Source organism: Diabrotica undecimpunctata, chromosome 5, assembly GCF_040954645.1.
Source record: "Diabrotica undecimpunctata isolate CICGRU chromosome 5, icDiaUnde3, whole genome shotgun sequence".
Lineage (NCBI taxonomy): Eukaryota > Metazoa > Arthropoda > Insecta > Coleoptera > Chrysomelidae > Diabrotica > Diabrotica undecimpunctata.
The window spans coordinates 113925530-113997618 of record NC_092807.1 but is presented as its reverse complement, the minus strand read 5'-3'; the positions used below and the strand labels follow the sequence as shown (position 1 = coordinate 113997618).

At 33.6% G+C, this 72089-nt stretch overlaps 1 protein-coding gene across 1 annotated transcript; it reads right to left on the bottom strand.

The window, feature by feature from the left end:
• Positions 1 to 16582: 16582 nt before the first annotated feature.
• On the bottom strand, positions 16583 to 66184 carry LOC140441682 (transcription factor Sox-14-like). The gene is made up of 2 exons (XM_072532552.1): positions 65828 to 66184; positions 16583 to 23557 (listed from the first exon to the last, which is right to left on the bottom strand). Exons 1-2 carry the CDS (start codon positions 66031 to 66033, stop codon positions 23059 to 23061), a joined length of 705 nt encoding a protein of 234 aa, XP_072388653.1. The 5' UTR covers positions 66034 to 66184; the 3' UTR covers positions 16583 to 23058.
• Between the last annotated feature and the right edge of the window lie 5905 nt (positions 66185 to 72089).

Here is a 72089-nt window from a genome sequence, read left to right as displayed (position 1 = left end):
TATCGTACGATATTCGCTGCATTCCCTTGAACTTGCCTTTTTTGGCAGTAGTATAAAGGTCGAACGGAGCCATTCCCTAGGTATTATTCCAGTTCTATATATTGTGTTAAATAGATCTAGGAGTATTTTAATAGATTCATCGTCCATAAGTTTGAGCAGTTCTACGGGAATTTCATCAGGACCGGGGGCCTTACCACTTTTCGCTTGTTTGATTGCATAATCTATTTCTTCTCTGATTATATCAGGCCCTGTATCATCTGTATATTCGTTTGAGATTTCTTGTCTATCTTTGTCATCAAAAAGTTGTGATATGTATTCTGTCCATCGATTCATTTTTTGTTGTAAATCTGTTATGAGTAAACCATCTGTATCTTTGATCTGTCCTGTCTGTGTTGTTCTTCTCCTTCCTGTCATTTCTTTAATCTTTTTGTGTACATTAAAAAAGTCATATTTGCGCTCCAGTTGTTCCAACTCCTGGCATTGCACACTTAGCCATCTTTCTCTAGCTTCTCTTATTTTCTTTTTTATCAGTTTATCTGTTTCTTTGTATCTTATCGGATTATTTGTTTTGTGTACCCTTCTTTCACACATCAACTGTAGTATTTCCTTATTCATCCATTCTTTATGTTTCCTTTCTTTCGGTGTTAAATTTTCTCTCCCTGCCAGCATTACGGCATGTTTAATATTCTCCCATTTTTGGTCTATGTTATCAGTATTTCTATTCAGTTTCTCTATATTTTGTAAATTTTCTTTGATGTTCACTATTGTTTTCTCTTAACATTATTAGGAAGTAACAAATCAATTGCAGTATCGATTCTAAGATTAGAGTCATCATTAGTAAAGATTAAGTCCAAAAGTTTAGCATGTTGATTAGGCATGTTTACCTACCTTAATCCTTCAGATTTAGATCCTGCATAGAGATAAAGACAAAGATAATTATCGTGATTATAATTTAATAAGCAATATTAAGATAAAACTTGAAAACATCTAAATTTTCAGAATTAATTTGATATTATTTTTTAAAAATTTGTCTTTACAAATAAAAATATTTCGAATATTATTTCAAATAAATACTACTGTATAAATGTACATTCGTGTTTCTAAAAGAAACTTTCCTTCTAGTCTCTTGTGCTTCTATTATTTAGATGAAAACTAGCGATTTCAACAAAAATTCGTTGAATTTCCGTTATGGATAAAATACGATCCCGACCCTATTCTTGCGAAAAAGGCGAGAGGGTGTTAAGTAAATACATATTGCATACAGAAAGTCAAATAAATAAAAGGAAGCCAGTGGTCACTTATGACCCTACGTCTTTCGATAGCCATCTTGAATTTCCTGAAGTTGACCACAAGGCACCAATATTTCTAATACTGGAGCCTTATCTAAATAGAAGAAGAGAAAACCGATGGAAAATATGTGTTTTATGATATGGACGGCATATCCTAAATTCTTTACTTTGAAGGTATTTTTGATAAATTCTGAATTTTTATAATAAAAATTAAAAGTTATTTTATCATTTTAGGTAACATATGACGGTTTAATTTTTTATTTCATCATCATTTTTTCTTAATAATTTGTTATTCTCTATTTTAAAATATAATGGTGTTTAGTGCCTTAAACAAATTTTTACTGTTAAGGTGTGAACGAAGTAGTTGTTTTACACAGTAGTTATCTCAGTTTTCCTTTTTTATTGTCAATCTTTCACGCTTGCTTTATTTCGAGGTATTTATACATATCATTTTTACCCATGGCCTCGACGTTCTGGCAATTTTACATATCGAATCCGCCGGACTGAACCTTTCATTTGATTATATTTAAGACACGGTACTTGTCAAGACCGAAGTACATATTAATATCATTAGAGAAATTTTCTACTGTTTTCAACATCTGATCCAGGTGAAACTTTGACCACTTTATAATACCAAATGAGTAGCTCAGCGCGGAACAGGCGTACGTATTTACTGCCTTAAACAAATTTTTACTATTAAGATATGACCGATTTAGTTGTCATACTCTTCGTACGAACTCGGAAGTTAGTTCGGTTTTCATTAGTTTATGGTCAATTTTTCGCGCTTGCTGTACTCCAAGATATTTGTACATATCATTTTCAACCATTGCCTCGATGTTTTGACCCTCTTGCATATCGAAACCTTTGCGCTGAACCTTTCCTCTGTATATATTTAGTATACGGCACTGTCTAGTCCAAAATGCATACTGATATCATTTAAGAAAGTTTCTACAGTTTTTAGCATCTGATCTAGGTTGTTTCGAGTGGTCATTAATTTCAAATCATCTATATACAACAGATGATTAAGTTTCGCCACAACAGTGTTGTTATTTTTAATGCTAAATCCTGAGTCAGTGGAGATTAGCAGCTGGGATAGTGGATTCATCGCTAGACAGAACCAAAGTGGACTCAACGAGTTCCCCTGGAAAAGTCCCCGGTTAATAGGTATACGTTCAGTTTCGATATTGGTTTCACCAGGTATTTGAAGGTGAATTTTAGTCTTCATTATATACTTCAATAAGGTCACGAGATTATCATCGACTTTATATATTTTCAATATATCTATAAGCCATTCATGCGGCACTGAATTAAAAGTCTTGTTGTAATCAATGAAGGCAGTAAAAAGGTTCCTGTTCTTGGTGTATGCCTGGTTAGAAATGACTGAGTCGATAATAAGTTGTTCTTTGCAGCGCATCCTTTCTGTTGAGGCTCTATGATATTGTTCAGAGTACAATGTTGGTAGATACGCCGGGCCACACAGGATGTGACCAATTTGTACAAAGTTGGAAGACAAGTAATTGGGCGGTACTTTGCTGGATCTTGGGTGTTGCTTTGATCCTTCGGTATTAGATAAGTGGTTCCCTGAGTAAGAAATGATGGTATTTCCGGTGAATTAGAAATAATATTATTAATCAATACTGTTAAAAGGTCATGAACACCCCAAAACTTCTTTAGCCAGAAATTTTGAACTCCGTCTGGTCCAGGAGATTTCCAGTTATGAAGCTCTTTGATAATGTTCGAGACTTCTTCAGTGGTGAAACGCTCATAAGAAATATTTCTGTAGTGTTGACAGTTGTTCGTCGTGTCTTCAATCCATCCAGCATTTTTGTTATGAGTAGCTGGCGTCGAAAGTTGGTTTCCCCAAAACTCATGAATTTCTTCTTGGCTTGGGTAGGATTTATTTACATTTTCTACTGTGGAATTCAGTTTTCTATAGAAAGCCTTCTCTGCATTCTCAAAAAGTAAATTGTCGCATTTACGGTTGTTACTAACTTTGTATCTCCTTAGGCGACGTGAATAAACGGAGAGTTTTTGTTTTAATGTGTCTACGCAGTGTTGAGCTGTGTTGTTTTCTGGATCATGTTGTGAGTGTCTTGGAGTGCTAAGAATTATCTCTTTAGTTCTTTTAATTACTTTTCGATTTCTTACTCCTCGGATACATTCTGTAATTTGTCCAATATCCCTGCGCAATAATTCAATTTTACTCAGCAGTCTTTTTTCCCAGGGTGCAATTCTGTTTTCAGTCCTTCCGATATTAGTTCCCCGTCGTGTTCTGATCTTAATGCCCATAACATTAGCAATTGCTGTTGCTGCACAATAAATCAGCATATGCAAATATTCTAATGTATGGGCTTCCACGATATAATTGGGTAGGACTTCAGTGTTCATAATTTCTAACAGCGCACCTAGTTTCTTACAAGAGTTTATTTTTGGTAGCGGTGGTCTGCTAAGTGGGTTTGTACCATTAAACTCTTGTACGGCACGTGCCATTTCTCTTACCAGGCTATCGTGCAACTCGTTGTTGTCCTACTGGCTATTAACAGGTTGAGTTTCTTGTATGATGGGCTCAGGAATCTGCTCATTAGGAATTTGATTATGGCCTTGATCCACAACTAGCTCTTGCTTATGAATCTCCCGTTCGACTTCGCTTCTGATGGTATCGCGTCTAGCCTCTGGGATAAGATAATTTCTTATAATTACCCGGTATTGATCTGCTATTCGCTGTTCAGATACTTGAATCTCTGGGTACTCCCTGCAAAATTCGGCATACAGTTGTTGTCGATAGCCGATCGTTTCTCGACTGAGGTTCATCACCTTGTAATAGAAACGCAAAATGTTTTCATTAATAGATACAGTCCATTTCATGCGCTGCCTCGGTCGTCCCGCTTGAGTGAGCGCCGGCTGATGTTCCAGCGCAACACCTTCAGCGAGTGGAGCTTGTGTTATTGTTTGGCTCATTTGTGGTGCTTCTTGTTGTTGGGCTGTAGCTGATTGTATGACAGGGGCCTGCTTCCTCAACACCCTGCCACCGACGTCCCGCATGCTGTCACGTCCAGCGCCGGCTCCAGACGTGCCCTGGCGATCCCCAGGCAGCGACCCTAAACATAAATTATTAAACTCCATTTTCATGGGTGTGCATTTTATACCTACTGCCAGCTGTCAGTTTTTGTTCCACGGCAGGTATCCCTGCCACCCTCTGGGTATCGGTTCTAAGAATACCCAGAGAGCATCCCCCATTCGCAGGGGGCCGCGCCTGATAGAAGAACTGACAAAAACTCCCACAGGTTATTATTATTATTATCCAGATTTAGCCATACGGCTCACACTCCCTCTAAGGGGAAAATTCACTCATCCCAGATACCTACGGTATCAAAAGGATTGAGCTCTGGTGGGACTCTTTCCATGTTATCGAGTCCTAGGTGACTTAGTATTATTATTATCCAGATTTAGCCATACGGCTCACACTCATAATAATAATAATAATTATTATTATTATTATTATTATACCAACGACAGTGACTATAAGTATGAATCTAATTCTTAATTAAATGTAATATATTTTCATTTTCTCAGTAAGAACAATTTTGAGTGTTATTGATAATATTTTATCATTAAATACTTCCCACTACAATTTAGAAACAACAGAATTTGTAATTTTTTTCTATTTTTGTACTAATAATTGTATGTTTAATGAATTTAAAATACTTTATCAGTCAAAACAGTATTTTTGATTGTCTTCCAGAGAACTTAAAATATTGCTAGAATTAGCTACTAACTTTCTCAGTACAAAGGACCGTTTAAGTCAAAGCTTTCATCCCTTATCCTAAATAATGGCAAATTCGTGAAATATACTTTATTACATCCATAGTCCCAATTGTTAGCCATTTTCAGTAACTACATATTCGCTATCTTTCTCTCGCTACAGATAATATTACTTTAAAATTGTATTTTAAGAGATATTTACTTATCGATTTCATAAACAAGCCCAGCTTTTGTAGCATATCGGAAGTGAATAATAAAATATAGCAGTCAATATTCTACTATTTTATATTAAAAATAATGACGATAGTCTATCTTTCAATCACCTTTATTTGATTCCTTTGGTGTAGAACAAATATTTGATCTTTGATGTTGATAAGGGGTAACGTTGCAGTCGTTTATTTAGTACAATATGTCCTTATATTTTCTTAAAAGAATGGTATCAATAATGTTTTGTAGGTATATGTTGTAAAATTGATTTATTTCAAAACGAAAGATAGATTTTGTAACAATTGAAACATATTAAACATAGTAAAACTGGGTATTTTTATATTTGTTCACAGATTTAAAAAATAAAATTCCATGGTTAATCAATCTAGACTTAAAAAAATAAAATGATATTTGATTATTTTTGTAACAAAATATTTACCTTTGAAAATAAAGTATATTAAAGACGAGAAAACTGAGTACCTTTTATAATTTGCTCACATTGTCTAAAGAAAAATAAAGAAAAAATATAACAATAAAACAATGAACACTTTGTTTTTAAAACTTCTATAAAATGTATTATAATATTTCGGCAGAGTGCCTTTCTCAAGTGATCTATTTTTCGATGTGTTTACAATTCAAAGTCTTCAACGAAATAGGTTGATTAGGGGAGAACTGTTTGTCTCAAGTTGATCATTCAGAATTATGTCTGTGTTTTTTAATTTGTTAATTTCCATAGATTCTAATAAAGTTAGCTTAATGCCTTTTGGATGTAAAGAATTTGAAATTCGTCATTAAAAGAATTATTATTATCTAGAAGGTGAAGTGCGTATGTAGAATCTGTTTTCCTATTATCGAAAGCCCTTTTATGTTCTGCTATACGTCTTTTAAAGGTTCTACCAGTTTGACCGAAGTAAGTTTTTGGGCAGTCGCCACATTTAAGTCTGTATACACCACTGTGTAAGGGATTTTTATTTTGGCTATTGTTGTTTTTAATATATTTGCCCAAGTTGTTGTTTGTTCTAAAAGCTGGTGTTGTGCCTTTCTTTTTTATGTGTTTGGCTATTTTTATTGTTATTTTGCCTGTATATGTAATCGAGCAGAAAGAACTGGGTTTTTTCTCTGGTGGTGGAAATACTAATTTCAGGGCTTTCTTGTGTAGTTTTTGATTTAAAATTTTATTATTTGTTCGTTGTACCCATTGTTTACTGCTATTTACTTAATGCTATTTAATTCTGCCTCAAAGTTGTATTTTGATCTGATCAACAAAATATAAATGTTATGTCATTATCTTCTCCTTATATTAAATGTTAACTACATTATTTTGTAATTTATATGATATTTCCATCTAAATCGTAACTCGTGCTAACGACCTACTATCTTCAAAGAAATCCTAAACAGCACAGACCAAAAGAACAAGGTTATCAAATTTTAATATCGGAACATATACTTTCGAAGGAGTAAGAGAGTTTATATACCTAGGCTAACAAATTAATCAGAATAATGCAGTAAGTGCAGAAATTAACAGACGAATATATCTGGCAAATAGAGCCTATTATGGATTAAAAAAATTTTAAAGAACAAGCCTAGTTACAAAAGGAACGAAACTAGTGATATACAGAACTCTTATCGAGCCCATTCTCACCTACGCGTCGGAAACATGGACGATGACAAAGAGCGATGAAGAACGTTTAAGATGCTTTGAACGTAAAATCCTCCGGCATATCTATGGAGGAGTACAGGAGGGCGGATTATGGCATAGACGCTATAATTTAGAACTTTACCGCCTGTATGACAGACCTGATATTATTAGGTCCATCAAAATTAACCGGCTGCGGTGGTTAGGTCACATAGAGAGAATGAGTAATATGGAGCCGCCAAAACATATTTATAACCAAAGAATAGATGGAGTAATAAGGAGAGGCAGACCCAGAGCACGATTTAAGGATCAGGTGGAGGAAGACTTGAGAATGTTGGGAGTACGATACTGGAAAGCCAAGGCGAAGAATAGGAGAGAATGGAGACTTATCCTTGACCAGGCCAAGACCCACCATGGGTTGTGGAGCCAATGATGATGATGATGATCTGTCGGATATATATGATTCTAGTAGTTCAGAATATTGTTTTGGTAAGTAGCATCTCATTTTATGATATAATCCGTCATGCCACACTTTGTCAAAAGTCTGCGCTACATCGTGGAAAATTGCGAAACAGATTTTTCCTTCTTCTAGAGCTTTTTATACTATATCTGTTATTCTATGCACCTGATCTATCGTTGAGTGGCTGCTCTAAACCCAAACTGATGATTAGGAATTAGATTTTTTTCTTTATAATCGGTTTTAGTCTTTTCAAGAGTAATTTTTCGTATAATTTAGACATGACAGGTAACAGTGAAATATGCCTATATGAAGAAGCTTCTTGTGGATGTTTTCCTGGTTTTAGTGTCATTATATTTTCTGTCATCTTCCATATCTTTGGTACGTACCTCAGCCTAAAGGAAGAGTTTATAAGATGTATTAATTTTATTATAGCTTTCCTTGGAAGTTGCTTTAATACTTCCCCAGTAATTAGATCAAATCAAGGAGCTTACTTTGGATTTATATTTTCTTTTATTTCCAAATTTTTTTTTTTTGTAGTGACTGGGCTAATCTCCATTTCATCTTGATCAGGGAGCTCCCAGTTAATTAATTTTTGTTCTTCATTTGGTTGAAAAGTATTTTCTAGGTGGTCAGCAAACCTATTGGCCTTTTATATACTGCTTCTTGCCCAGCTACCATTAGTATTTCTAATTGGTGGATTCTGTAAAATGCGCATTTTTCATCGTTTGGTAGCGTTCCACAATGAGTAATCAGTAGCGCTATCATTTGATAGTTCACTTAGGTAGATGCTAACCGATTCATTTTTAATTTTTTAAATTTCTCTTTTTAATCTTTGTGTGGCATTATTTAATCTAGATTTTTTAACTGTGCTCTAGACTGATGCAACTGGCGTGTCAGTTTTCTTTTTTCGGTTATCATTTCTCTGATTTCTTTCGGGTGGTTATTTCCTTTTATTCTTTCGACACTGTTCGTGCTGTTGTTCCAAGCAGCTTGTACATTTTTATTGAGTAATTCTACTTCTGCCTCTAGTTGATCAATGGTTCTTAATGGAACTGACAGGTTAATCTTCTCTTTGAGGTCTATCTGGAAACTTTTCCAGTCAGTATTTTTGTTAACAAGTCTAGAGGGGCTTTCTTTTTTGATAACGGTGTAACTGATTGTGAGAATAATGGTCCGAGTTCATATCCAATGCCTCTTTTATCTCTATGTAATTTGTTGAAATATTTCTGACTACAAAGAAGTCGATAAGGTCTGGGATTTTATTTGTGTCAGTAGGTCAGTATGTTGGCTTTCCCGTTGATTTTACGTCGCATTTTATATATTTCATTGCTTCTAAAAATTCTTTCCCTTTGGTGGTAGTCAGTCATGACCCCCAATGTGTATGTTTTGTATTGAAGTCTCCTCCGAGGATAAATCTATGTCCTTGACTGGTCAGGAAATCTACATATGGATTTTTCTTGATGGCATGTCTTGGCGGACTGTAAACCGCTGTGACGATTACCTCATAGTTTTTACATTTAATTTTTACTAATGTGGCCTGAAATTCTTTAGTTCTGTATCCCATTTCCTGATAGTGCTTAATACTTTCTTTGATTATTACTGCACTACCAATTATATAATGAATTTGCAAACTGCTGCTCTGAAAAGATTTGTGGTTGTCGTGTTACACCACGTACGTAGATTTTTCAGCCAGAAAATCCTTCGCCTTCCTGGTCCCCGTTTTCCTTTTACTTTTCCTTGTAGAACTAATTGCAGCAACCCATATCTTTCGCTGTTCCTCACAATGTGAGCGAAGTATTCGATTTTGGCTGTTTTTATTGTGGTTAACAATTTTTTCTTGAATGTCTATTCATGCTGAGGGGATTCTCTTTTTTTTTTTTTTTTTTTAAACTCTTTATGAACAAAGAGACTAACACCTAAACTTGATTTCTATCAGCCCAAAGAACAGGCAGGCTTTAGGAGAGGATATGGCACAAATGACCATTTGCACACCATAAAGATCTTAATTGAAAAATGCATCGAGTACAACATACCACTGGTTCTTGCATTTGTCGATTACGAGAAGGCTTTTGATACTGTAGAGTTTAAAACCATACTGGAAGCCCTAAATCAAAGCCGAATAGATTACAGGTACACGTCACTAATCAAAAACATCTACGAGAACGCTACATCAAGTATACGACTACACGAAGACACAGAAAAATTCAGCTTAGGTCGAGGAGTAAGACAAGGAGACAATATTTCACCAAAATTGTTCACGGCAGCTTTAGAGTCAATATTTAAGAACACCCAATGGCAAGATATGGGCATCAATATAGATGGAGAAAGATTAAATCATCTGAGGTTTGCAGATGATGTCGTATTAATCGCAGATAACTTACAGGATACGGTTTCTATGCTACATTCGCTTAAAAGTCTGTCTGAAAGAGCAGGATTAAAGATAAACTTTGAGAAAACTAAACTTATGACAAATCTCGTAATGAGTGGAAATATAACTATCGACAATAATACCATACAACAAACCGACACTTACAAATATCTGGGACACGAGATCAAAATAAACAGAGACAATCAAACAAATGAAATACAGAGGCGAATAGGCCTGACATGGGCAGCATTTGGCAAACTAAGCCATATTCTAAAAAGTTCAATTCCCATGTGTCTCAAGCGAAAAGTTTATAACCAATGTGTTTTGCCTGTACAAACTTATGGAGCAGAGACTTTAACACTCACGCAGAAATTTGCGAATAAACTAAGAGTTACACAACGAGCCATGGAACGTGCAATGCTGAATGTGAGCCTCCGAGACCACATAACAAACCGACAAATCAGGCAAAGATCAGGAGTTCAAGACGTCATCGAAAGAACCACGAGACTTAAGTGGAACTGGGCAGGACACTTAGCCAGAACACAAGATGGACGATGGACAAGACGAATTATGGAATGGAGTTCCAGAAATTATAAAAGAAGCCGAGGACGACCACCGACTAGATGGACCGACGACATAAAAAGAGTAGCGGGAAACTGGCTACAAGCGGCCCAGTGTAGAGAACACTGGAAAGAACTGAGGGAGGCCTATGTCCAGCAGTGGACGGGATTGGCTGATTGATGATGAACAATTTTTTTCCTTTTTGTATTCTTAATAAAACGTCCTGGTTAGTAACGTGGTCGGTATAGCACATCTTCAGGATTTTACGATAAAGTCACATTTCGAAAGCCCAAATTTTCTTGCAGCTTGCGTCTATGTACAACCTACGTAAGCCCCAATAATCAAAGAAAAAATCAAAAGAAAAAGACAAAAGGTAAAATTTATAGCTATGAAATTAACATTTTTGAATTGGCAGAATAAAATCAATTTTAAGACCGGCTGTATATCTTGCAGTTATAATAAATTAGACCTCTAATGAAGGTAGTGAGACAGCATCATAAAAAAAATTTAATATATTTTATAAGAATAATTAAATTTATATGTATTGTTTTTATATTTTCTGGAGTCTCTAATAAAGCCCTACATAAGTACAAAAACGACCTGGGATAAAAAGCCAAGGGTCCGCAACATTTGTTCTATTTTCCAGTCGGATAAGTAATGAAGTATACTTTATTGCTAGCAGCGAGAATCATTGATCGAGTTGGGGGATTTGAGAAAATTAAAAAAATAATGTTTCATTAGGACTAGAGTGGCTGTCGGTTTTAGAGGAAGGCAAGAATATTAAAATTTGCGAGGCACGAGAAAATTTTTTACTCGTGCACACTACAAACAATTAAAAATTCTTCATAATAATCCGATTTTTTTTAAATGCTTGTTATGAATAATTATTCTACCCACATAATGGTCGCTGATACTTACTTCGAAAATTCTTCAGGATTCTTCAATACATTGGCTGTCTGAACAGTCCTTAAAGCAGTAATACCTACCTGTACATCAAAATTCATTGACAGGGTGCTAGCAAAATCGTGCAGGGCATGAAGCTGAATAAAAATGGCATTGCATCAATAACTATATATACTTTATATCTATCTATATAAAACGCTAGGACGACAAATAACACTGTTTGTCACGTATGGAAACTATGCCACCTAGAAAATAAATAAAAGAAAATAAAAATAAACTACTGAATAAGAAGTTATCTGGAAGATAAATGTTGTTGGTTATCGCGAAATCAAACATATATTGTTGTTAATTGTCGGCGAGAGACATGGATCCGGTATAAGAAGATTTACTAAAATCAAATAGTTTGATGTTTAATGTTTATAAACAGTGCGAGAATATAATATTTTAATATATTGGCAGAATGAACCATTTTAATTTTTGTAATGATAGAGACATTTTTAGGAGGTTTAGTTTAAGTAAACCGACAGTGATCTGTATTATGAGAACATATTGTAAATAGTTGTAGAAGATATATTAGAAGATTAGTAAGAATAGTTGTAAAAGATTATAAAAGTAGGTATTCTACTTGGTTTAGGTATTAAATGTTTTCATAATCTTGATAATTAAAAAAGTTTAAATGGAAATAGTAGAAATAGGTCGTTACTTGGTTATTCTAATTATACAGTGAAGCCATTTTTAAGAAGTCCACTAAACAATCCAATTTCTATAATGAAATCCATATTAAAACCAAATATGTAACAGAACTTTTTATGTATGGAAGAGAAGGGTTAGGTACTATTTTACCCAATTGAAGTGGCTGTAAAGTTGAAAAGAGTTAACTGTTCCCATCTACAAGGATTAGATCAAAATTCTATACCCTAGCGAGAGTTAAAAATAAAGACAATTTTGTAGATGTTTTGCTAAATGAAGACATTATTAAACTTTTTGAAGTTGAAGATGTTTTAGCTAACTTTTAACTTTTAACCTTTAGATAAGATATAATATTTTAGTGTTATGGAGAAACCTCAGAAGAATCATTAATCGTGGGCTTACTGCAAAAATCCGTTAAATCCGTAATTGCTTGTTCTGAGAAAATTAACTTTTAATGTTTCTTCTTCTCATGGCACCGTCTCGTTTTGAAGGTTGGCGATCCAAATGGCAATTGTAGTTTTGGAAACTGCTGCGCGAAAGATTTCTGCGGATGAGCGGTCAAACCATCTCCTCAGGTCTTTCCACCACGAGTTCTGGCGTCTTCCTACTGATCTTTTGCCCTGTACTTTTCCTTCAAGTATAACTTGAAGTAATTCGTATCTTTCGCCTCTTAACACATGACCCAAGTATTACATTTTCCTCTCTTTGATTATTTTTAGTAATTCTTTTTATTTACACATGCGACGAAATACCTAAAATTAGTAACTCCTTGTACCCATGGAATTCTCAACATTCGTCTGTATATATACATCTCAAAGGCATCTTTTCTTTTTTCTATTTTAGAATCCATTCTCCAACTTTCACAGTCATACAGTAAGACAGAAAAAACGTAACATCTGATCATTCGGATTCTAAGCTGCAGACTAAAGTCTGATCTTGTAAAGAATGTTTTTATGCTCATGAATGCTTTCTTCGCTTGTTCGATTCTTGATAGGATTTCGTTTTTTGGATTACACTGACTATTGATATTTGCTCCCAAATATTTTATGGAATTTACCTGTTCTATTATTTGACCCTTGGCATACACATGTACGTTTATTGGTGTCTTTGAAGATACGTTGAAAAAGTTTTAGTTTTGGAAACGTTTAGATGTAAACCGAACATTTCGCTGTGGTGAACTACCGAATTTATTATATTTGTAGTTCTTGTGCGTTGCTTGCTAATAAGACGGTATCATCAGCATATCTGATGTTGTCTATGCTCATTCCGTTAATCTTAATTCCGCCTTGGACCTCGTCTAATGCTTTTTTGAATATAGACTCCGAAGACTCCGAAGACGCAACTCTCTCACTCCTCGGATTTGTATATCTTCGGATGTTGTGTGCTCTATTTCCATGGTTGCCGTTTGGTGCCAGTATAGTTCTGATATAATTCGCAAGTCTTGTTCGTCAACTCCAGTTGTTCTCAGAATTTCGATCATCTTTTGATGGTTAACGCACTCAAATGCTTTTCGATAGTCAATAAAACATGAATATACATCTAAATTCATGTCTCTGCATCGTTGCGTTAACACATTTAAAGCGAAAAGAGCCTCTCGTGTTCCCAATCCGTTTCGAAATCCGAATTGAGTGTCACTCATCTGGAACTCGCGCTTCTTGTAAATTCGTGTATGGATAATTCTGAGAAAAGTTTTAAGGACATGAGAAATCAAGCTTAATACTCGATAATCATCGCATTGTGAGGAATTCGATTTTTTTTTGGTAATGCTACGAATGTTGATTTTAGCCAGTCTGTTGGCATTTTACCTGTGTCATATATCTTATTGAATAGTGCTGTTATTAAGTCTAGGCTTTTACTTTCGTTATCTGCAAATAGTTTTAGTATTTCGACATTGATATTGTCTAGATCGGTGGCTTTTCCATCTTTCTGAGATTTTACTGCGCGGATCACTTCTTCTTTGGTTATTTCTGGGCCTTTTTCATTTATTCGATTATCTGTGGATGGTAGAGAACAAGGTCTATCGTCGTCAAAAAGTGTTTGTATGTATTCTTTCCATCTCTCTAGTTTGTCTTTTGTACCCATAATTAGTTCGTTATTATGATTTTTTAATATTGTGGCTTGTCTCTTTTTGTGTCTACTTGTTATTTCTTTTACTCATTAAAGGTGTCGTATTTTTCATGAAGTTGTTCGATTTCTAGGCATTTTGTTGACATCCAGTTTTCTTTCGCCTCCCTACACTTTTTTCTAATGATTTTGTTGATTCGCTTGTATTCTATTGGGCTTGTTTTATATTTTCGTCTTACGTCTAAGAGGGATCTCTTGCGTTATCCATTCTTGTTTTTTGTTGTGTTTTATGAATCCGATGTCTTCTTTTTGTATCTTTGTTATTTTTGTTTTTAGAGTAGTCCATGTTACTTCAATATTTGTCTGTACCAAGTTTTCGATCGTTTTTATTTCTTCCTCTAGCTGGATACTTATTTATTTTTTCTGTTCAGGCTTTTTCAGTTGTGAGATGTCTATTTTTTTTGTCACTGTTTTCTTTTTGACTTTGAGAAATCTTTTTAATCTAAAATCCATTATAACTGGATTGTGATCGCTATGTATATCAGCTCCAGGGTATGTTTTCGTAGATTATATGTACTTCTTAAAGGTGTTATTAAGCAAAATAAAGTCAATTTGATTTCTAACAATTCTGTCTTTTCTGCCTGCAGGTGATTTCCATGTGTATAGCCTTCTAGGATGTTGTTTGAAGAAGGTATTGACTATTAACAGATTGTTTTCTACGTAGAATTGTACAAGTTTATCTCCTTTATTATTCCTGGTACCTAGACCGTATGCTCTTAGGTGGTCTCCTTCAGCACCACGACCAATTTTAGCGTTAAAGTCACCCATGATCATCGTTATCTCACCTCGTTTTGTGAGTCGCATTATTTCATCTATGTTGCTATAAAATTTTTCGATTTCTTCGTTTGTCTTGTCACTTCTTGGAGCATAGACCTGAATAATATTTAGTTTTCTGTGAGTTGTTTGTAGTTTCAACATTACAACTCTATCATTTAGAGGGATGAAGTCTGTGACTGATTGAGAAATTTTGTTCGACACTAATATAGCAGTTCCATATTGATGTTCTGGGTCGGTTCCACCTAAATAGTATGTGTATCCATGTTTTGTTTTTTGTACTCCTGATTCAGATCATCTTACTTCACTCATCCCCAAGATGTCTATTTTCAGTCTTACCATCTCGGCTTCAATATTTGCTAGTTTCCCGGACATAAATAAGATGCGTACGTTCCAGGTGGCGATGCGTACTACTCGGTCGTATATTTGTATTCACTGTCCACTTTCTTGGGTAGTTGACGGGGGGATTCTTCGCACCCTCTCCCCGTTTAAGAGGTGCCCCGGACTGAGGGCCATTTTCTTTTTCTCGTCTGCCATTTTAATGTTTACTGTCTCGTTAAAACTAACCTAATAATTTCTTATAATTATTATTTGAAAAAAAAAATTAAAGTTTGAATGTTGATATATTTCGGCAACACATATTTTGCTCACAATAATATTATTGTTTATAAATGATGCTAAAGAACAAAAAAAATATGGGATGATTTTCTCAAAAAAAAAAATGACCAAAATGTATTTAACAGTTTAATCCTAAACTAACACAAGTACAATTTCATAGCATGTATTAACAAATTTCTTCAGTCTTCAATATCTTTATCACTGTTGGTTAAGAAAGGAACTTTGTCGACAGCTGATTTCGATGTTGGTAAAGATTTGTACCAACCGTGAAATTCTTTTTCTTTAAGTTAGTTAGAAAGCTAGTTTTTTCTTTCCTATTATTGGAATTATTTTAGAATATAAATTTTGAAGGGTTATTTCTTTAAAAGAGTTTGGCAGGTTTAATACTGAATTATAACTGGTTTACTTTTTTCATATATTAGGCACTTCTTTTTGAGAAAACTTATTGTGCTTCCTTCTGTATTTTTGTTTCTGTTTTTTATTAACCTTGTTGATAAATCTGTAAGGTCTTTCTGTAAGATCTGTAAGATCTAGCGAGTTTAAAAATATAAAACGAGTCCTGAATGGTATAAACAGGATCAACGTATTTCTTTGCTTATTTATGCCACTGTGTATGCTGTCCACCTCTGTAAAGGTTTGGCCACTTTCGAGAAACTTATGCTTTATGATTTCTAGGTTTGAATTTTGGACCAAATATAAAAATAGTGCTGCAACATTTTGGTTGCCGTTTTGTCTGCCTCAGGTATGAGAATACAAACAGAGCTACTTTATTTCAGGTTTTATTTGGTTTATATAGTTAAGCAAGCAACTATCTATTTCTGAACTGCCCCTTTTTCCTTGTAAATCTGTCCATCCATAGCAAAAGGCATCATTTGGTTCACGTAGCTCACAAATGGTTGAACTATACATGCATATTTTAAAGCTGTAATACATAGAATTTACGTCACTCGAAGGTATTTGTAATATTGATTGCAAATCAAAGGTACAACACATAAATGCCTTATGTTGCTGACATTTCTCTTTATCAGCTGCTTTCGCATTCATATACTTTTCCTTTCGTATAATGTGAAACCCCCACCTATGTCTTAAAAGTTTCAGATATCTGCGAAAAATTTTGCCGTGAAATCGATGATTTTTGCCTAACCAGACTGGGCTATATCGAATGCGTCGGTTTAATAAAAACACACCCATAAACAATTTTATTACATTTATTTAAGAAACTGGCTGAACACATTAAAAAAAATGTTAACAACTTTATTACTATTTACATAATATCGAACAAATAATGGTCAATAACGATAACTTTTTACATTTACAAATACTATCATTCAAATTGAAATCGGTACAAAATTTATCAACAATGCAGCAAACAATTAATTGCACTGTCCCTTTTTAAATGATTTACAAATTATGTATTAACATAATAAATTAAAATAGATTTGGTTTTATTTGTTTCGTTGTATAAAATGAAACTACTTTGTAACACATTAAAAATTAAAATGAATGTAAGCTTATGAGTAGGATAAAAGTTTTTGTAGAGCCATCAAAAAAAAAAAAAATCGGAATTGAGCAGATCATGGACTAAGTCTCTCTTACTTTGGATGGGTAGTCTCTCCACATAAGGCATTAAAGATGTAATCTAACTTGCTTAAAGTTTTCTTTAAAACATAAATTTACTAACATATTTTTCACGAGCAATACCGATCGTTTTTATTATTATAATATTTATATTGTTTATAAGTAAAAACATATAATTGTTTATAAGTAAAAAACATACCCCTTTTTCAAACGTTTATTTTATAAATAATTTCGATGAAAACGCAATATGCATTTAACTTCTGAGATAGTCTAAGTCTTAAAGACTCCTATGAAATTTGCTGAATGTGTCTAGCATCATGCATACGGCAAGCTCAATAGTTTAAATAATTAACCTCAGGGATAAACAAATTAAATAACTTTTAAACTATTTGAGCGATCGGGAGGAAATTTCGCACAAATTTAAAGGACAGTAGTAATCGATATTTAAATGTATTAATAACATTTTATTTTGTTAATAAAAAATTAATACAATCTATAAATTAGTGCAAAAAACTGCTTTTTTGCAAATATCTCGTAAATTATTTATGAATTTTAATTGAAAAAACGGGAAAATAAAGATATTCTTGATATAAAAAAATGATATAAATATTGTTTATTTAAAATATAAGGGAAAAAACTTATAGACAAAAAATTAAATTGTGACCATAAATTATTATTAAAAAAAAAACGCAAGGTAAAACTAGGAGTATCTTTTCATCTGTTCATCATCTAGTATTCCCCACCTATGTCTTAAAAGCTTCAGATACCTGCGAAACATTTTTCGACCTTTTTTTTAACCAGACTGGGCTAGTAGTATTTTTTATGTTTAAGTTTGGAAAAATTTTATTGTTTTTTTTATTTAAAAATACAAACGATTCTTATTCTGATTTTTTTTTCTTTCGTGTCTTATTGTTATAATTTTCAGTGACAATAAAGCATATTACTTATTTACTTACTTATTTGTTTTTATTGCTATTAAGGCTAAAAAATAACCAAAAAATTAGTTTTAGAGCATTATAATAAATATACTCTAGAGACGGGATTGCAATAAATCTTAATTCCTATGGTCAACAAAACAATGTCGGTATCTGTGTTATAAAGATTTTCTAGACGAATTATGAAGATCCCAAGTGGTTGAAAAATACTGAATTAGAAAAGGCTTGTTTCAACCACTTTTTGTGTTTGTTGCTATTTTGCAGCAAGGATAATAAATTAAAACATTTTTTACAAGTTGTATCTTAGATAAAATTCAATGATCGCTATTTTATTTCAATAATACTTTGCTTTATTATGAATTGTTTTAAAAGAAACATATTATGAAATTGTTTCTACTAGAAAGTAGAAAAAACGATGTTTTTAGTAATTTTTAAATATTCTAATTTTTGTATTCATATTCCTGACCTATTTGAGAGGAAGCATAAGTCAGTTTAAAAAAAATAAAATACCTCCATTCTAAAGAACCTCCATTTTGCAAAAGTTTTTTAAAATGGAGGTATTTTAGGATTGTAAATGTTTTTTTTTAATAATAAAATTTTTTTTTTGGGGATTTGGCAAATTTTTTATTCTTTGATCCAGCTAAAGACTTTTGGAGGTGTAAGCAAAATAAAACAATAATATAACTGAAGAAAGAGCAGAAAAGTAACTCTTCATATAAACAATCATTAATCCTTAAAAAGCAATAATGTTTTGGACAAGCATTAAAGGCATATTCATTTTTACAAGCAATAAAAATACACACGTAAAACTCAAAAGTTAAGTCTATTAAAACCAAGTTGTTAGAGGTTTCCTACTCATAATAGTGTTATAAAAGAAAATTTTTAATGTCTAACCAAGTCTATAAAAGTCTATTATCATAAATGGAAAATATTATTAGCTTGAAGGAATGCGCATGCTTTGTAAGACAAAATGAATGTAGTTCACATATAAATTTTATTTTTAAATAAAAATTTAGAAGATCTAGACAAACACATTCGTAGACATTTATAATAATTTTGATATTATGGTATATTCGATTTATTTCTATAAGAAACTATTTGGTTATGAAACCAGATTCGAGGTATGAAAATAAACAGGTATTTCATTATTACACTTTATAAGATTTAAAAAACATTTGTTCTACAATCATTTAATAAAGTAATATAAGGTTGAATGCTCGAATAAATAAACTTTAATCAAATAAAAGGCAGATATCGAGCACAGTTTTTTTTATTAAATCTTGCCCAAGTACTTTCGCTCCTAGAGCATCTTTAGAGGTATCTCAAATAAGCCAAGAAACGTTTTTTCTTCGAAAAAACTCGAAGTTCATGGTTGATAACAATTTTTGGTAATATCACCTTTTAGACTTACTTCGTCAAAATTAGGTTATCCAACAATATGGTGAATGTCATAAACGGTAACATAACTCGAGACAACGGACAAACAGTTTAAAAATTATTATAAATTCGAAGAAGTTACATATTGGGTGACATCAGTAGAGAGAATGGCTGCTGGTCGTAACCGAAATGTTAAAGTGACATCTGACATCTGACATATGACAACTTGGATGGGCAGTCATAATCATGGTGATGTGATCTGCACATTTCAAAATTCTATGAAACTGAGCATTAACCAAAGGTCTAACTGACACTACTATAGGAAGTCAATTGATGAAATATGAAACTATACAGATTACTTTATGTAGATTGCATAATCCAGATCTCACACTCAAATCTGTCAGTAATAATTTGGTTGTTAGTTTGGGGGCAACTGAAGTGGACATAGAGTATGAATGTAAGAAATAGACTAAACGATCTGAAGCTATTTTCTTGTGGCATTTTAAAGTAATTACTATTTAAATGGGAATAAGCCATAATTAAAGGTTAAATTACGTTTACTGACGTTTCAATTTTATTTTTTTGTTACTTAGTGAAAAATTCTTCTAATAACTTAATTTTATCTGAGTCATTTATATTGACAATTCAGACATATATTATACATTTTAAAGTAGACGACTTTAAAATGATATTGCCAATATTGTTTAGTTGCGCTCCTGGGACGACTTTACCTATAAGATTAGTTCTTTTGATTACATGAAATCAACTTTAACTTGAGAATATCCATCAGAAAACATCATAGCATGTAATTCATCTTTAAAAAGACAAATAGATGCCATGATGACAGTAAAATTCTCTTGTTAGTGATTCCTTAGTCAATTATGAGGGAAAAACCAGGAAAAAAACCTCATAATACTATTCTGACATGGTAAGTATTTGGTCGTGCATTTAGTTTACCTTCAATAAACACCAAATTCTAATTTTATATGTTTGTTATTTAAAAAACATAAATGATGTATACTCTATATGTTACTGACTTACTAATTAATACCGGTATTTTCCTTTTGATAACTTCCTCTTTCAATATGGGTGACCAGATCGTACCACATTCTGCCGAGGAATTTGCGACTCAATTGGTCTTATTTAGCATAATTAGAGCCGCTTCTTTGATTTTTCTTCTTTTACCATCCGTTTCTTTTAGCACTATATTTGAATCATTCCATTAAATCCTATGTTCATTATCCCATGGGTGTTTACATATTTGAGATCTATTAAATTCTCTATTTTTAATATAAGATTGATGTTCACTTATTCTAGCATTTAATGGCCTTGATGTTTCACCTAAATAAAACTGATCGCATTCACAAGGTATTTTATAAATGCAATTCTTTGTCCTTTCTTGTTCATTGTTAGGTTTGGTTTTGGACAAAATAGATATCAACGTGTTTGTTCTTTTGAATGTTGTTGAAATGTTGAATTTATTTCCTATCCTTTTAAGTTTTTCTGATAATCCTTTTATGTATGGTATTGTTATTTTCCTCGTATTATTCCTTGTGTATGCTGCAGGATATCGTTCTAAGTTGTTCTGTTCTATTCGATCGATTGTTGAAAATTCCTTATTTATAGACGATAAAGGATAATCATTTTTTAATAAAACAGATGTTAATAAATGTTTTTCCTCCAAGAACGAATTTTCGTTAGAACAAGTAATTCTGGCTCTATCGTATAAGGATTTAATGATTCCCTTTTTAATATTTATATTGTGTAATTAATATATTGGGGGTAATAATTAATATTATAAAAATTTTAGGCCTAACTTTTAGTCCTCATAACTTTTTACATGGTGCATATTTCTCTAACACCTCCACATAAGTAGAAAGTTTAAATCTATTTTGACAATTTGAAAAAAATGGAAGAAACTTTATTTTTCAGTCAGCCGACTATTGTACTGTTGACATTACGCATGCCAAATTGTAGTAGTTATTTTAGAATTACAATAACCGCTCGAAGCAAACGTCATGTCGACAACGTACTAGCCCGCCGTGTGCTTATTGATTCTGCAAGGGCAAATAGCTATTTGTTTATTGCTTGTTAACTTAACGTTCTTTCATTTTGTTCAACAAAAAATTGTCAAAATACGTTCAAAATTTTTATTCATGTTTTTATGACTTACTATATTTCTATGACTAAAAGTTAGGCTAAATCTTCGATTACTCGACTTAAATTTTTTTATAACTTTTAAACTATAAAGTCCTTATATATGACATAATAGCGTTTTAAATGTATTTATAGTCGTACTTTACGATGGGACTATTAGAATACTCAAATTTGAAAATTTATTAACAACAAATTGTTTATAAAAGTTAGTACCACTTTTTGAGATGGGAGACCTACATATTCGTATTCTGTAAAAAAATTTACGTAAAATAGAATAGTTTTCAACTAACCACCCTTTCATGCATACAGAGAGATACCCAGCTACCGGACTATTTATAGCACCTAAAAATAAATGATAGGTACATTATGAGGTTCAGCTAAAATTAATATTAAATGTCGTGATTTGAATTACCCTTCTGATTGTAGTTTGTATACAAGTGATGAATACAAGTACCTGGGTATGAAGATAACTCAAGATGGAAAACTCGATGCTGCTATAAAAGACAGAAACATACAGGGTAGAAAAGCCATATCCATGATGAACGGCATTCTGTGGAACAAAACAATATCTAAAGCGAACAAACAACTCATATACAACACCATACTTAAAAGTGTAATAAAGTGTAATTACATATGACAGTGAAGTTTGGCCAATGAAACAAAGAACAGAGAAACTGTTACTAGCAACAGAAATGGACTTCTGGGGAAGAGCAGCAGGCAAATCAAGAAGAGATCGGATACCAAATGAGAGAATACGAGAAATGATGGGAGTCAAGCATACAATAGTTGATGACATAAAAACAAAACAGTTAATATGGTACGGCCATGTACAGAGAATGCGAGATGATAGGATTTCGAAACAGATTTTGACGTGGACATTACAAGGAAGAAGAAAGAGAGGAAGGCCGAGAAGAAGCTGGAGAGAGGGAATTGAAAAAAAAACTAGAGGAAAGAGGAATCCCTCCAGGCCTATGGTTAAATAGAGAAGAATGGCGGTTAGGAGTCGAAAGGCATCGGAGAACGCTGCGAACCGATAGTAGTAGTAGTGTAGTTTGTAGTGTCCTATTTTAACACCCTAGATACAACGTAGAAACGTTTAATGAAACTTAAAGACTTAAAGCTGTTGAAGATTATGTAGAAAATTATGTTAAGATATAAGTTTTCATGTAAGAAATAAAATTGTTGAAAATACTTTACTTGTTTGTATTATTTTTTTTATTCCAATGCATTACTTCAAGTAAGTCGCGGTAACACTTAAATAAATAAATAATAATTAATAATTACAAGCACAAAGTAAACTTTTTCATATTTTAAGCGTCTTACATCTTAATATATAACGTAAAAAGGAAGTAATAATGAAATACTGTTTAATCTACAATATATTCAGGTTTACTTCTAGGTGATTTCAAAAATACCTTAAATTTACAATGAATTCAGTTATGGTACCTAACAGTTTTTTCACTGAGGTCACACGGGCTATTACTGTCCCTTCCTGACTGACTGTCTCTATATTCACCTACGCCTGAAGAAGACCCGTTAGCACTAGAAGTTGCTAGATTCGATATATCACTAAACCACGTTCCAAGGTTCAACCTTTCCGGCAGAACCGGAAGCGGTTTTCATATAACATGTGCAGGAAGTGGCTCGTTCCTGAATTCGTCGTTCTTCATTATCACACAGACGGGCCTCTTGATGGAGTCTGGACTTGGTGACCTCCTGGAAAAGGTGGGGGGACAAATGTTACATGGAACACTGGTATTTACATTATTGGCTATTGGCCAGTTGAAACCTGGAGGGTAAATTGGACTATTGCTGTATAAAAGAGCTAGTTCTGCGGCAAACTTTGATTCGTCAGGGTGTCGGAAGGGATGGTAAAGGTATGGTAGAGGAGGAAAAAGAGTTCTTGGGAGTTTTAAATGTTCGTGGTCAAATGATGAAAGTCCAGATGCTGTTGAAATGGGCGGCATTAACGGACGATGTAATTGCGAATTATCTAGTTGACTATTGGCAAGAAGAGGGGATATTGAAAAACCAAATTTTGGTTCTTTCTTCATTAGCGGTTTGGGTTTTCTTCGTGGACGGTACTTGTAATCCGGATGTTCTTTCATATGCAGTGCCCTGTAATAAAAATTATATATAAATATATTATCTGTGTTGTTAGTAAAAATATTTATATAATTTCCTTCTTTCATGTATTGTTGTGTTTTGAACGTTAGACATAAGGAATTATTGCATACAGTTCGAGACAATTCTGATAGTTGCCAAGATTATATTAGCCAAATGTGCAAATATTATAAAATTACCATGATTTTTTTTTTCATTTCGGCCCTGACATGTAGATACGCCGTCCAGTCGACTTAAAGGGATTTCGCAAGTTTCTGTTGATTTATGGTAAATTACTGCAAAATAATTAATGGCACGATAATAAAAAGCCATAGAACTTCTCAGGTAATTAACCTTTTAATGCATACTGTTGCAGAAGTACAACATAGCGAGTTATACCTCTTATTATTCTGTGCGCTTACGATGACATGCTTTAAAGCATGGTGAGATATTCGTACAACATAGCTTATTCACTGCTGAACAATATGGGTACGTGCATTTTACAAACAAATAAACCGAGTTGACATTTAGCAGTTATATCTAACCCCAAAAAAATCATTACTTTCGAGTTGCAATTTCAATTGTTTATTGAGCTATTTAAAGTTTTTAATACATATCAGAGAATAGTATAAGGTAACTAGATAACGCTAACGAAATACCGAATTTTGTTATTTAGCAAATATGATATACTGTAGTTTATTTTTATGAACCAGAGAGTAATTAGCATAATTTTAACTGGTAGATCCGACCACTCCATGGGCGTGCTCAAGATTAATTGAAAAATTACTTTGAATAATTGTAAAAAATAAATGAATTATTTCAGTGTTATAAAGTGTTATGTGTATGTAAACAAAAGTAACCTCTTTTATCACACACTATATTAGAACTGACTGGCCTACATTAAAAAGGGTTTTAAAAAATTCACATTTTTTTTTAATTTTTAAAAATTACAAAAGAGAAAAAGAGTTTTTAAAACCGTCTAAGGTATGTTAAATAGATGAATAAAAATATTAATATAAAACTTACAGCTACTTGTTACAAATCCAAATCAGATTCAGAAGATGAACTTTCAGAACCAAGATTTATAATAACCGGCTCGATCATTTTATCAGTAATATTATCCAGCTTCCACATTTTTTCCTCTTCTTTAATAGTGTGATTTACTGCCTTTTCCCAGTTTTCAGGTTTTACATTATTTACGGCCTCCAAAAACAACTGTTTAACATCATGAATTTTAAAAGTGGTATTTTTTCTTGAAACTTCACTCTTTATCTGTGCCCATACCAGTTCAATCGGGTTTAATTCACAATGATATGGTGGGGATCTAAGTACTGTCATTCCACGATTTTTGGCAATTTCATCAATTTCGTATTTTTTTAATTTTTCTTTATGAAGGGCACACAACGAATAAAGTTCTTTTCTTATAGATCCGGGATGGTACGTAATATTTTTTGAACTCAGCCAATTCTGCAAGTCTTTTTTTAACCACTTGGTTGTGGGCAGTCCTTCTATAAGTCTGGAGTGATAACTTGCATTATCCATTACTATTACACAGTTCTTAGGAAGAAGATCTATCATTTGTTCGAACCATTCTTGAAAGACATCAGCGTTCCTGTCTTCATGGTAGCCACCGGTACGAGTTGATTCAAAAGTTAATAAACCACCTTCAACAAAACCGTCTGAACTGCCAATGTGTACTATTATCAGCCTGCGTCCCTTTCCTGATGGTGGGTTTAAACCAGTAGATAAGTCATTTACAAAAGCGTGCCTTTGACATGTAACAGTTTCATCCTGCCAAAATTTATTTGGTGTATGACCCTCGTTGATCCATGTTTCAATAAGATAAAATATTTTTCTTTTTTGGTTTCTCATTTCCTTTATGGTTCTTAGAAAATGTCTTCTCCATATGACAATATCGCTTCTTTCTAATAAAATAGACTTTCTGGGATTCTTTTTCCAGCGGAAGCCTATTTCTTTTAAAAGTTTCCATAACGTACTTCGACTCATTTCTGGGTAATCCTTATCATCTCGAACTGAGACAAGAACTTTATCCAATGTTGGAAATTCTTGTCTAAAGAAGAATTCATGCACTTTCCGTCGAAGTCCTTCTTTAAAATGATATTCTATTTGAAATTTTGGTTTCCCTGGAGCATTACGTGGCATTTGAAAACTACCACATTTCTCTTCTTTAATAACTCTGTAAATCGTAGATTTCCCAATACCAAGTGTACTGCTAACTAACTCAACGGTCTCATCAACACTTTCACATAAACGATTGTCTGTAAATGATTTAAAACAATTAAATATTAATGTTTTTTCATTAACTGTTAGAGGACCAATTTTTCGGCGTTTACACGGCACTTCCAAATTTTCCATAACACTAGTATACACAATAAACTGCACCTTGCAACTGAAGTACCTACTTTTAGTGAACTGTTAAGAATTTTGAATACGCCACTTGGACCTTCCTATATACAAAATGGAAAAACCCACTATCACATTTTCTGTGGAATAAGTTTAGAAGGTAATTATCTAGTCAATTACTGTCGTAGATTCCTGGAATTAAAGAATTTAATATTTGATTGTTGAAACCCTTACCTCGTGGAATGCACTCATTTCAGATAAAATAAAACGTTTTATTTTATCTAAAGAATTAAACTTTATTTTGCAAATAGGCAAAGAATTAAACTTTATTTTGCAAATAGATAAAATAAAACGTTTTATTTTATCTAAAGAATTAAACTTTATTTTGCAAATAGGTAGGTAATTATTAAACTTTTATTGGTTATATATAACCAATAAAATAAACCTCTTACATTTCTTGCAAATTCATTAGTACCTGTTAACCTCCATCACTCCGACACTGGCAACCTTATTTAGGGATTAGTAACCCTCACAACTATTGTATTCTATTCTGCTCCAACCTTTATACCTGGTGGTCATACTCAATTTAAAATTGTTTTCCTATATACTTCTGTAAACTTGTTGACAAATATCTGTTTTTCATTGAGTCACCCGTATCAACAGTTTAGGGATTTGCATACATAATTTATTGTTTTATTACTCTCTCATACATAAAAATACACTATAACATATGTATGTTGCAGAAATATAACATTATGCAGTTAGCGCTTATTTTTTATCACATATTGTTTTATTGCATCTATCATGTAAGGCATGACAAGTAAAAAGTCATCATTATCATAAATGGCTCGACAATCCGTTGTGAATCTTGAAGTCAGTTCACAAAGATGTCGCCACTCCTGTTGATTCCTGGAAACTTCCCTTCATCTTCTTACCCTTAGAATCTGTAGGTCTTCTTCCACATCATCAAGACATCTCCTTCGTAGTCGTCCTCTGCTTCTTGTGCCCTCTGGTTTTGAAAATGTTAATATCTTCGTGTATTCGTGATCTGACATCCTAGCAATGTGTCTAGCCCATCTAAGTTTCTGCACTTTAACGAATTTCACAATATATGGATCTGTGTATAACTGATATAATTCAAAGTTGTATCTTCGACGCCATAGCCTATTTTCATTTACGGCCCCAAAAATCTTTCTAAGAATTTTTTTCTTAAAATTACCAAGAAGTCTTGTATTATTTTGAGATAAGGTCCACGTTTCAGCTCCATATATCAAAACCGGTCTTATTAATGCCTTGTATATATTGAGCTTTATTGCACGTTTTATATTTTTATTTTTCAAATGTTTCTGGAGACCGTGGACAGTTCTGTTTGCAGTAAAAAGTATTTAACCCAAAAACAACTGGAGGAGATTGTCAATAACAGGAGCGATATTAGTGAAGATGGTCTAGACTTCTCAGGTACAGATAGTCTGAGTAACCCAGGATATATACCAGAACTAGAACGGGAAGATGAATAAAATCTTGAACAAACCATCGAAGATAAAGGAAATCTTGATGAACACGGACAAGGCCAAATTTTGAATTATGTGAAAACAAAAGCAACTAAATTAAACATTATTTGGAAAAAGAAAAACCTACTGTTGAGTGATGCGCAGAAAGCTTTCCGTGGCACTGTGTCATTATCTTCCGAATTTTTAGAGATCAGTACACCATATCAATGTTTTTCATACTTTTTTACAAACGACTTGGATGATAATGTAATAGACCAGTCATGCACAACAAATTGATAATAGTAAAACTTTACCTCTCACTAAAACTAAACTTAAAAGTATTTTGAAATAATTTTTATGATATCTAATGTCCGTTATCTCTAACACACGATTCTACTGGAATAGTGATAATCCTTCGGGGGTTCAGTAGAAGAAATATTCTTATAATAGAAATAATTCAGTAGAAGAAGTATTAAAATAAACAAAAGACCAACTTAGCATGTTCTACAGCCAGGTAACTCGATGGCTAGAGAAGCTACAGACATATGATTTTATAATTCGCCAACGAGCGGGAAGAATTCATGAAAATGCCGACGGTCTCTCGAGAAGACCATGCAAAATGAGGCAATGTCGATTCTGCGAGAGGTCCAGATTCTATAGTTGATAACCATAGAGGACAAAAGTAACGAAGAAGCTTTAGCCAAAGAAAACCTTCAGGCTGAACAAAAGATAGATCCAGATCTAAAAATAGTCCATGAGTATCTGGACAACAGAGCTTGGCCACGGTGGTAGGAGATTGCTAAATATGGGCAAGCAGTCGGGGGCTATTGGCTTCAGTAGGACTTCCTATGTCTGCGAGATGACGTCATCACTCGTAAATGGGAGGGTCCAGATGGAATAAGGACAGTTTCCCAAGTTACCTGTTAAGGACGAGATTGCCCTTGGGATAAATAGGATTCTGGCCAAAGTCTCTGAGAGATATTATTGAATTAATTGTCGGGAAAACAAGACTTAGGAGAAAACTCTAATAACACATATATGGGACTCTATCGGAACGAATTGAACAGCATCAGAAAACAAGTATTTAATGGTTGCTATGAACTATTTTTTTAAATGACCAGAAGTAGTTGCACTACCTAACCAAGAAGTAATTACAGATGGTAAGGCCCAGCTTGATAATGTCGTTTCTTGACATGGGGTTCTACATGTGCTTTATTCTGACCAGGGGCGCAACTTCAAATCGGAAGTTTTAAAGACCATGATGGCTTTACTGGAAATAAAGAAGACCGCTTCATTTTCAGTCAGGCGGCATTGTAGAAAGACATAAGAGGACCATCAACAACTGCCTGTCCCGATTTGTACATCAAAATTAGAGAGACTGGGACAAACTAGTAACTCTGTTTCTGCTAGTCTACCAAAGCTCCCAACATGAAGTAACTGGTTACACTCTAGCAATGTTAATGATTAGTCGAGAAATGAAGCTTACCATCGATCTTCTACATGGCAATCTAGCAGACGGAGAGGCGGACCGAGAGACATTTCCCGAGTACGCCAGCGGTCTATAGGATCGACTAGTAAAGGTCCACGATTTTGCCATAAATAAGCTGCAACTCACCAGTAACCGGATGAAAGTTAGGTTCGAGCAGAAATCCACTTTTGTAAGGAAGATGATGCAATTTATCTCTACCAAATAAACCAGAAGGAAAGGTCTAAATCCCTAGTTGCAGCGGCCCTGGGAGAAACCGTACCTGGTTAGTAAGAAGATAAACGGTCTTCGACGCCACAAAGTAAGCCAAAGGTGGTCCACCTGGAGAGACTGTGTCCTTATCAAGGACAGAATCAGTCGACCTGGTCCATTTTGATAATATTCGGGGGGGGGGGGGGGGCAGCCTGAAAGAAAGCGGCGATGTTACGAGTCACAATGCTCTAGCAACGCCCCTTTAGAATAGATGTTCGTGTATACAAACTGCTCAGCTCCTTTGAATGGACATTAATTAGACAAGTGTTTTGTAAGTGATACCCATATTATTGTCGAAGATAAAAATTAGTATATTTATAATTATTAATAAGATTATTTGTTATTTAGTAGGTTTTTTTGTAGTTCAATGAGTTAAATAAATTTGGTTAAACTACGTTTCCTTCACTTAATTCCTGAGCCCACAAAATAATGTAACAATAGTTTCCAAACAATTAATACCTAATTTTCCAACCAAAGAACAAGCAGACATACTTCCATCCTTTTTCTTCTTTAAGTTCCGTCTTGTCGTCGGAAGTTAAAAATCAATATGGTAATTCTAACTTTATTTACTGCTGTTGTAAATAGTTCAGTTGTTGTAAGTCTAAATCAATCTCCCAAGTTTACCGCAACCTAAATAAATCGGTCCACATTTAAGATTTACGTATTTTCATTTGTGTAGTAAACTAATACACGTTAAATCGTAAAATTCTACCTAGTTTTACCTTTAGTCCATTAAATTATATTGCCCTCCTAATCTTGAGTAATTTCTTAAAACAATTGTTGTTTCTTGGATTATACGAATGTTGGTACGAGTTTGGAAAAGTAGAGTACCTTTATTACTATTTATTTTTCGTTTAGTAAACTGTCAACCTGTGTAAACAGTTTCAAAAATATTTTATCACTTACTACTGATAAGTGTTTCCGTATTTAAACAACTACAAAAATAGTTTTGAATGTGCTTTTCTCACTCTGTTAGTTTAAACATACACCTTTTTGTATGTCCAAGATAATATTCCCTTTATGTTTAAATAATACCAATTCTCTATTTATCAGTTCACAAACAGAAACGTTTCTTAAGAATAAACAACGTGATACAATTGCCATTGTAAACGGCAATTTAAAAATATCGGTTGGAATGAAATAATATCTTCATGGGATTCATCGTCAGGTCGAATAAAAATAAATAACCCCTATTTTTTCCTCTCCGATCTATAAATATTAAACACATAAGACATAATAATATAATTTTATCGATAACACTGGGCAATTGTACATTTTTGGCAATGGAATGACCAATGGGAAAAACTTAAACCTTTCTCCAACTTTAACAAATTAACCGCAAGAGTTTAACTCAGGGAGCGCTAAGACCAAGATAAAGCCGCGTTGACATGGGTAGTTAATCACGATCAAGAGCCACACTCAAATCTTAATAACGAATGTTATGTGGTACACGAATCTTAATACCTTCACAGCCGTGGTCATGCTTCGTTCGTGAGTAGAGTTTACACGGCAAATATTTGCTTTGGTAGCGAACAGAATCAGAAACAGAACCTTGGTGGCAGAAACATGTCAAGTTATGTATGGAGTGATAGCAGACAGGATTTCACAAAATTTGACAAGAAAACGGAAAAAATACGATGATTTTTACTGATTTTCTATTTTTTAGTTTAATTCATCTAAAAACATATACCATTTTTCAAAGTAAAAACGTTGCACGTCACGATTTACATTAAGTGACGTCACTTATACATATTTAAAATTTCCAGAACGTCAAACTTAGAGTTCAAATTTTCCTAACACAGCTAATAATACCAAACCCATACAGAACTGCTCGATCTTTCATAAGCGTCAACATGGTATAATAATCAGAAAAATGTAATCATGATTATATTGGGAATTTTAGAATTATATTGATTAAATAACCAAAAACATTTGTTATTATTAATATAAATTTTATGAAATAACTCTAAGTCTAATAAAATAATAATTTTAATTAAATAGATTAGACAATTGTACGCAACTGATGCGGAAATACTTCAAATTTCAATGACAGTTCAGCGTGTGGCAAAATTGTTTAAAGTGTTGCAGCATTTTTAGAGTCCGTCGATCCGAGTCGTTGCCGAGTTTTTAGAGCTGTCCGATTATCGAACGTTGGCGATCATATCAGGAATAATAACTTTGTTTACGGCAACTCGAAACAGATTAGCGTACGTCTCTTCATACCACTCTCGGAGATTTCGGAATCAGAATGTTCTTCTTCAGCCTGGGCATTTTCTTCCGGCGATTTTGCTCTGTATTATGAGGTGTAAAAGATGGATCTCTGGATGTCTAATTACATGGCCGAAATATTGTAACTTTCGAATTTTTATTGTTTTTGTTATTTTAGTGCTCTTTTTTCATTTGGTGTAAAACTATTTCATTTGTTATTTGATCAATTTAACTTATTCACAGTATCCATCGGTAAATTCACATCTTAAAGGCCTTAAGTTTTTTAAGTAGTGTTGCTCTAAGAGTCCAGCTCTCCATGCCATACAGCAATGTGAAAAGTATGTAGCAGCGTATTAATCTAATTTTATGGTTTAATGTCACATTTTTATTAATGAGAATTTTCTTTTATTTACAAAATAAGGCTCTGTCTTTTTAATGAGTATGTTCACTGCGTCCGTCATATTCTGACCAATTCGTATGTTTGTACATTGATGCCAATACAAATTTTTGATAATACAGAGATCTTGGTTATCAATTCTCACCAGTTTCAAGACAACTATCAGTTTGTCGTAGGTGACCCGGTCAAAGGTTTTTTCGAGGTTGATAATACACACACACACACACACACACACACACACACACACACACGAATATATAGATTGATTTTTCTATATCTCTACATCTTTGAACTAGGATAAGCAAACTGAATAATGCAGCATTCTTTGGAAAATTTTGAGTTCATGGCTCATTACACTGATTCTACGATGATCGCTACATTGTTTAGCGTTTATTTATTTTTTTTCTCGGTAACATTACAAATGTTAACAGTAGCCAGTCTGTTGGTATATGGCCAGTTTCGTATATTTGATTAAAGAAGTTTAGGAGAGAATGTTTGCCTTTATCGTCGAGTAGTTTGAGATTATTTGGCTGGGAATTTCATCTGACCGGTTGCTTTCCTATCCTTTGATAGTTATATAGCTCTTTCCATTTCATCAAAGGCTATTGGACAGTTCTACGAGACTACGTTCGAAGTTATGAGAATCAAATCCTTTGTAATGCCCCTTTGTCCGCTTCTTCTCGATCGACGATGGTATATACAATAAAACGTTGAAGTTGTGGAGTAAAAATTATGGTTTTGTTGACAGCTACTAATAATTACACTAAATATGATGGTTAGGTAACTTTCTACAATAGACTGCGCTCGAATGAGCTCAAATCCCCAATTTATAATCTCACAAATAATGTATACCTCAGCGCGGAGGTTATTGCTTCTATCATACTAACAAACTTTGAACTATGAGCTTACAATACAATTTAATCTAGGTCGTAATTGCAACACTTAGGAAGTTCAATTGGAAAATTGAAAAAACTACTCCTAAAAAAGTGATGTAGTGCCAATAAGCCCCCCTTTTTAAAAGTGTTTTGTCTGTTTTGTTCTTTTAATTGTGTTCTGTTGGTCCCTAATTGTCTTTAATTGTTTTTAGTTTGGACTGGTTTTAGTTTTTAGATGAACAAAGCGGATACTGGAATGGAGACCAAGAGATGATGCCTACCGAAGTAGAGGTCGTCCACCAACACGTTGGACTGTTGTCCAACGTGTCTATCTAAAACGTTGTCATAGGAATTGGATGCAAGAGGCACAAGATCGAAATAGATGGAAAATTATGAGGGAGATCTATGTCCAGCAGTGAATAAGCGAAGATTAAATGATGATGATGATTTTAGTTTTAAAATTTCAACATATGACATTACAATTTTCTGCCAAAACAGAAATTAATTGCCTTTTATCAAAAATTGATAATTACAAGTCAAAGGAATTGCACACCCACAAATTAGTACATTTAATTTCATTCATTGTCATATAACTGTCCTCATGCTGTAAAAAATTTCAATAAATAACACACTTTTAAAATAAACATAAATAACTTTAATAATTTAAATAACATAAAACATCACTTTCATTTAACAAGCAATCACATATACCTTACTCCTATTTCATTTGTTAATCTCTCCCCTCAAGAAACTTCCTCGTTAATTGTCAGACAGTTACAACATTAACCAAAGATCACCCATCAACAAAAATTACAGGATAGTTTGAACTATGTATCATGAATCATTATTGTAAAATTCTTGTACCGGAATGTAACTAGTATTTTGTTTGTTTCTAATTTATTACAATTCATTAGATTATCTCTTAACAATTTGTGGGGTTTCACTTTGTCTGCTAAATCAATTTTATGCATATTTATAAACACAGACAGGTAATATTGGCATAATTACTATAACCTTTTTTTATCTTTATCTTTATAAGACAGCACCCTAATATGGGCTTTTTATAATTTCAGCGTTTAATTTACTTTTTACCGTTTGACCTGAAGATGCTTTGCAAAGTGTAGAAAGCGAAACCGGTCGTTTGGTAGTAAAATCAAATTGATTGTAAGTCTAATTTTATTTCTTTTACCTACTCTTATTTTTGTTTTCAAGTTAAAATTGTTTCAAAGTACTGTTTTTATTCTTTGTATGACAAAATTAATATTTTCATTGGTGTTTTATGATTTTAAAAGGTTGGGTAGCGTTAGACCCCACATCACCATTTATGTCAAGATTATATCATGTTAATTGGGCGTTTTTTCTGTTAGGTATAATAATTTTTTCAAAAATACAAATTGTTCTATACCTTTTTTTTATTTTGAACATAATTGTTCATCTGCAAGCTGTACTGTCAAAGACCGATAATTTCAAGTTTTGTAGCGAATATTATGTAAAAAATATGTTTCAAATAAAAATACGAGGTAGTTTTGCAGCTTTAAAAAATTGTTGAGAAACGCTATGACAAGTTTAAATGGTTACTGTTTCAATAACGAATCTAACTTACTGTACCCGTTTATTTTTTTTTTCTACCTACGACATCAATTAGCAGCAGTAACCTACGTAAGCAGTAGAAAAATTCACGCTACGTCCAATTATCTGAAATTTGTATGGAACAATAAACATTATTTATTTAATATTGTTCTGAAGCTATTTTCTTGTGGCATGTTAAAGTAATTACTATTTAAATGGGAATAAGCTACAATTAAAGGTTAAAGTACGTTTATTGACGTTTCAATTTCCACTTCGGAAATCGTTCTCAAAATACAAACATTAGTAAATTGAACAGTAATTTACTAATGTTTGTATTTTGAAAACGATTTCCGAAGTGGAAATTGAAACGCCAATAAACGTACTTTAACCTTTAATTGTGGCTTATTCCCATTTAAATAGTAATTATTATTTATTAATTTATTTATGTGCATTAAAAGTTAAAATATTTCCAATTAAAATCAAAAATAAATGAAAAATTAAACTGTTTCAACTCTCTTGCCAATCCAAAGGAAGCGATGTTGCGGAACTTACAAGATTACTTATAGAGAAAGAAGCCATCCGAATCTTGCCCAGAGTAAATACACACTATCTAAACCAACATATTCATCTGGCGACAAAAGATAATACCTCCATTGTAAGGACACATTGAGCACCTCCTGTGATCCCATTGAATGGGAGATTGTCTCCAGGCAGGGCTCGTCTCGCGTCTCGCCGCCAATATAATGCACCCCTTTCACGCTGTTTCACGAGCCCTCTTTTGTTCTATTCGACGGAGCAATTGGAGTATTTACCTCTAGCGATCGCTTCACATTTAGAAGCCAGTAACACATTCAATTCTATTCTCTTCCCATTCTGTTCTATTCTACTCCGGTCTATTATGCAAGTGTGGAAGACTGGATACGAATCAAACAATCTACTAGACGATTTTCGTATAACGTAATGGCACCTTCCTTTATAACTACTAATTATACTTTTTCCTTTTCCTTTTTTTTTCTTAAGAAAGAAGTTCAATTCTTTTGATTTTTATTCAAGGCAAATTGAAGTTATTAGAAAAAATTATGAATTTACTCAAATTTGCAAACTTCAATGAGGGTAATTAAGAAACACGGTAACATATTTTTGTAATACCGTAACAAGAGAATTATTGTTCTTAAAGATGAGTTGTTATGATTTTTGACTACTTGGTATTTTATACAAGTATACAGTATACAGCCTTAGCCTAAGCTTATTTGCATGTGAGTTCAATACTTGTCTTATTGGCTATTAAATGCCTATAGGTGTTATGCAAAGATTATGTTATTGAGTTCCCTTTGTATAAAACGTTGGACAATGTATTTGAATGGTTTGTATTGTATACATTTGTGCAGAATTTTTATATTGCGTAGAAACCAACCGACTACGTACGCCATTCTTTACCAGTTTTCTGCTTAGGATTATTTTCATGTTAATATTCTCTAAAATCAATGAAGAAAGCACGCATCTCTTTCTCAGAAGATAATAGATAGGGCTTGCTCAGACAGGACCATTCTAATCTGTTCTGACAGTCAAGCAGCCCTAAGGTCTTTGGTAGAGCCCAAAGTTAGCTCTAACCTGTTTCTTCAATGCAAGGAAACAGTGGCTGATGTTGCGCTGACCAATAGGGTTGACTTGATATGGGTACCGGGACACACAGGCGTGGAAGAGAACGAATGGACTGACGTCCTGGCAAAATCAGGCTCCTCCACGCGAACCTGCGATTCGAATGCCCTTCAGCACTGGTCGGGGTAGTCTCAAGAAGCTTCTGTTGCAGAGGTTCCAGGACTACTGGGCCAGTTGTGAAGATATGAGACAGGCTATGCTCTATACAGCGGAGCCATTCAAAAGTCCTACAGCGCAACTTCTCCTTCTAGGCCGTAGAAGATGCGCTCGGGTAGTCAGTGTGCTTACCGTCCACTGTAGTCTTAGACGGCACCTTTCGCCAGAAGGAGTTCAGATTTGGAGCTACTTCTGATTATAGCAGATATGGGAGCCCGGAGCAGCTTGGGTGAATTGCTATTTCAAAATTCACATATAGAAGGGCCGAAATAATGATTCTATTCGTACACTCCTTCGTTTAAAACTGGGACACACGTACGGAGAAAACGGTTTCCTTGTTGTAAGGTACATAATGTTCATTCGTTAGCCTGTGAATAGTAAACTTCTTGATCTTCTTCTTGTAGTGACTATACGTTTCGTACGTTGGCGACCATCATGGCAATATGTACTTTGCACACTGCTGATCTGAAAAGATTTGTGGTCGTTGTGTTGAATCACGTAAGTAGATTTTTCAGCCAGAAAATCCTTCACCTTCCTGGGACTCGCTTTCCTTCTACTTATTCTTGTAAAATGAATTGCAGCAATCCATATCCTTCGATGTTCCTCATGATGTGATCAAGGTATTAGATTTTGGTTGTTTATATTCTGGTTAACAGCTCTTTTTCTTTTTGTATTCTTATTAAAACTTACTGATCAGTAACGTGGTCGATACAAGATATCTTTAGGATTCGACGATAAAGCCACATTTCGAAAGCCTTAATTTTTTGCAGGTAGCGTCTGTCAGAGGACACGACTCAACTGCGTACAACAGCCACCTCAGCCAGTTGGTTTGTGTCGTTTTAACTGACAAAAACCACGTGTTCAAATCGGGCAAGGAAGCATTTTGCTTTTTAAGTATTTACAAGCATTGTCGTCGACCTAGGGTCGCAGTATAATTTAAATTTAAATATGTAAACCATATATTGATGTCTCCACTGCAATTTTAGTGTTAGCTACAAGTACCAATAGAAGGCACTGAGAATGATCTGAGCTAGATCGAAAACGTTATCGATGATTATTTCACACTATCTCAAAAACGGGTTCAGTGTAGGCATTAAACAACATCGCTGACATAACACATCGCTGCCTGACACCACGCTTAATTGAAAATTTAACTGAAACCTTTTGATCTACCTTAATACAAGTCAAGACAAGGTCTAATTGTAGTAAAGATTTTTGAATAATCTAATGCCATATGTATCCAGATCAACAGAAATATCATGCATACACTAAACCAGAAACATCAAAAAACTATTGGAAACAATGAAAATAAAGATAATTCATAAAATAGACGAAAGTATACACCTAGACAGAAAAAGAAACGAAAGCATAAGACATACCTGTAATTTGAGGATACTAATAACTGAGTATTAAGACAAAAAATACACAGAGTCAAGAAACGTAAAAATATTGCAGAATGCCTGTTATATTGGTCTTTACCGGTCTTTAACTAAAAATGATATTAATTCTATTACTGCCAATTTGAAACAAAAACTTTGATTGTTAACTATTATGACAAAATAGAGGTTTTTATTAACTGTAATCCAGTTTAAATTTATTATTATAATTAACATACATATTATCTTTATATACATACATATTATATTAAAATTAATTGCTTAATTCAGAAAATTAATTTTATTTATCTTTGGTTAATAGAATAATGTTTATTATGCAACAGTGCGTGTTTATTATGGGCTTGTTAGTAATTAACACATCATGATGTGAGCTAGTCTTTGTAAAATGTAAAATGTTGTTTGAGATAAATTGGAATATTGGTAAATTATACCTAGTTACGTACAGAGCTTTTAGAACCAAATATCATCACAGGTTAGATAATAAAGAAAAGAGGATAATGAATTAGCTAAAAAAACCATACATATTTCTAAAACGAATAAATTGAATTTGTCTGAATTGCAGGTAATAATACCAAGAGTTTAATATACAGCTGACGCTGTATTATATTAGACTCTTGTTACTCTAAACACATTAGTCTGCACCATTTCATACCTTTCGCAAAGTCACTACCACGCTGTTTATCGAATTGTAATACTGTATATCCATAGGTCGCTGGTTCATATCCGGATCGAAGGACCAATGGAAAGGTTTCGAACGTAGATTTGAGGTTCGAATCGGTTTGTAAATGCCCCTTTGTCCGCTTCTTGTCGATCGACGATGATAGGTATAATAAAAGTTGAAGTTGTGGAGTAAAAGTGTTGATTTATTGACAGCTACTGGTAATTACACAATATGATGTTCGTTAGGTAACTACTTATGATTGACTGTACTCAAATGAACTCAAATCCCCAATTTATAATCTCACAAATATTTCATACCTAAGCACAGAGGTTAATGCTTCCTATCATACCATACCAACAAACTTTGCTTACACTACAATTTAATCCACGCCTTAATTGCGACACTCAGGAAATTCAATTAGAAAATATATTATTCGGCAATTTATTTAGTTGTAGGTAAATGAACTAATTATTAAAATATTATACGATATGGTTTTACAATGCCACTTATACACGGTGAAACTATAATAGATTAAGAAGTTAAGAATAATGTGAGATTACAAATTAAGGGGTTTATTTGTGATTGAACACTTTAATTTACCCATTATTTTTTTGTTAACTTTTAATCGCCGTCGTGGCAATAAGAAAAGGTATAAAATTATTTCTAATTAGCAGTAAGGATATTTTCAAGTCTAAAATACTAATAATTTAGTGTTCACTTGAATATCGTAGAGTAAGGACGTATTCCGCCGACTACGATAGCAAAAAGTGACCACCGATAACAACAATTGTGTGTGTGATTGATTTTTGACAATGATTAAAATAAAATCTATTAATATTATTAATTTACATTATTAACATTTTAAAAACAATATAACTAAGGTAAAAATTCTACATTATACAATTGGTGAACTTACAAAAATCATATTTTTTTTACAATTTTGTATACAATTTTCTAGTAGTAGGTATCCAGTCTCGTTATAAACTATAATTTCATATTCTTATTTTTAAACTGCTTATGTATTGATAAGAACAATTATTAAAATCTAGTTATTAAAATTATAGTTATTGAAATAAACAGTAAAGTGGCAGTGGCGTACCAAATTCTGTTTTCTACAATGAACAATTCACACACAAGGAACACAAACAATCAATCTCTATTGTAGTATCAGCAGAAATTGTAGGTAAGCAGCAGATATACTATTAAAAAACACTCAGGAACATGTACACAACTCCCCAACAATATTCGCCACTAGAATACACATCCGAACATGCACCAAACCACATATACTGGCAACCCATAAATACTCCTATATCAAATATTCCACAAATTCAATTCACTCTTCCACCACAACCACAACAATTTTCACCACAACCCCAATCAATTTACCACAAACCCATCTACTGTAGGGAAGACCTCAAACACAAAGCTGAAACTTGCAATTACACATTAAGAAAACTCTGATACTAGCAAAGACGACGATCAAGAAATCCTAGAAGAAAACACCAATCTTAATCTGCGCATCAAATCTACATATGACATAGATACAGCAGCTCAATACTTTACTACACTTGTACAAAAAGCGACATGGCAATCTACACCACGAACTGAACGCAAACCAATACATACAACCTGGCAAAGATCTAGAAACAACATAGATCTACATATATTTAATAGACTACGTAGGCAACTTGGAGTATCGATTAAAGCCGCAAACAACAAAACATTTAAACATTACATTACAAACCTTACAGCAAATGACCAGACGTTATGGTAGGCGACTAAGAAGCTTAAGAAACCATACTCAACTATCCGTCCCATCCGTAAACTAAATGGCGAATGGGCCTGTTCCAACAAAGAAAAAGCGGACGTCTTTGCTTAACATTTTACAAACGTTTTTCAAACAGAGCCAGCAGACCCTGATGAAGAAGTGGAAGAACTAATTAGAGCAGTATGTCAAATGTCCCTACCAATTAAAATTTTTACTCCTATAGAATTCAAGAAAGAAATAAACAAACTCAACTCACGAAAGGCCCAGGTTATGATTTAATATCGGCACAAGTACTATAACAAATTCCTCGCAAGGCCATTACTTTGCTAATATTTATATTTAATCGCATGCTAAGTATATCATACTTTCTAAAAATATGGAAATTTGCTAAAGTCATTATGATCCTCAAGCCAGGAAAAGAGCCAAATAAAGTAACATTTTATCAACCCATCAGCCTACTCCCAACCGTAAGCAAAATTTTTGAAAGATTGCTGCTACAAAGGATATACGCAGATCATGAATTCTTAACATTACTTCCAAAACATCAGTTTGATTTTCAGGAAAATCACTCCACTACCAACAAGTCCATCCAATAATAAATGAAATATCAAAAAGCCTTAAAGAAAAGAAATACTGCAACGCTATACTTCTAGACAGCTCACAAGCGTTTGACAAAGTCTGGCACAGAGGTCTGCTTTACAAAGTAAAAATTGCACTATCCAGTAACTATTTCTTCCTACTTAAATCCTACATATTAAATAGCTATTTCTCTATAAAATTCAAAGACCAACAATCCAACCTTTGTCCTAATAACTCCAGAGTCCCGCAGGGTAGTGTTCTAGGGCCGCTGCTTTTCTCACTCTACACAGCCGATATACCAGAGACTATAATCGCTTCCTTTGCTGACGACGTAGCAATACTAGCTGTAAATGAAGATCCCATACAAGCCTCACAAAACCCGCAACATCATCTGAACATACTCAGTGATTGGTATACGAAATGGATACGTCTTATCAAATGCATCATCCAAAAATTCAGGAAGGTCATATATTCCCATTGTTTGGCCAGGATGTAACAGTACATCATATAAGTTTCAAATCAAAACGAGCCTAAGACAAGGCGATTCATATTCCCCTTTGGTATTCAATTTCCGAGGGAGCTGAAGGTACTGTTAGCTTTTGCTGATGATGTCGACACCGGGTCAACGAAGATGAGAAAGACTAAGATTAAGAATTGGATAAAACATTTGGATAAATGAATACAATTTCGAAGTTCGAAAAAAAAATTTAAATATTTGAGGGCAATAATAACAGTCGACAATATTTATGAACAGGATGTAGCAGCTTGAATCAAGACAGAAAATAGAGTGTATTATTCTCTGGCGACGCTACTAATATCAAAATTGCTCTTAAAGACAACTAAAACAGGGAAATACAAAACTGTAACTAGTCACATAATAACGTGTGAGAGTAAGACGTGGACATTGAATATCTTAAAAAGTTCTTTACAGCTGCACAAAACCCTTATTTTTACAGTAATTGATAAATGTTAATAACATTTTTTTTTAAAAGGACATGTAATGTACCTACTAGAAATTATGACAATTTGGCTCATCCGTGTCCTGTGAGCACCGGCTTCAGGAAATAATCCAGTTGCCTGTGGCCACAGTCCACCCAATCTCTTATGTTCGGGATCAGCATTTTCGTCCACTGTGCCACATCCTCCGTGTTGTTCCATTCTTCTTGCCATCTTTCAATTGACCTTTCCCTTTCCTGTCTTCTATTAAGAATAATAAGACAATTAATAAGACCTATCTCTAGTAAGTTGTAATTAAAATTACAACCTACTAGCCTACTTATACACTTAGGCATTCGATTAAAAAATAGATTGCAAGTGAAACAAGAAACTAGTCTGACGGATTAGTCCTCTGACATATATTTATATATTTATAAAATAAAATAACTCTGGTTATATGTGTACACAAATAACTTACAAAGAGATCTAAAAGGGTATTACAGCCTTCTTTGGTAAATAATTATATTTAGTTAAAATTATATTAAATGATTATTATGATTAATATGACAGATTTAGCCATTCGGTTATCACTCCCTCAAAGAGGAAAATTCAATCATCTCAGATACATTATCAAAAGGATTTTGTGTTATCGAGCCCTAGATAACTTGGTATGCTGAAGTATCTCCCAAAAATTCTCGTACACATCTGGACGTCGAGATTAGTACAGAATTCTGTATGGTCTTTTAGAAATGTTCATTCAGACCCAGCTTTTTTATATTTTCTAAGAGGTTCTTCGGAATGAGTCCAATAGTAGAAAGAATAATAGTTATCGTCTGGGTATTTTTTATTCTACATTGTCTCCTTATTTGTATTTCCAGATATCTGTAAAAATTACTAAAATATTGTGGAGCAGCAATGACAGAACAATTAGCAACATTAATTAATAAAATTATAAAACACACCAACTCTGCCTGTATTGGTGTGGGGTGAATTGATTAGCTCTATAACCGATGCAGCCGGTCCCAAGCCCGGATAAAGAGGAAGGATAGAGGAGTAACCACTCTAAAAAAAACCAGGGTTCAACTGGCCCGGTTAATAGCACCCTGTAAGGGCTCCTTGTCTAGGATTACAGACGAAGGTAGATGATGCTCTTAAGCTGCAGAGAAAGCAAATTGTCTAGAAGGAAAACTCCAAAATTAAACCCTGGCCCTTTAAGTCGGGGGTAGAGACATGGGGCTAACTCCCCGTTACTCAGAAAAAATAAAATGTTAAAAAACCCAGCAAAACGCCTTGTAATGAATCGATCCACAAACGACGACGTACGCTACAAAAAAGGAGTATGAATTTCGGAACATGGAACGTGCAAGGTTTTAGACCTAAAATAAATGAAATGATTAAGCTGAAATTGGACAGCACAGTAATCACCGAAACAAAACGAAAGGGCCAAGGATCAGAAAACATCGGAGAATATGATCACTTCTACAGCGGGGTACCAAAGGAGAAAAGAGCTCAACAAGGTATTGCCATATTAATATATAAGAAGCTAAGAAAATACATAATTACTTGGGAGGCCATAAACTAGAGAATGATAAAAATGAACTTTACGATTAGAGGACACAAATGCACAATCTTGGGTGTATATGCAGTAAATGGTGACGCACCAGTAAACATTAAAAACGATTTTTTTTTTGAGAAATTGAATTTAAAGGTTGCAAAAGTCGGCACATCTCGAGAAATTATCATCTTGGGAGACTTAAACAGCAGAATTGGAAAAAAAACCCATAACACAGTTATAGGTCAATTCGGAGAGGACTACCTAAATGATAATGGTACCAGACTAATCTCATTATGCAAACAAAATGAAATGAAAATTGCAAATGGATTTTTATAACACAGAGACATACACAAATACACATGGACGCAAAATACGAGAGAGTTAAAATCAATCATAGACTACACAATCATACGACAAAAGACAAATATGATTGTACAAGGTGTAAGAGTATTGAGAGGAGCTACCTGTGGAAGCGATCATCACTTATTAAGAGCTAAGATCATATTTGGAGTAAATAGATCTAAAGAAAAAAAAAAAAAAACAAAATAAAAGGAAGAAAGAAATACAGAAGAGGTATAACCTAATCAGCTTAGAACAAGAAAGCGTGAGAGAATTATACAGAAATAGATTAAATCAAAAGTTGGAAAATAAACAATTTAATAATAACGAAGAACATTACACTCACATAAAAAGGTGTCTCCAGGAGGCAGCAACAGAAGCCATTGGATACCAAATCCAGAATCAAAGAAAACTTCCATATTGGTTTGACGAAGAAATAGAACATAAAATAAAGAAGAAAAGGGACCAATATCAAAAATTCTTAAATACAAAGAATATAACGGATAAAACAATCTAAAAGGAGTCCCAAGCTAAAGTACGAAAAATGATATGTCGGAAGAAAAATGAGGCATAGCAACAAAAGTGTAACATGATAAATTCACATCTAGGAGGACGAAAAAGCACAGAGAAGTTGGAGAGTCTTAAAATCTTTACGACAAGATAAAAAGAGAGACATAGTGTCAACAATAACAATGGATGACTGGGACCAATATTTTGAGAAACTCCCAAGGGAAGATAGACCACAATTTAAAGACAGCAACGAAACACAAAATATAAATATTTTAACTTCGCTCATGCGAATAACAACGAAAGAAGTGGAAGATGTATGTAGATCTCTAAAAAATACCAAAGGACCTTGTCCAGGTAACATCCCTGCAGAATTAATTAAACACGATACAACCAACCTATATACAAGTTTAGCCAAACTGTTCCAAAACTGCTTTAATGGAATGACAACCCCAGAGAAGTGGACGACATCATTCATATCCACTATACACAAAAAAGGCAGAAGGGATGAATGTGACAATTACAGAATCATTGCCCTGACAAACTCGATCAGTAGAATATACGGAAAAGTAATTAAAAACAGAATAGAAAGCGAATATAAAGACTTAGAGGCTGAGGAACAGGTAGGATTTAGGGCAGGTAGATCTACTGTTGACCATTTGTTTTGCATTACACACATTATTGAAAAGAAAATACCCGTTAATCAAGAAGTACATTTATTGATGTAGACCTACGAAAGGCTTATGATAACGTACCACATTATAAATTATGGGAAGCGTTAGAGAAAACAAACATAAGCATGAATTTAATAAATGCGACGAAGGAACTGTACGCTAATGCTAACTCAAAGGTAAAGGTTGGAAATTAGGGATGGTTGGAACAGGGGTTTTTCAACAACTGTTACAACCTGTTTCAGTTCCAAAAATTATCTGTTTCAAAAAAACTGCTTCAGGTCCAAACTGTTCCAACACTAACACTGACACTGTGTTACGTACGGGTTGCTTCAGTACCGGTTCGGTTTGTTCCAGAAAGGTTGTTGTGTTAACAATAGACCATTGTATTTGTGGTTGTATGTTTTGAAAGTTTGAAGTCTTGTCGCGAGTCGCAGTAGAATTAAATTTTAGATAGTTTTATTGCCGGTTTAATACCTACGTGTTATTTTTCTTTTAAGTAAAATATTCTTTTATGATGAGTTCGAATTCTTTATTGAAAATGGAAAGTGTATCAAGGCACAATAAAAGTAGGCCAGTTTGGAACTTTGTTACCATAGTTGACAACACGATTGCGAAGTGTAATCTGTGTCACTTACAAATCACAAGTTACAAGTCGTATAAATCATCAATAACAAACTTAAAAAAACATATTGAAAGAAAGCATCCAACTGTGAACATTCCACAAAAATCTGTTATGTGTGTAAGTAGTGACATTGGAAATATAGAAAACGTTGTGGACAGCGCCAGGGTTATCATCACTACCACTACTAGCTGCAATTCACAGCAGTCAAGTATACACTGGTCTCCTGGTCTGTTGTGTGATAAAAACTGTTATATTGGAACAGGAAAACTTATTGATCAATATCTGTTCCAACCTGTTCCATATAAAAACCTGTTTCGAAAGGAACAGATCCTGTTCCAAAGTGGCATCTCTATTGGAAATAATCTGTCAAGTAAATTCCAAATGAATAAAGGCCTTAAGCAGGGCTGCTGTCTCTAGCCGACATTATTTAAAATTTATCTAGAACAAGCTCTAAAACTGTGGAAGCGCAAATGTAGAAATATGGGAATGCCGATTAACAACAATAGCATATACGCTTTGTCATTTGCAGATGATCAACTAGTGATAGCACAAGATTATGAAGAAATTGAGCATATAACTCGAAAATTAATTGTGGAGTATAAAAAATGGGGACTTAAAATCAATATTTAAAAAACCGAGTATATGTGTATCGGCGGGAATCAATAGGACCTCATATTGGAAGATGGAAAAATTATCAAACACTGCAACACATATAAGTATATAGGTATGATCATCACAAAAGAAGGCAATGTAGACGACACAATTGAGGAGAAAACACACTAAAATATCGGAAGAATGGAGAACGAGCGAACTAATTCTACTATTTTAGGTTTTTACAAACAAACTTGTTATTTACTACCCTCAAACTTCCAACTAAAATTTTACAAGTACTAATAAATCAGAGGAAAAGTTAAGCAGATGAAAAATAAGGTTTTCGTAGTGGAAGATCATATACAGATGCAATATTCGTTATAAAGCAAATTACTGAGAAATCACTAGAGTATATTAGACTAGCATTTCTGTATCTGATTGACTTAAAGAAAGCGTTTGACAGAGTACGACTCAACTATGTAATCCATCTTCTGTATACCATAGAAGTTCCCCTAAATATTATAAAAACTATCAAAAACATCTACTAAAACAACAAAATGGAAGTCAGAATAGATGGACAACTTACAGAACCTATAGAAATAGGCAGCGGAATAAGACAAGGGGTCTGATTGAGACCTATGCTCTTCAATTTAATCATGGATGAAATCATCAGAAGCGTTAACAAAGGAAGAGGATACAAAATGGGAAACAAAGAAATAAAAATACTCTGTTACGCAGAAGACACAATATTGATAGCCGAAGATGAAGATAATCTACAAAGACTGGTCCACAGATTTAACAAAAGAGCAAAAAAATTATTATAAAAATTAGAGTAATGGAGAGGGTTGGTAAGGAAACAGAACTAATCATTACTATACTAACAAGAAATTATGAGACTCATAATATGTACAAGAAAAGATTCAAGGAAGAAGATTTGTTGACCGAAGGCAGAATTCTTGGTTGATGAATCTACGTGATTGGTATCAATGCAGATCAATTGAATTATTTAGAGCAGCAAGTTCAAAAACAAAAATAGCCATTATGATTGTCAACCTCCGCACGGAGACGGCACTCTAAGAAGAAGGGTGGACTCTTTGAAAAATGATGTCTGAAAGCTGCCGGCTGCAAACAAATAAAGTATAGCTACCAATTTTTGTATAATATGATATGTTTTAAGTTATTAAATTTTTATTATCTTACTTAATATGTATAATATGTAGTTATTACCACTTCTATGTAACCATTCTTCTTGTTATTTCCATTTATATCATTTTGATATATGTATTAACTATTTTTGCCTCGTTCTAATTACATTACACAATTTAATTCAAAGAAAATCTTAATACTGCTTTAAATGATAATGTAAATAATTTAATATTCACATACAAAATATAACACACATTTTTTTGTTACGTTTTCGTTAAATAAAAATCGAAAACAATATTCCTCGCTTCCCCCCAAATTGTTGAAAACTAATCCATCGAGTACGCTCACAAAGTACCTAGAATGTGTATCCCATAACACAGCATTATGACTTTATTAATATGCCCTGTCTAATCCGCTTCTAAGTCCCATTAATAGGACGCATACGGCCCATTCTGAAGCGCGCTCTGTTATCTTTTGTAAAACAGACGACCTGCTTTGTAGTGAATCACTTTAAATCTCTGTTTATTGAGATGAGGCACTCATGCAATCGCGACTTAATAACTGTGAGAATTGGCAAGTTGTTGGTGTTAAATGTAAGTACGGACTAAATATTAATTCGAGTTACGCAGTGGCAAAATAAAAGTTAGATTATAACGGTATAATTGAAAAATATTAATAAATGTCAATAAACTTTCTTCCGTCTTTTATAATAGACAGAGACCCCTGTACTATCTTTGATGAAAACTATAAATTTATACTTTTAATTTGAATAATTACCACGTGTATTTGGACGTCGCGACGGTGGCTCTTTTTACTTCTTGCATATATCTAGACCTCATGTTTAAAATTAATTATGAATAATACCGCTAAATAATAATTGGCTTCTTCTTTTTTATTCCCGGTTTAGACATTTGCTGCCTGTTCTGGTTTTAAAACGTGTCGTGTTTACATCTTCTTATAATGTCATTTTCATTTTTTTCTGTACCTATACTTTTATTTTCTTATTATGCGTCATTATGCAGCTCTTATATCCATATTACAGGGAGATGTGGCCATTCACATATAAAGTTTTGTCAATGTATTCCTTTCATGTCTTGTTATTCTATGTTAAATTATATATTCTATGCTCAATTTTGTGATATATATCTTTACTTTTCTTGAAACTTAACCTAGGTAATTGAAATGACTCACTTGTTTTTCACTACCGGTTAGTGAAATCCAAATTTCCTTGCTTATCTATATTTAACGAAATGATTTTGCTCATTGAATAGATGTTTTCTTTTGATTCTTGGTCAAATTTATCATTTAATTGCTGAACCGTGGCTGATCTCAACTTGCGTGGAGGAGTGGCTTTGAATTGAGTAGGGGCCCTTCAGTACTTTGCGTAAGACATACTAGGCGAGGAAGTCCTCAACCCCGACACGGCGCGTCCCAATGGCTGATAGGGAAAGTTCCTGCAGATATGCAGAACATGTAAAAATAAGGTATAGCCAAATAAGTACCCGCGAATCAACTAAGGATATGGCATTAGGCAGCAGTAATGTCATTACTGGATTAAGATGTGATATAGTGCTATCTCTCTCTGATAGAGTCACTCTGATGAAGCTGCAAAGCAGACCCGTTTATACGAACGTCATTCAAATTTATGCTCCTACATCAGAAAAGCCAGAAGAGGATATCGGGGAGTTCTACGCACTTGTACAAAAAGCACTAAAATATACCAAGGAGAACGAGCTTACCATCATCATGAGTGATTTCAATGCGAAAGTTGGCAAAAGTAGAATAGAAGACATCGTCGGACAACACGGCTTACGCGAGAAAAACGAAAATGGAAACCGACTTATCCAATTTTGTCGGGAAGAAAATTTTACCATTGCTAACACCTGGTTTAGACTTTCCCCGAGACGACCTTATACGTGGAAGTCACCTGCAGATACAGCCAACAATATCATCAGAAACCAGACAGACTTTATTCTCATTACAAAAGATTCAAGAACAGCTTAACTTTCGAAGACTTAACTCCGGCGAAGACTTTCGCAGGAGCACACGTCTCATCGGACCATAACCCATTAGTGGGCCAGATAGAACTCAAACTAAAGAAACTCAAAAATGTAAACCTAAACATAATCTAGATTATGATACTCTAAACCCCATAGTTCGTCAGAGCGTAAGAGATGTAATGAGAAAAAAACTAGAAACCGCTAAACAACAAGAACAGAGTGTAGAACAAAAATGGAGTTATATCAAAGCCGTCATGATAAATGCGGGAAACGAACACCTGGGAATGGGAAAAGAGCAATATCGGTGGTGATTCGGTTCTTGTTTTTGAAAGGGAAATTAAAGAGATCTTAGATGCTGTGTACGGTGACTCTTCTCCTTCGTTGGCAATCGTTAAAAATTGGTTTAACGAGTTTCAACGTGGTCGCGCGTCGGTTTTTGATGAGCCACGCCTCGGTGCCCCGAAATTGGCTACCACGAACTATAACGTGACAAAAATCCACGACCTCGTATTGGAAAACCGCCGACTGAAGGTGTGCGAGGTACCTGAGACAGTAGGCATCTCAAAAGACCGCGTATGTCATATCCTCGCATGAAATTTTGAGCATGAGAAAGCTGTCGGAGCGATGGGTGCCGCGTTTGCTTACCCTGAACAACAAGAGCAACCGTGAAACCACTTCAGAACAGTGTTTGACGCTCATCATCATCCAGCCTCAAAAGTCCACTGCTGAACATAGGCCTCTTCTTTGTGTTTTCAACCCCGTCTATCTTGCGCCACTCTCAACAAGACGATTTAAGAAGAAAAAAAAAGTATTTGACACTATTTAAGCGTAATCCGAAGGAATTTCTACGTCGTTTTGTAAGCGTCGACAAAAAACGGATCCACTGGTGTACACCAAGACCAAGAAACATTCGAATTAGTGGACGGTGGTACCCGGTGAACGTGCTCCAAAGAAGGCAAATACTGTCCTATTGGCCTGAGAGGTGATGTCCACCATTTTCTGGGATTCACAAGGAGTGATCTACATTGACTACCTGGAGAAGGGCAAAACGGTAACAGGGCTCTACTATGCCTAATTATTGGGTGGATTCGACATCGAATTGAAAAAAAATCGATCCCATTTGGCGAAGCAAAAAGTGCTCTCCCACCATGAAAACACACCAGCTCATACCTCAGCCGTCGCCATGGCGAAATTGGTTGAATTGGTTTACGAACTGTTGTCCTATCCACCGTATTCTCCAGATTAGACATTGGGTGACTGTCTTTCGATTCCGAACTTGAAAAATGTACTCGCCTGGCAGAAATTTAAGTCGAATGAAGAGGTAATCGCTGCGATAGAAACCTACTTGCAGACCTCGAGAAAACGTATTTTTCAGATGAGCTAGAAGTTAAAGCATCGCTGGGTCAAGTACTTCGAGCTAAAATGAGACTATGTATGAGAAATAAATCGCCACTTTTCCAAAAGAGTATTTAACTTTAGTCAGAACTTATGTCTTTTTTGGCGATATTGTCATATTGAAATTCTAGATACAGTTTGTAAATGCCTCTTTGAGGTGAGTTTCCTGACTTCTCCATTTTTTGGTATTCCGTAATAATCTATGTTTTTTGTACCTATAACCTAAAAGTTTGTTCAGTAATATCTTTTTGTTCAGCTAATTTGTGGGTACTTTTTTAGATAGTAAATTATAATGCTGATAATATCATGATAATTATGCTCTAACTGGGGTAATGCCAAAGTATTTTTGCTAAATTTTGCTATTTAACTTCACCTTTCAGCTTTACCAAGTTATAAAGGTATTTCATCTAATTGTAGGAATATTTGTTTAGTCTTGACATTCTATAATAACTATTTTCCTGGCTAAACTTTTGAAAAATAAAAAATTGTTAATTTGTAGCTGTTATTTGTTTAATGCTCTCCTATATTCTTCCTTTCTTCTGGTAACTAATAAGAAGGTAAATTTGATATAAATATCTATAGAAATATTATAAGGTAAGTGTGTTTGTTTTTTTTTTGACTATGTTGCATATTGAATTTTTTTTATAGATTTAGCCTATTTTATTTATCATTCTTAAGCTAATCGTCTCATAGATTAAGTGCTCGCATAGCATAGTTTTGCTCGTCCTTCGACAAAGGTTTAGGTGGCGCCCTTTATTTTCCCCCTTATGTTTAGTACCAAATTCTCTCATTTTTGTAGGAACATTTTAATACCCCAAATTTTTTAAATATACCCCATCCCAAATCTATAGATCCACATTATTTTGTGCTCATTGTTGTGTACTTTAAAACACCTGAGCGCCAGTTTGCAAGGTGAACTAAATTGTACCTGGATTTTCTTTTTCTCTTTTCCTCCCTTACTTTCCATCCAGATAAATAACGTTACAATCTAACTAATAGTATAGGTTGTACGTTACCCCAATGTAATGGTAGCACCAGCTGCCAAACGACGCACGTCTTGTTCGTCATACAGGATCAAAAGCTCATAACTATCCCATAACTCCAACTATCTCAAAACTCAAATACACGTATGTGTAGTTTGACAGATGGAGCTCGTCTCACTAAGACGGCGGTTGGTTCAAGAGTTGTTTTTTACAAGTTGGGGCGATGCGTGGGTGTGTAATTACCCAAGCGATCTGCAGTTTAACAAAATACACTTATTTTTCTATGCCTCATTGTTCACAACAATGTATGAATGAACACTCTATTCCTTGCAACATTGTATTATCAACCGTTTATTGTTAGATAGTGTCTGGATTTTTGTAAGCGATATCTTATCCAGATATATGGGAAGAATCAAAACTAGCAAACAGTCTGTTAATATTTTAATAATGTTTATATAAAGTTGCGAAAATGCAACACTGATTTATCACAGTTTCGTATTATTAGTACCCACAAAGAAGTATAGTATTGCTATATGGTCAGTACCATTAGATATAATGCTATTGAAATACTTAGAAAAACGTCAGGAAAGAAGTTTGTGAATAAGTAGACCTAATGGTGGTCTAATGAAGTAACTTTCAAGAAAAAATAAGAGAAAAGAGAATATTATATAAACAGTGGCAAGCAAATAGGTCAGACACAGATCTTCAAAACTATACGGTCGCCAAAAAGGAAGCAAAAGTGGTAGTAGTAAAAGCTAAAGCAGAAGCGTATAATAATCTTTACGATCAACTAGTATCATCTAAATGATACTAGGGAAGGAGAAGCCAAGATTATTGTTATTAAAGCCATTTTAGTTTTAGTGGGAAATAGTGAAAGCGACTTAGTACAAAAACTGGAACAACGGAGACAACCTCTTGGTCAATCTCACATGGAGGTAGTGAAATGATTGTGAAAAGTAATAGTTTTAAGTACCTAGGATCGGTGTTACAGAGTAATAGGGGAATAGATGCATGCAGTAGAATTAGGATTGGATGGATGAAGTGGAAGGAAGCGAGTGGTGTGTTGTGTGACAAAAAAATTCCAATGAAGCTGAAGGGAAAATTTTACAAAACAGCCATAAGACCAGCTATGATGTACGGACCTAAATATTAAGCAGTTTAAAAGAAAGAGGAACAACGAATACTTAGATGAATGAATGGAGTGACATAAAAGGACTAAATTAGGAATGAGTATATTAGGGGAAGTCTAGGTGTGGTACCAATTGTTGTCAAGATGAGAGAGCATAGGTTAAGATGGTTTGGTCATGTTCAACGTAGCGACGTTAATCACCCAATACGAAGAATTGTTGATCAGCAGGTTCCTGGAAGAAGTAGGAGACGCTTAGGTAGGACATGTCGGTAAAGGGTATTAATATTGATATGACACACGATAGAAACTTGCGGAGATATGTAATTAGGGAAGCCTCATAGGGATAAAGGCAAAGAGAATCGTGATGATGATAATTAGTACCCACAAAGAATACCTCGAAATTATATATATTATCTAGATTTAAATGGAGAATATATTTGGAGACACTTTTTCAAGATTAAAGAACGGATTATAGGCATCCATTTTCAGAGAGGATGACGGGCCCGGACATACTTAAATCCGAGGTAGAAGAAGCAATAAAACGGATGAAAAGCAGGAAAGCTGTAGGGCTTGATAATATCGAAGCTGAATTTTTAAAACTCTTAGAGGAAGAAGGAATAAATTGGATCACGGCTGTCTTCAATAAAATATACAATACAGGAATCATCCCTGATAAATGGCTAGAATCAGAATTCATAGCGATACCTAAAAAACAGGGGGCTAAAAAGTGCGAAGAATATCGAACAATCAGCCTAATGAGCTACATGTTGAAACTGTTTCTTAGAGTCATACATGGAAGAATTTATAAGAAGTGCGAGAAACAAATATCGGACAGACAGTTCGGCTTCAATAACGCAGTGGGTACCAGAGAGGCACTTTTCGGAGTACAGGTACTGATTCAAAGATGCAGGGACGTTAACTGCGACGTATACGCGTGCTTGATCCACTATGAAAAGGCATTTGACAGAGTTCAACATCAAAAGATGATAAACATTTTAAAAAAAGCAGACCTGGATGACAAAGATCTCAGAATAATTTCAGAACTCTACTGGAATCAGACCGCATACATGAAAATTAACGGAGAAGAAACAGATCACATAAAAATACTACGTGGAGTTAGACAGGGATGTATCCTATCGCCGTTGATATTTAATATGTACTCAGAGAAAATTTTTAACGAGGCTCTTTACGGAATAGACGAAGGCATCCTTCTAAATGGTGAAAGAGTAAACAATGTTAGATATGCCGACGACACCATGGTGATAGCAGATAGTTTAGAGGGACTTCAGAGGCTAATGGACAGAATAAACGAGTACAGTCAACAGTACGCACTAAACATTAATACCCACAAAACGAAACAAATGATTATCAACAAGGAGAATATAAATGGGGCTCATCTATACATTAATGGGACGCAGATAGAGCGAGTAAAACAGTATTGCTACCTGGGAACTATTATAAACGAACAGTGGAGCAATGTACAGGAAATAAAGTGATGCATAGGAAAGGCAAGAATGGTCATTAACAAAATGAGCGCCATCTTCAAAAGTCACAACATATCCCTAGATACAAAAATAAGACATTTAAGATGCTATGTTTTCTCTGTGTTGTTGTACGGGGCGGAGGTATGGACGCTTACAGACACCACTATCAAAAAACTTAAAGCATTTGAGATGTGGCTTTATAGAATAATGCTGAGAATATCATGGACAGCAAGGATCACGAACAAGGAAGTTCTAGAAAAAATGAAGAAGGAACCAGAGATTGTGTTTACGATCAAACGCATAAAATTGCAATATCTGGGACACGCTATGAGAAATCAGCACCGTTACTCCCTGCTGCAGTCTATATTGCAAGGTAAAGTCAAAGGTAAGCGAGACCCGGTAGAAGGAGAATATCATGGCTGCGGAATTTAAGAACATGGTTTAAGAAAACCTCAACGGAGCTGTTTCGAGCTGCAGCGAGCAAGGTCATGATTGCCAATATGATTTCCAACATCCGAAACGGATAGGAACCAGAAGAAGAAGAAGATTTAATTCATCCACTAAACCTTTATTTATTACAGAAACTTCTGATCCCATATCAATGAGTATCTATACCGTTTTATCTTTAATACAACCATCAACCAAAACTAAATTCAATCTTTGATCTTCTACTTTATTTTCTGTTAAATTAATAAATTCGCGTGGATGACAAAAAATAAATTTATTTAGACGACCCTTGAGATATAATGTTGTCTCCTGTTAAGTTATTTCATTAAAACGCAGTTTTAACAGTCCTAAACCTAACAAAACGTATTACATGTAGAACAAATTAAAGCATCTTTTATTGTTTGTATATTTAGATTATTTAAGTTTATTACACAATGAATAGTTTGTTTTATTAACTCCATTTTAACACATTTTACAATGTTTAAACACGTACGAAATTGTTTTTAGATACGCTTTATCTCAAACCAATTAGAATCAGGATAAGACAATATAACCATAAATACAGAAAAATATAATCAACTCGGCAAATAGTTTTGTGTACATATTGTTACGATAAGAAAAACAATCTTTTTTGTGTGTGTTTAAAATTGCTTTGAAATATGAAACAAGCAGAATCTCTATTGATATTTTGATTTTATTGTTAGTATCTTAAGGCGTAATTTGCATTTGATTTATGCGTATTTGCAGTGGTTATAATGACAATTTTTTTAAAACAAATTGTTTTCTGACTTTTAAAACTTTCTGATGACAAACGAGAGGAAAAAAAGAACATTTCTTTAAAGATCTAGAGCAAGCCTTCAGAAGATGTACCCGAAATGACATTAATATTGTATTAGGCTTCACTTGACTTGAATGTAAGAATAGGACGAGAGCGAATTTTATGCCCACGATAGGAAAGCATACAACATCAGTAGCGATAATGGATTACGACTTCTTCTTCTTTAAGTGCCGTCTCCCGATCGGAGGTTGGATATCATCATCACTATCTTTACTCTATCTACTGCTACTCTGAAGAGTTCTATGGAACTGCATTTAAACCAGTCCTCTAAATTCTTCAACCGTGACACTCTCCTTCTTTCTATACTCCTTCCTCCTCTTATCTTTCCCTGTATTATTAGTCTTAGCAGTTCATATCGCTGTCCCCTCATTACGTGTCCCAGATATTGTATCGTATTGGATTACGATACGACTGATAAACTTGGCAGCAGCACTAAATATGACAGTCGCTAGCACCTATTCTGATGGATGAACAACGAGTCAAATTAGTCACATCTTAATACATTTAAGACATGGAACAGACGTAATAAACTGCAGAAGTTATAGAGGGGCAAATATAGACTCAGATCATTGCCTAGTGATCTCAACATTAAGGGGTTGAATTTTAAACACTAGTGAAGAAAATAAAATGGATATACAAAAATAGAATGTGCACAAGCTGAGAGATGCGACAATTGCAGAACGGTACTCGGAAAATATTATCAACAGGCTAAGGAATCAAAATGTAAAAAATGAAGAAGGCCAGACAGATATAGACTCCTACTAAACCAGAATAAAGTAAGACATTGAAGCAGCAACGAAAGGTGAAATAGGAACTGAAATTTATGTCTGTAAAAATCATTGGTTTGACGATGAATGCAAGAATGCAACAAAAGACAAAAATGCAGCTTTCAGAAAGGTGCGTACCCGACTAACTAGAACAACTGTAGAGAATTACCAGACAAAGAGAAGGAAAAAAGAGGATACATAAAAGAAAAAAATGAAACAACTTAAATAGTACTTAAATATATAGAAAATCTCGACAGAGAGAAGGAATTCAGAGCATTCTATAAGAAAGTTAACATTAACAAAAAACAATTCAAGGCAACCACAATTTAGTGTAGAAAGCGACCTATTAACAAAAAGGAAAGATCTATTAAATAGATGGATTAAATACTTTAACCAGGAACTTAATAAAGAGGAAGAAAAAGAAGAAAACCTGAGGGACGAAGATGCAGTTAAAAACTAGCTAGAAACAAATCAATTGGAATATATAATCTCTAGGCTTAATTATATAAAGAAGGTGGCCACGATACGGTGGTAAGGCTGGTTTCAGAGATGGTAAATCAACAATTTATCAGAATGCAACCCTGAGACAAATTTTAAAGAAAACACTGAAATATTTCATAGATACTCATCACATTTATAGATTACAAAGCAGCCTAGGACTCTGTGAATAGAAGGGAATTGTTTCAATCAAGATTATATCAATATTGTCGAAAGAACAGAAAACGCTATACGAGAGGCGACCGTAGCATTAAAAGAATTAGCTACAAATATGGGTTTAATAATAAACACCAAAAAAAAACGAAGTATATGAAAGTAAGCACTTTACCACAAATCCTACAATCACTTGTTATAGAAAACGACGTCATCGAAGCAGTGAATAAATTTGTATACCTAGGAGCGCTCCTTAACACTGATAATAATACTACCGTACAGATTAATTAATACAAAAATAAAACTTTATCAGACAAATAATAGAGAAGTCTATTGAATATGGAAAACCAGCATACATGTGCTTTGTAGATTTAAAAAGTGCTTTTGACAGGGTGAAGCGAAATGACATCTTAAATTTATTACAAGCTGAACAAATAGACCATCAGATAATAAGGACAATTAATGAAATTAACAAGAACAACAAGACCAGAGTTATAATGCCAACAAGGGAAACAGAATGCATAGAACTAAAAGGAGGAATCCGCCAAGGAGACTCGCTCAGCCCATTGTTATTCAATATGGAGATGAATCAAATAATTCACGAAGTAACAAAACGACACGGATACCACATGGGAGCGCATAAAATCACGATACTATGCCATGCCGGTGATGCAGTACTAATTGCTGATAACGAAGATAACCTACAAAGGAAGCTCCACACCTTCAATATCACAGCAAACAAACTTACTATGAGAATATCAGTAGAAAAAACTAAATGTATAGTGATCAGTAAAGAGCCGCGTAGATGCAAACTAGAAATAGACGGCAAAATTGTAGAACAAGTAATAAAATTCAATTACCTAGGAGTAGAGATCACTAGTGACAGGGATATAAGAACAGAGACCACAAGGCAAGCATCAAAAGCGGCAAGAATAACTGGTTGCCTCCGAGAATCCATATGGAGAAACAAATATCTGACCATGAAAAGCAAAATGAAAGTATACAAGACAACAGTAAGACTAATCCTAACATATGCAGCGGAGACAAGGACCGATACAAGAAAGACGAAACAACAAATCAACAATATCGAAATGAAAGTATTAAGATCAATAGCGGGCATATCATTAAGAGACAGACAAACTAACAGAAGTATACGCGAACAATGCAAAATTCAAAATATGAACAGGTGGGTAAATACAAGAAAAAAAAAACTGGAACGAACATGTAAACCGAATGGGACCAGATAGATTGGCGAACATCTGTGAAAACAACAAGCCTTATAGCAGAAGACCCGTTGGAAGGCCGCCAAAAAGGTGGAAAGATAATGTACAGTCAACAACGACTGAAACAAATTAAGAGGCAGACAAACAGGAGTAATCCTAGTCGCGCGAAGAAGAAGAAGAAAAATAAAACTGCACAAAACAATAATACGCCCAGTCCTAACATATGGGTCAAAGAACTGAACTCAAAAAAAATGAAATGTTAGGATGTTTCAAAAGAAAATAACTAAGGCGAATCTATGGAGCCATTTATTGACGATGGAGTGGAAGAAGAAGAAGTTTATTGATTCAAAAATAGGGAAAGCCCTAATACATACAAAATTAATCAATTTATAACATTCATATATGATAAAAAATAACAATTACACTTAAAATATAGTATCTACACTTATTAAAAAATATAAAACAATAATATATAACATAAAACATGACAACCAAACAACTACCTAACTATTGGTGCTTTTAATATGGTCCGTTAATTTGCTTTTAAACATTTGTACAGATGAACAACTTTTAACTGTTTGAGGAAGCTTATTAAAAAGATCAAAACCCTTAAACAACAAAGAGTTTCTTGAAGCCGTCCTTTTTGTTTTCACAATGTGCAAATTGCACTTACCTCGAGTAGGGTAATTGTGAATATCACAATTCCGTGTAATAAACTCACAAAAGTAAGCAGGGGCCAAATTATTTAGAATTTTATAAATGAACAACATTGTAAGGTAAAAGACCCTTTGTTGAACTAAAACCCACTGCAGCATGCTAAGCATTGTTGCTATAGGTGTATATCTGTTTCCATCAATAATGATTCTCATTCCACGATTTTGTAATTTTTGCAACTGGGCCGATTGATTTAAATTGAAGAGAAAAATAACTGACGAGCAAAAATCGAAGTCAGGTTGAATAATCGCATTAAAAACTGTAATTTTAGTTGCAGTTGACAAATTTTTAGATATTCTTGAAAAAAAGTATAATTTTTTAGAAATCTTTTTTAATAGTGGAGATGACGATACAACTTCGAACTTTAAAGAATATACCAGGGACCAGAAATTGCAAAACATATTAAGATAGGACGTCTAAGACGGATAGGATATGTAATACGGATCGAACAAAATTACCCAGCTAGAAAAACGCTCCTTGATAGACCCATTGGTCAGAAGAGGAATACCTAGAACGATGTACCTTGATAACATCGATGAAGACATGAGAAATATGAGCATACGTGCTTGGCGGAGGAAGGCGATGGATAGGGACGACTGGAGAGAAATTCTTGAGGAGCCTAAGACCCACGCAGGGTTGTAAAGCCAGAATGATGATGATGTTTTCTGACTTTTAAAATTTAGCAAGCCTTAGCTGTTCCTTTTATTGTTTACATTTATACTTATTTACGGAAAATCGTTTATCAAGGACTTCTTGGTGTATTCCATCTCTTACTAATATTTGTGTCGTAAAAACTCTTGATGTACTACTGCCAAGATGATAAAGATGAAGATATCCAAGAAAAAAAAATAAAAAAAAAGAAAAAATTATGTAAAAACTGGAAAGGATTTTCATAATTCGCATAGAAAAACTTTATAAAATATTTAAACAGTTCACCAAATTTCATTACTTATAAGAAAGCCTCCACGTATCTAACATACTTTGTTAGAATTGAATTTAAGTCGGATTATTTGGGCGACCTCAAGGATTTTTTAAATCTATAAATAATTTTTTGACTTATCAACAAATAGAATATTTCGGTAAATATTAGCTTAAATTAAATTCAGAAGGCCGCATTGGCAAAGACTCGACAAGGAACTTCTTTTAAATGAAAAAAAGTTGAATTATGAGATGTATTTTCTCGGAGCAATTTTAAATGAAAAAAAGTTGAATTATGAGTAGTGGTTACTGAGTTACAACCGTTTAAAGACCAGAATTTGCGGCTAAGTTGTAAACAATACGATTATAATCTGCATAACATATATTACATACAAAAATAAAAACGATCGGAATGGCCTATGAAAAATACAAAAAAAAATAGATTGAAAAAAATTGAATTTCAAAGTTCAATGGCTTTTCAATGCAATTAAGATATGATCAGTTCGCCTCAAACAGTGGGGCGTTAATATTTAATTCCGATCGCTTGAAAAGTAAAAATATTTAATTTCCTGTATTTTATGTTCAGTAATAATATTGGATTTTGCTGTATCAAAGGCAAATAAAATGAATATAATATGTATATACAGGGCGTGTTAAAAGGAGTGGGACGGAATATTTCGAATACTTGAAATTATTTGTCAACATCAATTGTTCATCAACGTCTCTATAAGTCTCTATTTTACGTAGAGTGAAAATTATACGAATGGTTTTACATGCAGTAAAATTGGAAAATACTTTCCAAGTTGCTGGTATGACCAAATTTGACTAAAATACATCCAATACTTTACTTTCTGCAGACACTGTATTAAACATAACCTTGAAACAAATTGAAACTAAATCACTTCCGAGTTTTCAGCAAAACAAAAGGTTTAAACACGTGTAGTCCAGTAATTAATACCAAAGCTATTGAGAGTATACAGTCCAGTAATTAGACCAAAGGTACTTTATCGTTTAACTAAAACACACCACAAAGTCCGAATTGAATTCCTGAAACACTTTTTTGTTACTTCTTTTTAGCAAACGATTTGCCTATTCACTGTCTGATATTTCACTATCAGAGTCGTCACTATCTGAACTGTTTATCCGAATAATTAGAGGCCGGACCTCATCTATAACTCCTTATGTCTTCCGTATGTCTAATACAATTTTGCCATTGTTCTGCCTTTATTTGTTCTAGCAATTCTTGTTCTTGTTCAACAAAATTTTGGATGTCGATGATTTCTCTTGCTTATTTTATTTATTTCATCCTCACTGATGTTCTTAATTCTTCGGAATGTCCTCTCTGAGATACCGCAAGCATCGCATGTGGGTTTCTGAACTTCACAACAGATGTCAATGAACCCATATTATTTTTTTCAAAATTGAAATAAATTTCGACTTTCAGAACTTAACGCCGTCTTTCTGGAGATGACTGTATTTTATTTTCTTCCAAATTACTTATTTTACTTTAAAGTACCGCTTCACTACACTATTATAAAAATAGATACTTATATACAACTACTACACCCTAAAAAGGACGAGGGTTGTATAACAGACGAAAAAATCGAACACAAATTATTTAACAGCCAATGCTAAAGAAGCATAAAAACTGCATTGATTCTAATTGAAAAAACCGTTCGCATGTTTTAAATAGGATTTTTGCTGATTATGTATTTTGCTAAATTATTAAATAACACCAATACAACCCACGACCATCAATTAATTTTTAACGATAAACAGAAGTGTAATATGATGACAAGTTTAAATTTGATCTACTTTGTGTGGATTGTGTGGATTTTTATACGATACATCAGAAGAAATTAAAAAAATTAACATGTAATAAATTCACTATTTAAATAAATATTCCGCACTCGTACTATTGTAATAAAATATTAAAACCAATAAACGATAACTTGTTAAGCAGTGCTAATTGAAACAACAGAGAAGTAAAATGTGATTCATAAAGGTAGTGTAAAATATATCGCCGCTTATCTGGTACGCTAGAAATAAAGTTACCAGCATTTAATTGCAAAGCAGTCTTCTTAGGTGGAAAATACTTTAGATTTATCAGAATTTAAAAGGCCACAGTGACCTAGTTTAGCCGCTTGACTAATAGTACTAAATCGTCACCGCAATATAACCAGGATTTTAAAGCTGAGTAACGTACCGGTTAGATCAGGACATAGTAATCTCATTTATGTCACGTTTATGTCATAATTGAGAGTAACTGAAAATAATACGTATATTACATATTATCCATTTGCGAAAAGTGCAATCTCCAAATTATTTTTTAAATGTCAAATAGATCCACAATTTGTTGAAAATTGTGGATCCCATAATTTGTGGAAAATATGATTCTAGATTCAACGAAGAATCTGTACAATAATGAAGATTGGTGTTCTATTAAAAACAAGCGGAATAACGCCACATGCAACAGCTTGCATAGTCTAAAATAATTTTTGGTTCTACTTGATTCTGGAAAACTTCGATATTTTTTCTAACTTGACACAATTTCCATGTTCTGCGAAATGTAGAGTGAAACGCACTACGTATTGAGAAATTTATATCGAAACGTAAATGTATTCAATATTTTAAGATGTCAAGTTTGTTCAAAAATCTACCTTTTTGTTGCATACTTTTTAATAAAAATACAAAGTACCAAGATTAGAAAATCACTTCTTATAAAAAACTAATTTTTTATAGAATTGTAATTGTACTCATATAATAAGTTTTGCAAAATCAGACGGAGAACCAAATATTTTTTTACTTGTCTGAAAATGACCAGTATGTGTTTATATTTCTATAATTACTTAAGCTGAGGAAATGTGGACTACCTCCTGAACGACCTGAACAACCTCCGAAAACTAAGCCGTCAAATCATCAGCAACTCCTGCAAGAGGAAAGCCTCTGAAAACTTATCGGAGAAGCCATCAAAAATTATTCTTTTGGAGATTTGAACAGAAGTCTTCTTTTAAACAACACCTGGCAACAACGGACGTCTCTGGCAAGTCCTCCAAGTCACCCCACAGGTGAATACAAATGATGCCCAACAAAGTACCTATTGTTTTTGGCAGTCCTAAGAATTTAAGTTGCTTGACGAAAGCAGAGACATATGACTTGAATGGTACATTTCAATATGCGCCAAAATTTTTCTTGCAATTATTTTCTATCCATGGTATAAACGGAAATATCACATGCTCAAAAATATTTTCATTGAACAGTTTCTTTATCGAAAACCTACTCGCTGAAGTTTCAGATCTCAAATATATTTAGATTTCAGATTCGGCTAATAGGCCACTTATCGTGAGACAATGATATAAATATCCACAAGGAATCTAAGTTCCTGTAGTTTGGCTGTATACCATATATAACAAAAAAATTTATTAAAAATCCTTTATAAAAGGTATATAATTTAAAAACCCAATGGGGCTATATCATATCAAAACGTTTTCGGAATCCATGTTCCATCATCAGTGCACTAGGTGGGTATACATGTATTGAGCCACTAAATTTGTGGGTAAAAACCCGTTAAAAATTGTGTTTTAAAATTTGGTTTACATTATATTGTGATAAATTCTAAAATGTTAAAGTTTTCAGTGGATTTGGTAACATGGCGACGTATGACTCCACGTGAAGTTGGAATTTTAAATATCTAGGTTGTTATATTACCGAAAAATTAGACATAGATAAACAGATAAAATGTAGAACTAAGGGCTCGTGCAACTTTTTTAGAAATGGGGTCACTCTTCTGTAATTATAAGTTAAGATTTCAACTTTAGAAATACATGATTAAATGTTAAATACGGTTAATTGTCTTATATATGGTATTAAAGTATGGACCTTGAAAGTATCTAGGGTTAAAGATCCTATTATAAGATTTGTTCCTAATGAGAACCCTATCTTTAGAGCCTCGTAAATGTTGCAGCCTGGTGAATGACGTGAAAACTAAGGTCTGGTAGTTTTTTCAGTAGTTTGTGAAGGGATCAACTGTCTTTGGTCTAGTATTACCTGTCAATAAATCTTATCTACTGCCTTTAATTGTATAGCTTAGAAAAAATTCCAAGGATGAGTTAATGAACGGAACATCCGCTGGTTCCATTTCTGCTTAATACCCTTCAGGATGAATTCATACCGACATATTCATTATGTCGTTTAAGCACTTTGTAAAGCAGACAAAGCCCTCAAAAGATGACCCAGTTCTCCTTTTCCTCGACGGACATAAGAGCCATACGAGAAACGTGAACTTTATAGACCGGGCACGAAACAACAATGTGAGCATCGTCTGCCTACTCCATCACTCAAGCCACAAAATACAGCTTCTGGACATTGGATAATGTTCCTATTAAAAACATTTTACGCAAACGCTATTGAAGATTGACTTTATTCAAACCCTAGCAAGGTTATGATAAATTAAAGGTCAGAGAGTTTTGTCAAACAACTCTGTCAACACTCTCAAAAAGACAGATTTATACTCACTAAACAAATATATTTTTAGTGCACATCCCGAACTCTGCAGATCTACTTCCAGAAGGAGGTTAATCCCAAGCAGAATCACAACCATTCGGTAGCGGTTCTGGGTAAGATATCATTAGCCCAGAATACATGGTTCCGCTTCGACGACTACTCCCCAAGGACCCCTCTAAGCCAGACAGAGCTCGCAATCTAATGCAATTCGAAATCTGATGAACGCTAAAAACAAGCCAAATACTCAAAGAAATAGGAAAATAATGACGGAGAAAACGTTTCAGGTGAAGGGGTGGATAAAGTAGTTAAAACAGGAAAAGAAAAACTACCCGGAGTGAAACTTAAATCAAACCAAACCAAAGGCAAACATTACGTTAGTGACACGAGCGATAAAGAAGATGATAAAATTTCTCTCCTCGACAGCAGCGTGGACATGAACGATATTGATGCAGAATGCTTTTTTTGTGTATATTTGTATTCTTCTGGCAAAAAAAAGCAATGGTGATAATGCAGAAGATGATTCCTACGGGATAATAAGGATTATGGGGCAGATGACATCTTCCTGTGTAAGATGTGCTAACAATTTAAGTTAAAAATAAAAAGAATAGTAATTGTTTGCTAAAAATCGCTAAAATGTAATATTAATGAAAGTTTTACTGTGTAATTAATTATTTGCTAACATGTTTTAATGTTTACAGTGTTTACTTGCTTATGTATTAATATAGTTTAGGAATAAATGGGAATTTTGACATTTTTAAAAAATTAATTTATTGGTAAAAAAAAGGTTAAATTGGTAAAAAAATTAGTTTAAAATTAGTTATGAATCTGTTGCAGTATATTAATATTAATTATCAGCCATTTTTATAATTTAAGACTTCTTTAATCCTTAAACTTTACGATTACGAAGAGGTTTAAAAAAAGAGTCTCATATTTGGATCCATTGCCCTAATGATTGCGAGCTTCCAGACTTTTGAAATGTGGTTGTATAGACTATGAACTAACACTAAAGTACCTTGGACGGATAAACAGACAAATGAAGCAGTTCTCAGCAGAAAAGAAGTTACTCGTCAACTGATTGATGGAGTCAAATCCAGGAAAATAGCGTATAATGTGGGTAAAACAGTATAATATTCTTTAGCTAATTATAACGAATTAAGTCAAAGGACGCAGTGGAATTGGTAGAAAACAAGCCTCGTGGTTGATGAATGTTCGCCAATGTTAAGGGGACTTAATAAGGCACATTGTGAAGATGGCGTTAGGATCTGATGCTACTCCGAAACAGATAATAAGCAAGTCTAGATATGTTGGACTAAAACATTAATGTAGGATTTACACAAAAGCTATGTAATATTACAATGTGATAACGTCTACGAGAATATCTCTTTGAAATCGACCTGTTTCAACAAAAATAATGGAAATATATTTTTTGCTCACAGAAACTGAAATAATGCAAAAATCAACAAAAACAAAATAATCTGATTGTTCCCAAAAATTATTAGTAAAATTTAGTTGTACGAAACGGTAATTTTTAGCATTTAATCGACTTAATTTTGGTTTAAATGACATTTCTAGATACAAAAATTCTGTAGGAATAGTCTAATTTCAATAACAAAAGAATAGTTTATAGGGATAAAAAAATTACTATCGATTTCTATCTTAAAATTTTGGGGAATTCAGAGCTCATTAGAAAAGTCAAACTTCAGCTATATTTGCATAATAATCTGTGTCTTTTACAAACAAGATTTGGCACATTCTGCGCTAATATTTAAAAGCCTACTTTACGCAAATATCACACTTATCTATCAAAAATTAAGTATCAACAATATGTCCACATTCTATATAAGGTATATAAAAATAAAAGTAGTTCTAGCAGAACTAGTTTTCAAATACCTGAATATCTGAAAGAATAAATATTGATAACATTATTTACTAGAAAACTAACTAACGGTGAAAATGTTGACAGTTACCAAAACAAAGTAAATTTAATAATTTATCCTACCTTAATCTTTTGGCTTCATCGATGAAAGGCCTTTTCTCACTCTCACTTAACAACTTCCACTCAGCTCCTAGTCTTTTCGAGATTTCTGAATTGTGCATCTTTGGGTTTTCTTGTGCCATTTTCCTTCTCTGACCCCTCGACCATACCATAAAGGCATTCATTGGTCTCTTGATATGCTCCTGGCTCAAGGGTTTCGGTGACGACATTCTCGCGGAAAAGATAAAACAACAAATATAACCAAGAATTCTTATTTGTTTTATATCTAAAACCGGTAAAGATTATTCGTTAGACATACCGATAAATCGAAACTAACTGATATCGATAAGATGTTCTTTCGCGAGTAGTCTAGTTGATAGACTGGCTTAAACGGTTTTGTGACAGTATTTTCGAATCTCTTCCCCGATTTTCGAATGAGGAGTGGGGGTGGTGTTTGGGGGCGGAGAAATTATTTGTGTTCCGAGGCGGTAATACACATCTAACTGCGAGATTAGCGCCGATGTGAAGGAATTGGTTAATGGTAAATTGGAGGTTTGTTGAGGAAAAAGAAAACAAGCAATTGCGGGCTCATTATTTTTCAGAGCGGGTAAAATATTAAAAATTTTTCTTCACATCTGCACAATGATAGACAATTATATGTATTATTTTTTGTCTCTAGGATTAGGAAAATAAATTAATTATATTTTAATAGCGTGGACCAATACTTTTTGAAGTTTATTTAATAAATACAATTATAAAAATTAAACATTAATCAAATAATTATAATTACTCATACAATTACTAAAAACGTTTATACTAGTATACAGGGATGTTAAAAATTGCGTAAAAATTTAAAACAGATGTGTTCTCTTCACGTGCCATATGAGAATTACTCGACGTTGGTGATCACCATTGCGAAGGCTTCTTCATTTTCTGCGACATGAAATAATTGTCCTGTATTTGATATCTGAGTCGATTCACGAATATTTTTTATCCAAGAAACCTGTTTTCTTCCTACAAATCTACGACCTTTTATTTTGCCTTTAAGGATCAGTTGTAGTATTCTATATCGATTTCCTCTAACTATATGTCCCGGATAAGACATTTTCTGGTGTTTAAAAGTTTTTAGCAATTCTTTATTTTTGTTGACCGTCCTGAGTACTTCCTTGTTAGTTTTTCTTGCTGCCTAAGGTATCTTCAGCATCCATCTATGAATCCACATTTCCGATGCTTCAATTCTGTTCATGCTTAATACTTTTAGTGTTCACACTTCTGCTCCACACAAAAGTACAGACCAAATATAGCACTTAACCGTTCTTTGTTTTAGTTATAAACTAAAGAAATGTCTTTATTTTCATTTTATGTTGGTCTGCTATGGGAGTTACCAAATATTTAATTTGTTAAACTTTTTTAACTTGGACTTGGACTTACATTTAATTGACGCTCTGCATTTGGATGTGCTTACTACCAAAGACTTAAAATTTGGTTTTGTTTGAGTTTATTTAAATGCTCATTTGATCTCCTACTTTGCGAATAAAATCAAGCACAATTTGCAGACAGAATTTCTAACAGAATTACTGTATCGCCCGCACACCTTATTATATTTTTATAAAGTAGTTCCAGTTGCTTTTTATTCCATATGGTTGTATCTTAAGTGCCGATGTCATTATGAGACTAAGCATTGAACAATGTTGGAGATAACATGCCATGCCATACATGTCTAGTTACATACTTCAGTGTATTAATAATATAAATTCGGTGACAAATTATTAAAAAGCAATGATTTATTTTTTCATTTTTAATTTTTATATTAATACTATTCCAAAAATTAACAAAAAGATACAAAAAGTAGAATAGAACGATCATATAAGCTGAATGACAACAAACAGGGTAGTAAGGGAGGCGGAAAACGGTTCTTTAAGAGAAAGACGACCAGTAGGAATACCACGAAAACGATGGAACGACAACTTACTAGAGGCACATTGAAAAACAGACAGAGTCATGTCTCTGTCTGTTTCAAAGGAAAATGAAAAAAAAAAAGTTCCTACCAAGTCTTTAACCGACACAGAAATTTTTATCTTGAGTCATACCAATATTAATCTCCTTCAGAGTCATGTATATATCTCCTAAGCGTCTCTTACTAGATATGTTTTGGTCTATTTCTCCTACTCCTTACAACAAAACTGCATTCTAGCGCTTCTTCATATTAGGGGATTATTATTGCGTTGAAATTGACTTAACCATCTTAACCAATGATCTTTTATTTTTGCATCAATTCTTACCATAGTAAAACTTTCATTTATGATTTTATCCTCTATTGTCATAATACTTATCCATCCAAGTAATTTCATTTCCTCGAAATGCATTCGTTGTTGTACTTTTTTTTAACTTTTCAAAATTTAGTGCCGTACATTTTCTTTAGTTTCATTAGAGCTTTTCTGTCTGATGTCTAAAATTATCATGCAGTGCCATGCGTTACGTAACATTGTCAGCCTGCCAAATGGTTTAAATTCCAAGTAAGTTTGTGGTACCTAGTCAGTTAGATAAAGGATCATGCAAGTTTTAACTACTTCTTGTGAGGTTGTCCATTCATATGTCGCCTATACTAAAAGTATTTAAGCAGGTGCCCTATGATTTCTTTCGTTCATCACTACAATGTGACCTCAAGAATAGAATACAACTAGCAGAATCTCACAATAGTGCATTCTACAGCGATTTAAAGGACAAATGAGCTTCTTTGCATTGTGCGTTACAATAAAGCATCGTCTGAGGATGTCGATTGGCTCGACGAAGACGAAGTTCATGCAAGTGGTTTCATAATTCCGGAACTCTCTTTGTCTGCTCTTCGGATGTCAGTATTACAAGAATACGAACAGTTGTCATGGACAGAGAAATAGTATCGGCAATTGAATTGTTTTTGACTTGCCCACTTTTTCTTCCATTTTTATCAACAAAAGATTTAGAAACTCTATTAGTAGACTTATGGTATACTCTGAAGCAGATATTGTAGTCTTAATATTGTAGTAAAAAAGCAAACGATGTAAACAATTACATGAAAGAAATGATACCAACCGAAAATGATTGGAAAACAGAAGTTATTTCGTGAACATATGCCTAAGATAATAAAGATCCTACTGTACCTAATAGATTCAATGGATAATGGACGAAATACTAGACCTTATGAAATAAAAAAGGCAATATAAGGACAATGCAGACCAATACAGAAGAAAACAAATTGAAATAAAACAAAAAATACGAGTGGCTAAAGAATAGAGAAAAACACTAATACTCTAATAGTAGATAATGATGGAAAAGTTATCATTGATTGACGAAAATTATTTGAAGCATGAAGTAACTATATAACTGAATTGTTCCAAGATGACAGGCCACACATACAGAACAATGTAAACCAAGGACAAGAAATTTTAAAATCTGAATTTCTTCAGGCAATAAAATCAGTCAAAACCAAGATATCAACTGAACCAAACATCTCAGATGAACTCTTAAAAATGAAAAATACACAATATTTCAGCTTATCATAATTCCTTAGCTTATCATGAAAGGTAAAATCAAGGGCCGCAAAGAAACTGAAAGGAAAAAGTGATGCCTCAAGAACAGTCGCGATTGAACAATGTGCCAATGTAATTGCCAACGTTTTGATTTTACTGCGAGAACACGGTTTTATTTTGAATAAAATGTTTTATTTCAATTACGATTCCGTTTCTAATTGTATTGCCAGATGCAGAAATAGATAAATGAAAACGTTTGTATATCCCTTCTAAATTAATTTTATCTAAACCATTTAATTATTGGATTTAACATATGATTTAGGCTGCATAAGAAATTAACCAGTAAATTAATTCTTCAAGATAGTCACTTTTTAGTTTCTTATGTTAACACATTTTGCACGATTTCCGGATGCTACAAAACTTTTGAAACTATTTAAAACAGACCACACATGAGGCAAATGAGGTTCAATTTTGCAGTTTTATTATACTCCTGATAAATAAATTCCATGTTTATGTTCCAAAAGTAACCAAAACGGTTTAAATTTATTTAGATGATCTTACATACTGAATAATAATGAATAGCCAGGGTCAGCGTAAATAGAGAATGTTGTCTTCATAAAGCAGGTACTTTGAGACATTGTAATAATAAAATTTTTAATAAATCTTCAACTTTGTACTTACCTAAATACAAAACTACTTACTTAGAATTTTACAACGATAATATCACTAAAGTATGCAATTGATATATATCTTAGAAAAGATTAGTAATTAATATTCTACCTGAAATTTTATGACAAGAATTAGGGGTGGTGCGTATCTTAATATTATTACTTTAGTTACGGTTTGAATGTCTTTAGCACATCATAGAGAATTTGAAATAAGTAAAATCGAAAAAGCGAAAAGGGTAAGTCAATGTTAGTTATTGAAAATTACATGTATAACTTTCATAAATTACTTGCTAATAATATAAAACGTTGGCAGTGTGTAGAAAGAATTGGCAAAGCATTTGTTAAAACTCTAATCATTTGTAACAGTGCCGTTGGATGTAGTGAAAACAACAACCATGAAAATTTATCAAATTGTTAAAACCGGCAAAAATTAATGGTGTTAAGCGGAAGGCAATTCACAATTTGTGTGAAAAAACATTGAAGTTGATACACAACGAAATTAAACGAACTGGGATTGAAACTTTCACTGTAGAAGATGTACATTTGATAAGACAAAATATTTATAATGGCAGAAAACAAGTTATTCCCAAAATTCCAAAGTGTGCGCAGGAAGTTCATGACTCATTGAAGTCCGTGGAAGTGACAATCAATCAAAAAGAATAATTTTTAATAAAAAATGATCCGGTACAAAAATTTGTTGCTTTTTCTTGTGTATTTCCTAAACCAGATCAAAATTTCTTATAAAATTTCTAAATCAATCTTTAACATTTGTCTTTATTGACAATAAAGTTGGAGATTAAGTCTTAATGACCAGAAATTCCAAATTTGATTATAGTTGAAAGTAAGAATATAAATATTTTCAGTTATTCATTTCAGTTGTAAGTATTACGCTATTCGCTCCGTGCGTGACTGACGCGACATCTACCGCCTTCATCTGACAGTTTTGGACCTCCCAATTTGAAGTTAAACATACTTATGTTAAATAGATACGAAATTGACAAGTATTAATAATTAGTTTTTTAATTATATTTCTCCAGTTTATGTACAAAATAAATTTAGTATTAAAAACTAGGTTTTTAAAAATTCATCAACTTTATCTTTTCAACCCCAAACGGAAAAGAAAGGGAAACATTTAGTACTGGCAAATCAAGTTTTTGCATGTGGAAGAGCATGTAATTAAAAACAATAATAGTAAAAATTATGATATAAAAGCTAAAGTCATCTGGCAGGCTGCAGTTAGCTTGAAGCTGAATTATTTAAATTTTTCAATTTCAATTGCATAAAAATGAAATTATGTGATATTTACTTTTTCATATTAATAGCCCGAATCCATCTTTTTCTTTTCTTTAATTTATATGTAATCTTTAGAAACCTATAAAACTACACTCACTATTTTTGCTATTATTAGCACAATTAAATACGCAACATGTATTTGCACCCATTTTTGATAACATTTATGCGTAAAAAGATCCAAAAGGTCCAATTTTGTCAGATTTCGCCGCTACGCACGCTGGCATCGTTTCAAGGTATCCCTACCATGGTCACGCACGGAGCGAATAGTTTTATCCGTTAGTGTTTAACTTTTAAATGGCGAATCCAACGACTATGTTAAGTCAAAGGCGAGAACTTTTAATAATAATTAATAAATATAAATATTCAAAGATCCATGTCTCCAAAGATGGAAAAGTTAGATGGCGATGCATCAAAAAAGGGTGTCAACAAAAAGTGTACACAAAGGAAGGTGATGAAAATTACGTTGAAAAAGCATCGGTGGAGCATAATCATGCTCCAGATATACACGTTGACCGGCAAATTTTTAGTAATTCTACAAAGAGGAAAGCTGTAGAAGATATATGTGAAAGACCTTTAAAGATTGTCCACAAGGAAATTAAGGAAGGAAAATTTCAGCAATTTACCGCTGACGACGAAAGACATTTCGAAGAAATATCTATGCTGCAAGACAAAAATCCACACCATCATTGTCCAAGTCACAGGAAGAAGTTCTAGAAGTGTTAGTGAACTTAAATTTAAAAACAAATACAGCTGAAAATTTTTTATTATCTACGAAAAATAATTCCGCAATTTTTAGTTCTTTCACAAATCTTTACT

What these genes read in the sequence shown, in the direction of transcription:
- LOC140441682 (XM_072532552.1), bottom strand. Translation starts at nt 66,033, where the DNA reads ATGTCGTCACCGAAACCCTTGAGCCAGGAGCATATCAAGAGACCAATG. An exon ending in GATGAAGCCAAAAGATTAAG is followed by an intron (nt 23,558 to 65,827) that starts GTAGGATAAATT and finishes TTTTTATTACAG; the next exon opens with GGCACTGCATATGAAAGAAC.